Consider the following 72,089-nt stretch of genomic DNA (forward strand, 5'->3'; position numbering starts at 1 on the left):
AGCCAACAGCGCCCCATGGGCAGCGTCCTGTGACCACTGATGAAGGTCTAGAAGATGACCAACTCAAACAGCAGCAATAGATCATCTACAAGGTGGACCAACTAGGTAGGAGTGTCTAATAGAGTGGACAGTGAGTGGACACGGTATATAAAAACTCCAGCAGCGCTGCTGTGTCTGGTCCACTTATACCAGCACAACACACACTAACACACCACCACCATGTCAGTGTCACTGCAGTGCTGAGAATGATCCACCACCTAAATAATACCTGCTCTGTGGTGGTCCTGATCATTGAAAACAGTAGGGAAACATTGATTACAGTCAGTAATTGTAGAACTTCAAAGTGCTTCTATATGGTAAGTGGAGCTGATAAATGGACAGTAGAAGGAGTGTAGAAACAAGGAGATTGTTTTAATGTTATGGCTGATCAGTGTATAATAGAAGTACTGGGTGCTTACGTGGCGCAGCGGTCTAACATGCTAGCACACCACTGTCAAGTTCGAGTCTCAGCAGAGCTACCAACCTGGCCGGGTGTCAACATGAACACCATTGGCCATGTTTAAGGGATATGGAGCTGCGATGTGTATGCTGCCATCTGCATGGGTGGTGGGAAAGAGGGAGGAATTGTCACATGGAGCTTAGTGTGGCTCTGTGGGAACCCAGCAGTGACAGGTAAGAAGATTAGAAGATTTGCAGTGTAGTTTAGGAGATTATCAACTGCTTGTCTGGTCAGGGTCATGGTGGGTTCGGATACGCTGGGTAACACTGGGGGTAAGGAAGAAATACCTGGACATGGTGCCAATTCATCACAGGGCTTCGACCATCCCCCCAACTCAGACAAAGCCAACCCAACTGACTGATACCACGGCTGAGGATTCAAACCCTGGATCCCAGCGGTAGTGGGCTAGTGTAATTTACCGCTGCGCCACCAAAGCAGGTAAAAAATACAAATAATAAAATAAATCAAAAGCACAAACTGTATAGCATTTTAAAGCTGTGTGTAATTTAAGGCCTTGCATCATCCATCATCCCCTCCTCCAGCATAAATAGAAAGTCTTCAATCTTTACAGAATAGTTTCTCGTGAAACCCCAATCAGGCTGTGGGGGCGCTCTTGTGCCAGTAGCCGGGTACCAGTCCGATTAGCTGTCCTGGTGCCTGTCCTAGACATTGTTCTGCTGTGGCCCGTGCCCGTCTGCAGATCTGCCCAAGTGAAGGTGCTAAGATCTCCACAGCTGCGCAGATGTATGAGACCTGGGCGCTTACGCAGTGGAAGTGTGTTAGATGTGCAGTCAGTCGGGGTCTGTTTGGTTCGGGACTGCTGTCCTCTGTCTGAAACGGTCATCACCTACAGAATAGAAGCCAACACATTCAGTACCTGTTATAAATCAATTAGAATCAATTGGAGATTCGTGTTGTATGGTTCTGACCTGTTGGATGTAGTTTGCACAGCGCACCGCCTCCTCCATGTGTTCCTGATCAGAGCGCAGTACACTCTTGATGCTGTTGATCAGTTCCTGAACCTCCGGCGTCAGGCTGCTCGGTGACTGATGCTGCAGAAAGCGCGCCACCAGCAGCTTGGTGTCCCGATAGCTCTGGTAGTCCACCATGGAAGTGGGACGCGGCCGGCGAGGACCCCTCCCCCGTCGCAGAGAGACGGTGCCGTGCTCGGTTTTGGTTCTTGTGCTCGTGCCGGTCGCCGTCCCACTAGCTAATTCAGTCTGTGTGGCTGCCTCACAGCTCATTACTGCCATGAGAGGAAGAAAACAGAGATAAATAGGGTCAGGACTAAATATTTTAAGGAATTCAAGATGGGATCAGTTGGCACAAGTCACAAAAAACATTTTACCTGTTCCTTGACTCTATTTTAATTTAGGTGCATGCGGGACTGGGTGGCATAGCACTCGGTTGGATGTGCGCCAATCGCTTCTCATTTTCGTCCAGTTGTTATTTTTGTCATTTGGTTGCCAGCACAGTGGAATTTAACCCCCTGTTTATTTAAATCTGCATTTAAGTTACTATTAGGTGTCCCAGATACACTACATGACCAAAAATACGCGGACAGCTCTCATAATTCAGGTGTTCAGTTGTTTTAGCCACACATCACCGCTGCTGGGGACCAAGGAGGATGTATATTCGCCTGACGTACACTCCCTCCGTTGTGTGTGCAGTCCACCAATTCCTTGTTATTCTCCAATACTTCGCCACGCCCTGATCTCTGAGCTCCATTTTCTGTACCTGGGCAACCAAGATCTTTACACAGCGTTGATAACCCCACCCCTTAGTCCAATCTTTCCCACCCAGCAGACTGAAATCCAATTATGCCTGCTAGAGGGCGCCCAGCTGACCGGTAGCAGAGCCGTTATTCGAACCCGGGAGCTCAGAATCTCGGTGCTGGTGTGCTAGCGGATTATCCCGCTGAATTGGAATGTCTAACATCAGTGACAGTTTTTAAAAATTTGTTTTTGCTAATTGGGCAAAAATTCCCAGAGTCACACTTCAAAGTCTTAATTGAATGGAACTATGTTGTTGCCTGTTGTATTTTTTTCAGCAGTTATACACTGATGAGCCATAACATTTGGACCATCTGTCTAATATGCGGTCAGAACAGCTCTGACCCGCAGGTATGGACTCCACAAGACATCTGAATGAGTCCTGTGGTATCTGGTACTAGGACATTACCAACATGTCTATCAACTTCTGTACACCAAAGCAGGTAAAAAATACAAATAATAAAATAAATCAAAAGCACAAACTGTATAGCATTTTAAAGCTGTGTGTAATTTAAGGCCTTCTTGGCTGCCCTATTACCCTTGGACCACTGTCAGTGGGTACTCACCACAGCTGCCTGTGAGCACACCTTGCCACATTTCCGTAGGACAATTCATTTCATCGATCGCTTTAATCTGGTCAGGGTCCAGTGGGTCTGTTTCTACCGGGAAACACTGGGTGCAAGGCAGGAATACCCTAAACAGGGTGCCAGTACCAAGACATTGGCCATCCCACCTCAGACATAGCCAATCATGTCTGTGTAGACGCCGATGAAAAAAGCATAATAGCCCCACCCCCAGAAAAAAGCAAGTTAATTAATTGGCTACTGTGCATTGCCCTTTTAGTGGAATTGAGCGACTGTGTGGTACCCAGTAATGGACTGGGATGGAATGGCTCCAGATTCACTGTGACCCTGACCAGTATAATATCCTTAATAAAGAAAGAATTATGATTTGCATTTTGAAAACAGGACCCTCACTCCCTCTTTAATGGTCTGCTGTGCTATTAGATGGCAGCTTTTAATGTACACGTTAGCATGTGAGTGTTGAGAGGGTTAACACCCCTGCAAACCCATCTGCTCGTCAGAGTTCTGCCCAGAGTGCCCAGATTAGTGAAAGTGGCAGCGCTATATTTAAAATACTTTTGATTAAGCTGCTGACAGATGTGGAGGGGGTGCGAGATATACTGTGAGAGGTGTCAGAGCCTGACCTCTGATCACCAAACACACTTTCACCCACCCACACACATGCATACTAAAGATAGTCCACATTAAAATTAGTTCCTATCTGCCCTGCCAACAAACCAGCGGTCCCGGGGTCATTGTTCATGAGCGGATTATTATAAATACAAGGGTGGTGGTAGATTGACGGTTAAGGTTCTGGACTGGCGATCAGAATGTTGCTGGTTCAAGCCTCATGACTTCCAAATTGCCAATGTCGGGGCTCATTAATGAGGTTCAATTGCTTGTACTGTATTCTGTCACAATTGTAAGATGCCAAGTCAGACGAGTATTTGCATAACTGGGTTCGGATTTGATAGTGAGCTACGATCTATACAATTTTTAAGGTGGTTAAGGTCTAACGTACCTTTAGCAGTCAGGTCCAGGAGAACAGGATCACTGTTGGATCTGCGAACCCGCTGTCGTTGTGGCCTTTGGCTGATCGAAGACGTGATGGGTTGCGATGAAGGTGTGGGACTTAATCTGGCCGTCTGCATACACCTGCCTGAGTAACAACAACCAACAAGACAATCTGTAGAATTGGGGTCTTTTGTTTTTTGGCTGTAACACTACACATGGAAAGTCAGCATGGAAACGGGAAGTTGATACGTGTGACATAATTGGAAGCACCCTGTGACGTGACTGTGAGATTATAGCGCTAGTATATCTTGAGTAAATATAGTCATGAGGAGCAGTACTGATATAATATCTCGGCTTGAGGTTGTTACTTAAGCTCTAGACCATGTGCAGTATAACTGGAACTATTCTGGGGTTCTGTGTAGAAGCAGATTTAAACACGCCGAGACTTCAGAAGTAAGCGAGGATGGATTTATGATAGCATGTGTAAAGGAAATAAACGGAATATTGCTTACCATCGCTGATCGTGTCTGTCTCTGAGCAGCGTGGGACTTCGTCGGTCAGGTCCGTCATGTGAACCACTGTGTCCTGCGCCTGGTTTACATACAATGGGGTAACAATTATTCACAGCACCGTCTGAATATAAGTGGTTGGCTGGACCTGATCGACAACCTATAAGGACTTGAGGACACTGAACCTGACCTACATTGTACCTACATTAATTGCCTATTAACAAGGTACCCCTACTGTACAGGTGCACTTCTTATATATACACCTAGTAGCTGTAGCTATCTCGGCCGTCTGGATGTCTACACAGACATGATTAGCTATGTCTGAGGCAGGATGGCCGAGGTCCTGCCATGTACTGGCACCCTGTCTAGAGTGTTCCTGCTTTGCACCCAGTGTTTCCCAGTATAAGGGGACCCAACGGGACCCTGACTATAATAAAGTGGTGGATGAAAATAAATTGACCTAAATAAAATATGGCAAGATGTGCTCACAGACAGCTGTGGTGAGTACCCACCAACAGTGGTCCAAAAAGGGTCGCAAACAACCAATAGACAATAGGGCAGTAAAGATTGCCACATGCAAGTATTAGAACTGAACACGGGAGCCTAATCAGGTACCCTACTGTATGTGTGCACTTCTTAGATATACAGCTATTAGCTGTAGCCTGTCTGTTGCATATAGCCATGCTGTCCATCCGTGGAAACCGACCACCACAGGTCCACTGACAATGCAAACTTCTGTATATTTATATTTTACATCTGCTCTGAATTACGAATGCATTCAAAGCAACATTGCTGGATGCCTGCTCATAAATGAGCCTCTAGGGGCCTGGAAAAGAGGGAGCACCGGACAGAAGACAAATGCTACGACAAGAAGGCCTGGCTTACAATCAGCATTCCAACTCATCCCAAAAGTGTTCATTTGGGCTGAGGTCAAGACTCTGTACAGCCCCCTTGGAGTTCCAACATATCAATCCTCTCCTTATGGACTTATGTCATGTTGGACAAGGAATGAGCCTTCCATAAAGCGTATATTTTATTTGCAGTTTAACAGACATACAGTAGCTGATAAACAGGCGGTTCATGTGTAGTAATAAGAAGACCTGAGTCACAGATGGATCTGGAATGCACAAGGTTACCTGAGATGACTGGGTTTCCTCACTTGCCACAGCTTCATAGGGAGGAGGAGGCTCGAGTGGACAGAAAACCTCCACGCCTTTTATCCTTGCGCCGTATATGTGGGGCAGCGGGATCACACTGTCACCAAACATCCTAATATAACATAAGAATATATAATACATTTAATAAAAATACATCACATGTTCAGAATATAACTTCAGTTACAGCTACAGCAGTCCTCTGGGAAAATTGCTCAGTCCCACCCACTGTAACATTTACCAGACTGTTTTTTGGAATGTTGTGGTTGTCCTTGATGATTCTGCAATTACGTTGCAAAAGTCTCTCACTCTGTGGTATGTGTGAGTAACAAAGGGTGTGGATTTAGTGTCTTAGTGTGTCTAGTTTTAATCTGGCTCGCTCTTCTAATTGTTTTGTTTTTCTAGTGCACATTTATGTTACAGTGCAGCTTGCCAAGTGCAGCTATGGTGCAACTGTAATCCAAGATTATTCATTTGATTTTGTTTCATTTTAATGGGTCGCAGTGGGTCCAATTTCCCCAGATCACTGGGAGCAATGCAAGATCCTTCACGAAACCTTGGCCATCGTCCCACCCTCTCAGACATAGCCAATCATGTATATATGTAGATGCCCAACCGGTTAATAGCACAGCAAGGAATTCAAATCCTGTCTGGTTGACATATTTTGTGCTGGGCCACAAAGGAGCTTCCAAGAATATGTGGGTTTTTTTCCAGCCACTCTAGATTTGTTGAGTTTAGACCTTATGCCTGTTCCTCAACCATGACTAGATTTTCGGCATGGTTAGTCAACAAAGCAAAAGTCTGTCTACAACCATGACCAGTGGCAAATGGAGCAAGTGGTAGTGTGAGTAGCCACACAGCACCAAACTCGCAACTGGTGACTGTCTATATGGAGGACCCTTCTTCTGCCAAGTACTTTGGTTTCCTTATATCTTTCAAATACATGCAGTAAGTGGACTGGCTGCTCTAAATTTCACCTAGATGTGAGTGAGCGGGTGAATTAGTGATGCCTTGAGATGTTTTGGCGCCCTCTCTAGGCTGTACTCCTGCCTTGTAGTTAGTATTTGTAGGTCAGATCCAGACTAAACATGAATAAAACATGATGAATAATAAATGCTGGGCTGGATTTCAGGATTGTGCACACATGAACTGTGATCAATTTAGTCAGTTTTTGATTTTGTATACTTGTTAACAATAGATGTGACTAAAACCATTGAACTCAATAATATGTGGGGAGATGGGGGCACATAATTCTGTGACCCTGATCACTATCAGCCCCCCTCATTCCGACCCCCCCCCCCCATCCTCCTCACCATTATTTCCCCCAACTATTTCATCCTGTTTGGGACCGCAGTGCATCCTACACTACCCAGAAATATCAGATGCAGAAACAGACGAAAAGCAGTAGGTGTTTAGATCTAGCGGCTGTTACCTGCGTGCTAGTCGTGGTGTGTAGGAGTAGAAGGTGGAGAAGTAGGATGGAGGTGGTGCAGGTGGTACAAACTCCTCAGGATCAGGAACATGCTGTTGTTCTTGTTGCTCTGGAACATTTCTGGGTTCCTCCTGCCATGATCAGATACAGTTTCAGTATCAGCGAGCAGCTCGGGTTAGAGCAGGAATGTCAGACTTTAGTCCTGGACTTGACTTTGTTTAGCACATCTGATTTAACTCATTTAACTGATTTAACTTCCAATAGTCATATCCAATTACCCTGGTTATATCTCTCCACTGCTGCAGACCCCTACCCTGACAGAGAAGTGTGCAGTTGTCAAATGCTTCCTTTCTCCTGCACAAGGCAGGTATCACACAGGGATCAGTATCACGTATAAAGAGTCATGCACTGTTATCCATTATTTCCCGTCTCTGTGCAGGCACCACCAACCAGCCAGCAGAGGTTGCAATCGCAGCAGTGGTGAGGAATCCTTTCAGCCCTCCCTCCTGACAGACATTAGCCAATCATGTCTGCCAATTGATAGCTGAGCTTAGTGTTTTTTAGCGCCGCCCTAGTGGCATCATTTTTGACCAAATGTCAATACAATAAATCAATTATTGCAGTTACAAAAATGTTACAAAATATATTTATTTTAGTAAGATAATCATTGTGAAACCTCTTTTCTAGAGTGCCGTGAATGCATGCTGCCATGTAAATTAGAACATTGATGACTATTGAATCTGAGGAGGCATAAGAAATGAATCAAGTCATGCAGGCTCTTACCAGGCAGGGCTGTCTAGTGGAGAAGATCTGCAGGTATCTGAGTGCAGCAGCAATCAGACACACTACTGTGGTCAGTGCATTTAATGCGCACAGTGCGAACAGCACCTTCTGCAATGAAGAAATCCAACACTTAATGCAGTGAATATAATGTCAGACTGATTACATGCAGTATTTTGAAATCATTAATGTGGTTGATCACAGTAATGCAGCGTTCCTAATGAGAAACACAGCAGTAATGGATGAGTTCTAACAGCTGAACCCAAACCTTGAGCAGCACTCTCATCGCCTCACACGAGGGTCCTGCATAGATCTTTATCAGCCCGTCCTCTGGACACGTACTGCTGGAGCTCTCGGCACAACAGTTACACAGGTTAGGCTGTTCACTCTGTAATACACATCACATTCTCATCAACACACCTGCTAATGTGTAGTGGTCATCTGTAAATAACTCATTCATTTATTTATTATCTGTTTTACCACTGCTTTATCTTATTTAGGGTCAGGGTGGGTACAATTCACCAGGCAGACAGGTTGCCAGTCAATCACACACACACACACTCAGTGCAAACACACACACAAACACTTTGGTATCTTGGCAATTTGGTATCTCTAATTAACCCGACTGCATGTCTTTGGACTGTGGGAGGAAACCGGAGCACCAGGAGGAAACCCACACAGAAACAGAAAGGACCCACACCGCTCCACCTGGGAATCAAACCCAGGACCTTCTTGCTGTGAGGTGACAGTGCTACCCACCCATTTATATAAAAGTGTGAATAGCAAAAATTCCTTATACCAAAAAGGTATATCAAATGTGTTAAATGGGGTTGAGATCAGGATTATGTCCAGGCCACTAAAGTTCTACTCTAGTAATTAAGAGTCCTACAAAAAGTACACCAAAAGCACAAAGTCCAATGCTGAGAAAAGTGAAAAAGAACCCAAGGGTGACAGCAAAGTACAAATTGCACAAAATTGTGTTGATCTACTGCAATTCCAAAAGTTCATGTGTTCTACAGTTTGGTGGTTGATCAGAACTAATCTAATCAGGCAAACAGGCAAATCTAAAAGCCTCAGAGCTTACCAGCTGGCAGTGAATGGTGCTGGTTACCAGTTGAGCCCCCTGACAGCAGAGGATGAAGCCTGCCAGGTTTAGCAGGATACAAACCATAGACAGCAGCACAAACAGATTCACCTGAGGAAGAAGAGTATGAAGACAACTATCAGTCCTGCTAATCTGAGGTATAACAGTACACAAAGCTAACAGTTTGATTTGATTCATGTAATACTTAGTTCATAATTCAACATTCTCAACTGGATTTGTTTTAACCAAATGAATTTTGGTTGCTTTGTTTCACAAATTGCAGGGAAGTATTAATAATAATATAATGTACAGGTGATTTGCTCCAGATACTTTCATTTCCTCTTATTTATCTCACGTTCCTCACATCCTTGTCACTGCATTAATGATAAATGTCCCTTAATTAAAGGAATGGTCGGTGGGGCGCTCAGGTGGTGCAGTGGTAAAACACACTAGCACACCAGAGCTGACACCTCAAACTCATGAGTTTGAATCTTAGCTCTTCTACCGGCAGGCTGGGCACCTACACAGACAATTGGCTCGTCTGTTGGGTTGGATGCCAGAACTGGTGCAATGATGATTTCAGCTGCCAGATCTTTGGCACTTCCACAGAGACACGGGGGATAATGGGATCGGTGCATGACTCTCCATGAGTAAGACCGAGCCACATATGAACCCTCCTTGTGCAGGTAAAAAAGATGCAGTTGGCTAGTGCACATATTGTGTGTGTTAGTCTCTGCACTTCTGGATAAAAGTGGAGGTCCGCAAGAGTAAAGAGGGGGGTGATTGGATACGACTAGATTGGGAGGAAAACTTGGGGAAAATGCAAAAAAAAAAAAGGAAAGCGGTCAGCGACTACACACATCCCAGAGGCTTCAGTTTGGGTTTTTCATGCAATACCAAAGCATCAGGTTTTGATATGTTTTTGTAATGTCCACATTTCTAATCTATATAGAAGCCAATAACAAAGAAACACAAAACAAAATGATATTTGTACTGCAACAACATGTTTTTGTCACTAAAAGCTTTGAGCTGGTCTTTCTTCTCTTTCTACCAATTATATAAATGCTATAAAAGCCATTATGGTAGCACTCAACAGCAGAGCTCCAGCTCAAAGTACTGCTGATGACTGATAAATACTGCTGGAAGGAACCGTTTTATACACTTTAATGTCTGTGCTATCCATTATTAAAAACATCAAACTCAAAGTCTGATCTCAACTCAGTCTGATGTCAAAACGACCCCTGGTTAAGCTGTCAGGGAGGAGAAATAGCCCCCCTCTGGCATAAATACCTACGTAACACAACACAAGCACGTGCTGTCTGAATGGACTTTGATCCCACGGAAAGAGACCAAATACGATCTGAACTGAAAACTTTTCAGAACATTAATTCTGTGTCGGAAGGTCAGAAGAGTTTGTCACTAATTACTCATTGTTTAACATGAGCGCAGGAGAAATGCTAAAAGCTTATGAATAAAATCCATAACATTTACATTTTCACAGTGACAGTACCCAGTCTAAGCAACTAAGGGTTAAGGGCCTTGCTCAAGGGCCCAACATTGGCAACCTGGTAGTGGGGCTTGAACAAGCAACCTTTCGATTACTAGTTTTAGCAAATAGTTCCTACAGATCTGCTAAAAATGTCACTTTCATTTATTAACTGTCTGTTTTTCACTGCATTATCCCGATCAGGGTTGCGGTGGGTCTGATTAAATGGGCAAAGGCAAAAAACACCATAGGTTACTTGCAAGTAGCTCCAGTTGGCCTGACTGCATTTCTTTGGACTTGTGGAAGGAAACTGGCCACCCAGCTGTGGAATTAAACCCAGGACCTTCTTGCTAGAAGGCAACAGCACTACCCACTGCACTACTGGTAACTTGTACTTGTAACATTTAAGTGTTTTCTAAACATTTCAAAACGGTGGGTAGCACAGTCGCCTCACAGCAAGAAGGTCCTGGTCTTGATTCCCATGGGGCGGTCCAAGTCCTTTCTGTGTGGTTAGCATGTTCTCCCCATGACTGCGTGGGTTTCCTTTGGGAGCTCCGGTTTCCTCCAACAGTCCAAAGACAAGCAAGTGAGGTGAATTGGAGATACTAAATTGTCCATGACAATATGACAATTGTCCATCACAACATAATGTTTGACATTAAACTTGAACTGATGAATTTGTGTAACCAGTAATTACCTGTCCTGTTATTAATGTAACCAAAGTGTGTAAAACATGACGTTAAAATCCTAATAAATAAATAAACATTTCAAACCTTACGAAGCTCCTTCACTAAATAAACAACTGATAAGCTAATAATAAGCTAATAAGCCAACAAATGGCAGCATCTTTTTATAATGGAGCAAGGTGAAACTCCTAGAACTTTTTTAAAAATTATTAATATTTATAGCACTGATATCTTAAATATACTGTTTACTCATTATGTTTATGTCCGGAATTTAAAATCTTAAGCAGAGGATCATGAGTCACGTACCAGTAGGAGCATGGGTCGCTTCCATGTTGTGAGGCCAATAATCCCAGACAGGATGACCTGCAGATAACACAATTGATTATTCAGCAAAGACACCACAGTGAGTGTGTACACAATAAAACTGCAGCCACATGCATTACGTCTCTTCATTTAGACACCATTTCAATTTCAACCATCTTCTGGACCAGGGGAAAGTTGTTTTAAAATTAAATTTTTGTTCATTTTGTTTATTCTGTGTTTATTTGGAATTGCTATTTTATTAAATACACAGCAATATGATCCCTGTTGTCTGTGAAGGACTTTTCTCTTGCACGTCATCTAGGGTTGCCAAGGTTTGATTTTATTTATTTATAATAATCCTATGTTTTATTCTTCTTTCAGCTACAGGCCTGATTTTACAAGAATGATATTTAATTCAGGCGCCCAGGTGGCGCAGCGGGATATTCCGCTAGCACACCAGTGCCAAGATTCTGAACTTCTCGGTTTGAAACTTGGTGTTGCCACCAGTCGGCTGTTGGCAGTTGGCCACCGTATCTGGGGTGGCTGTACACGTGTCGGAAGAGGCGTGTACAGCGACGTGCTCTCCTCGGGTATCCCTCCGCAGCGGAAGACAAATTGAGTGCGCTAAATCGGGAGGAAAATGGGGAGAAAATGCGTTAAAAAATGATATTTAATTCTAAATATCTAGAAATATCTATCTATCCATCCATCCATCATATATATATATATATATATATATACGTATATACTGTGTGTGTGTGTGTGTATGTACAGTGTATCACAAAAGTGAGTACACCCCTCACATTTCTGCAAATATTTCATTATAACTTTTCATTGGACAACACTATAGACATGAAACTTGGATATAACTTAGAGTAGTCAGTGTACAGCTTGTATAGCAGTGTAGATTTACTGTCTTCTGAAAATAACTCAACACACAGCCATTAATGTCTAAATAGCTGGCAACATAAGTGAGTACACCCCACAGTGAACATGTCCAAATTGTGCCCAAATGTGTCGTTGTCCCTCCCTGGTGTCATGTGTCAAGGTCCCAGGTGTAAATGGGGAGCAGGGCTGTTAAATTTGGTGTTTTGGGTACAATTCTCTCATACTGGCCACTGGATATTCAACATGGCACCTCATGGCAAAGAACTCTCTGAGGATGTGAGAAATAGAATTGTTGCTCTCCACAAAGATGGCCTGGGCTATAAGAAGATTGCTAACACCCTGAAACTGAGCTACAGCATGGTGGCCAAGGTCATACAGCGGTTTTCCAGGACAGGTTCCACTCGGAACAGGCTTCGCCAGGGTCGACCAAAGAAGTTGAGTCCACGTGTTCGGCGTCATATCCAGAGGTTGGCTTTAAAAAATAGACACATGAGTGCTGCCAGCATTGCTGCAGAGGTTGAAGACGTGGGAGGTCAGCCTGTCAGTGCTCAGACCATACGCCGCACACTGCATCAACTCGGTCTGCATGGTCGTCATCCCAGAAGGAAGCTGACGCACAAGAAAGCCCGCAAACAGTTTGCTGAAGACAAGCAGTCCAAGAACATGGATTACTGGAATGCCCTGTGGTCTGACGAGACCAAGATAAACTTGTTTGGCTCAGATGGTGTCCAGCATGTGTGGCGGCGCCCTGGTGAGAAGTACCAAGACAACTGTATCTTGCCTACAGTCAAGCATGGTGGTGGTAGCATCATGGTCTTGGGCTGCATGAGTGTTGCTGGCACTGGGGAGCTGCAGTTCATTGAGGGACACTTGAATTCCAGCATGTACTGTGACATTCTGAAACAGAGCATGATCCCCTCCCTTCGAAAACTGGGCCTCATGGCAGTTTTCCAACAGGATAACGACCCCAAACACAACCTCCAAGATGACAACTGCCTTGCTGAGGAAGCTGAAGGTAAAGGTGATGGACTAAACCCAATTGAGCACCTGTGGCGCATCCTCAAGTGGAAGGTGGAGGAGTTCAAGGTGTCTAACATCCACCAGCTCCGTGATGTCATCATGGAGGAGTGGAAGAGGATTCCAGTAGCAACCTGTGCAGGTCTGGTGAATTCCATGCCCAGGAGGGTTAAGGCAGTGCTGGATAATAATGGTGGTCACACAAAATATTGACACTTTGGGCACAATTTGGACATGTTCACTGTGGGGTGTACTCACTTATGTTGCCAGCTATTTAGACATTAATGGCTGTGTGTTGAGTTATTTTCAGAAGACAGTAAATCTACACTGCTATACAAGCTGTACACTGACTACTCTAAGTTATATCCAAGTTTCATGTCTATAGTGTTGTCCCATGAAAAGATATAATGAAATATTTGCAGAAATGTGAGGGGTGTACTCACTTTTGTGATACACTGTATGTGTATATACAGTATATGACAATACTGTGCGACTGCAGCTTGTCTTAAAATGTACATAACATTTCATAACCAACAGTATTATGTTACCATGCCAACACTGTGTTTGTTACCATGGCAGCTCTGCTCATACACAAATTTGTTGGTTTCCTTCATAACAACGTATTTACAACAAAACAAATTCAGCTTTTTTGGAGACTTTTCAAATGACAATATTTTTGCTAGTCTTTTAAATACACATTATTCATTAAACCCCCTTCTAAAATTATTCATGACACATCTGTAATAGTGATAAAATGCTTTATATTTATGTAATTAAAATGATAGCTTACTTTAAAACACTGGTCCCTAAAAGCTCATATATGAAATATGCAAACTGACCCATTTGCAGGCTATGAGGCACTTTGCATGTCAATATTCATTTAAATAACACTCATCAATCATAAATTGTGATTTTCTTACATTACTAATTTAAAATGGTCTTAGTAAAGACCAAGGTTGTTATCTAAGATATATAATCCTAGTAAAAGTTGCTGTATACTTTCTCATCCTGTCAGCAAGATGAGACAGTGAGCAACATTTTGGGCAGATGCTGTCTGTTCTTTTTTTAATCACTTTTAAAGTGAAGGAATAATCACCAGCATCTGAAGTTTTCCATTTTGTAGAAGCTATTACGTATATGCAGTTATGCAAGTTCCTTTATGCATGACATGCATGTGACGAAGGTTTAATACGCAAACTCTAACATGACTTTACGCATTTAGGAAAAAGACAGCAGGCGCTTTGTTTTCAGACAGACGCTCATTTCATGCTCTTAACACTGTTTGTGTAGCACAGAAGAAATGATTTCCCAGGATCAGACAGTTGTGGATTAATAAACGACTGAGTCTGAATGCCTAGCAATGTCTGTTTACACTGAGCAGTTACTTAAACAAGAAAGCAGTTTACTCTGAGTAAGAGTTTCAAATCTCTACAAAAAATCTTCACTTAAGTCACAAATGAATTTCAGTTCCAGAAACCACATAAGCAAGTCAGTTTTAAATAATTAAACTACTGGACCTGGGTTAAAACAACACCGTACAAAAAGGGGCATTTTGAACAGATAAACGATGTTAAATTTGGTCATAAATTGACATTTTATTGTTTACAGTTAACGTTTTCATGTATTGTTGATATGAAAATGTCATTGTTTGTGAAAACTATTATTTCATTAGCTACACGCTTAAAGTGTGTTGGACAATATGATAATCACATTCTTGCAAATTTCAGTCTGAATTCTGCAGTTCTTCAAAATTTGCCATTATGACTCCCTTTTTGACTCCCAGTGTATTTACACATACAGATGGCTGATGGCTGACAACAGATGGTGGAGGATAAATAAATTAGTAGACAAACTATTCATGATACCATTAAACAGTTGTGGATGAAGAAGGCAATAGTAGAAGATCTGGTAGGTGTTTGAACATTTACTACGAGGGATCTTCAAAAAAGTTTCCGCACTTTCATATTTTGGTTGGAAACGGTGAGGAAGGTTGGAGTAGTAATTGGTCGTGTCTAAGAGCCTGAGAGAGAGCTTATAGTCCAGATTTAGCGCCATCTGATTTCCACCTTTTTGGACACTCGAAGAAGCTTTAAGGGGAAGAAGATTTTCATGTGATGATGATGTGAAAGCAACGGTGCATCAGTGGCTACACGCTCATGGCACACGTTTTTTAAATTTTTAATAAATAGAGTTTAAAAATGCAGAAACCTTTTGAAGAACCTTCATATATCCTGAGCACTTGTGTAGCATAAAAGCTTGAGAGCGGGAATTTTGCTGGCATGGTTTGGGTCCACTTGTCGTCTTAGAGTATGCACAATGCTAAACTGGTAGCTGCACTGTACGGCCAAAAGTAACTTAAGCATAAAGCATTTATCAGCTCAGACACTGATGTTGAACAAGAGGGTTTGGGTTTGGTCGAGTTGAGGTCAGGGCTCTGAGCAGGCCACTGGAGTTCCTCCACAAAATATGTCCAACAATGCCTCTAAAGACCTGCTTTGTAAGCAAGGTCACAATCATGCTTGGTGCAGAAAAAAGCCTTCCAAATAAATACAGCCAAGTTGGAAGCAAATCAAATAACACATAGCAGGAGTATCAGACTTCAGTAGCACTGCGTAATCACTCAGTAATTACATAACAAACCTGATATAACTTATCAAACTGTGAGCGTGGGTAGTGTAATCGTAAAATCCACAACCTAGTTCTGTGGGTTCAAATCCCAGGCTGGTCAAATACAGAAGGCACATGGAGGTACATGAACCTAGCCATTGGGGGGGGGTATGTCACAGCACCCTTGGCACTGGTCCCAAGCCTGAATAAATGGTAGGGTTGCATCAGAAAGAGCATCCGGCGTAAAAACTGTGCCAAATCAAATATGCTGTGGTGACCCCTAATAAGAGCAGCCAAAAGGAATCATTCATATAAATTACCCAAGTGCCCCAGAGTCAAACCATATTTACTCAAAATTTACATTAGTTTAGCTTATAATGTTGGTCTTAGAAGATATACTTTATTTGTCATATACACATATACAGTTGTATAGTACAATGGAATTCTTTCTTCGCATATCCCAGCTTGTTTGGAAGTTGGGTTCAGAGCGCAGGGTCAGCCATCGTACGGCCCCTGGAGCAGAGAGGGTTAAGGGCCTTGCTCAAGGACCCAACAGTGGCTGCATAGCAGAGCCTGGATTTGAACCTCCAATCTTCCGGTTGATAGCCCAAAGCTCTACCCACTAGGCTACCACTGTCCTAGAAAGGCAAATGTCTTAAGACAAATGTTAGGACTATCACTTATCAAGAAACGTTCTCATCCACTCAGCTGCTTGAAAACTTTTCTCATGCAGAGAAAGTGCTGAAATTCTTGTCTGTGGTAATCACATTCGCACTACAGAAGTGAGAGGTGAAGTTGAACAGATGTCGAATATTTCTTTAATCAAGCACTTACTTTAAAGCAAAACTACTGTAACAGATTATTGATTTGATAACCCGGTAAACAGATAATAAGAAAAAAATAGACTCACGGATGATCCAGCCCAAAACGGACAGGAATTGCGAACAGGAGGCGAGTTGCTAAGAGACAGGGCACCAAAAGACAGAGCCACCATGGAACAGCCGAGCACCAACTGCAGCAGTCCGAGAGAAAGAAGCGGCCGCCCGGGCAGCAGCGGCGCCACTAACCGCGATTCCGAACCGCGCATCCGCAACGCACCGCTGGCCATACAGCGGCTTCTGCGAACCGGATCCGCAAACTGGGGGCCGACTAAAGCCCCGGTAAACCGACAACACGATCCCGGCAAAACTACTGGAAGAGACATGAGAGAACCCCCAGCACCAAGAACACAGTAACTGTAAATGTTAAATAAAGACGAAGCGATGAACGAGATTCCCTCATTTTACTGCAGCATTAGCGATCATTCCTATCAGCAGTCCTCACGCTCCCTGTTCTCTCTCTCTCTCTCTCTCTCTCCCTGCTCCCATGTCCCCTTCCAGTCCCATTTCTAGGGTCTAAAATGGGAGCTCGCAGTGACCTGCTGCTCGGATTGCGTTTCACATTTTTGGCTCAGGAACAAGAGAGGCGGAGGAGAAACAGAAGAGGAACAGGAACACAACGGACCATGAACCGCCCAACAAATCCACTACATCACATCACTCGATGGAAGATTGTGTGTGTGTGTGTGTGTGTGCGTGCATATTGTTTACGTTATTTTCCTCAACCACTTCATCCTGGTCAACGTCGCGGCGGGTCCGGTTCAACCTGAAAACTGGGCGCAGGTTACGAATACCCTACACAGGGCACCAATAAACTGCATTTGTATTATTACTACTGATGTGAAGTTAATGTTATGGATAAATATATCATTGTTTACGCTTTATCCTGGTAAGGGTCGCGGTGGGCGCAATGCAGAAACACGCCCCGTCTAATTCATCCATATATATATATATATATATATATATATATATATATATATATATATATATATATATATATAATATTTATTATATATATATATTTAATTAATTTAGCTAAATCAAGACATACACTAGACATACATTAGACATGAACACGGTCTTAGTCCAGTCCAGAGCATCAATAAAAAAATACTCATTCACTCACACCTAGTGATACTTTAAAGCAGCCAAATCCACCTTCTGCACGTTTTTGGAAGGTGAAAGAAAACCATATTATTAAAAGGAAAATAGTGTACTTGTAGTAAAATGTAAGAATTATTAGTTTAGTAAAATACTTATTTAGTAAAATTATTATTTAGTAGTATTATTAAAAATTGCACTTAATAATGCATTTGTTTTTACTAATTAATATTGTTTTATTATTAAACGAATTATAACGTATTATTTTTAATATTATTATTATAAGTAGTAGTAGCACTAGTGGTACTAGTATTAACTACTTAAAAGTAGTGACTGTTATTAACCAACACGTGTATTTCAGTATTAAAATTAGTATTAAATTAATTAATAATTCTAACAATAACAATTTTAAGTTCTGCTGGCGTGCTCCAGGCTACACTTACAAATACTTCCTCATCCCCTATACAAGTGCACTAAATGAGATATGATACAATCGACTTTGTGCCACGTCTAGTGCACTTAATCACTAGTAGGGACCTATTTAGAACACGGCTTTTGTTAAGACCTGCCTATTCGCCGTTGCCATGGTGACAACAACGAACGGCTTTGATGCTAGGCTAACTGGGTTAGCGAGTTTATGTGCTAGGTAAGTTAATGTGTTAGCTATGTAGCACCAAACAAAGCGGAAAACTGGGGCTATTATATCAGTGTTAGTTAACTAACTAGTTATTTTAAGGAAATTGTAAACAGAACAAATACAGAATGCTATCCGAGCTAACAAATGAATTTAGTAAGTGTGGGACGGACACCTGTTCATATGCGGGTCCTATTTTGGTTGGTTTGAACGGTGAAACCGCTCAGGCTGGTTCTCCAGGTAAAGTCCTTGTTTATTATATTAATTTACTGTAATTGTTAGTATTTAGTAATGTAGCTAACTTTTATATCTATATAAACGTTTATATCTTTGAAATTAGTAAAACTTTTGGTCAGCTCTTTAGGTTCTTACTAGCCAGTAATGTGAAGCTGTATTTCAGGTTGTGTTGAGGATGACATATCAACTAAACACAGCATCAATCTGGAACTGCTCAGGTATGAAACACAGATTTGTTAGTATTGCCTTAAAGTGCAATTAAATGTTCTTATTAAATACATTTTCTGCTTTATCTATACATAAAATAAATTGTAAAAAGGATAAACTTAGATTTAAATAGTTTGGGTTATTGTTAAATAGTTTAAAGACAATCTTAGTGGAAAATCTATGTATAAATATATAAATGTCTTTGTGAAATTACAGTAAGGGAGCACAAGTATTCAACCACTTTGGTTATTAAATATACAGTGCCTTGCAAAAGTATTCAGCCCCCTTGAACTTTTCAACCTTTTGCCACATTTCAGGCTTTAAACATAATGATATGAAATTGTAATTTTTTGTGAAGAATCAACAACAAGTGGGACACAATCGTGAAGTGGAACGAAATTTATTGGATATTTTAAACTTTTTTTAGAAATAAAAAACTGAAAAGTGGGGCGTGCAATATTATTCAGCCCCCTTGCGTTAATACTTTGTAGCGCCACCTTTTGCTGCGATTACAGCTGCAAGTCGCTTGGGGTATGTCTCTATCAGTTTTGCACATCGAGAGACAGAAATTTTTGCCCATTCTTCCTTGCAAAACAGCTCGAGCTCAGTGAGGTTGGATGGAGAGCGTTTGTGAACAGCAGTTTTCAGCTCTTTCCACAGATTCTCGATGGGATTCAGGTCTGGACTTTGACTTGGCCATTCTAACACCTGGATACGTTTATTTGTGAACCATTCCATTGTAGATTTTGCTTTATGTTTTGGATCATTGTCTTGTTGGAAGATAAATCTCCGTTCCAGTCTCAGGTCTTTTGCAGACTGCAACAGGTTTTCTTCCAGAATGGTCCTGTATTTGGCTCCATCCATCTTCCCATCAATTTTAACCATCTTCCCTGTCCCTGCTGAAGAAAAGCAGGCCCAAACCATGATGCTGCCACCACCATGTTTGACAGTGGGGATGGTGTGTTCAGGGTGATGAGCTGTGTTGCTTTTACGCCAAACATAACATTTTGCATTGTGGCCAAAAAGTTCGATTTTGGTTTCATCTGACCAGAGCACCTTCTTCCACATGTTTGGTGTGTCTCCCAGGTGACTTTTTATAGATATCTTTGAGAAATGGCTTTCTTCTTGCCACTCTTCCATAAAGGCCAGATTTGTGCAGTGTACGACTGATTGTGTCCTATGGACAGAGTCTCCCACCTCAGCTGTAGATCTCTGCAGTTCATTCAGAGTGATCATGGGCCTCTTGGCTGCATCTCTGATCAGTCTTCTCCTTGTTTGAGCTGAAAGTTTAGAGGGACGGCCGGGTCTTGGTAGATTTGCAGTGGTCTGATACTCCTTCCATTTCAATATGATCGCTTGCACAGTGCTCCTTGAGATGTTTAAAGCTTGGGAAATCTTTTTGTATCCAAATCCGGCTTTAAACTTCTCCACAACAGTATCTCGGACCTGCCTGGTGTGTTCCTTGGTCTTCATGATGCTCTCTGCGCTTTAAACAGAACTCTGAGACAGAGCAGGTGCATTTATACGGAGACTTGATTACACACAGGTGGATTCTATTTATCACCATCAGTCATTTAGGTCAACATTGGATCATTCAGAGATCCTCACTGAACTTCTGGAGTGAGTTTGCTGCACTGAAAGTAAAGGGGCTGAATAATATTGCACGCCCCACTTTTTAGTTTTTTTATTTCTAAAAAAAGTTTAAAATATCCAATAAATTTCGTTCCACTTCACGATTGTGTCCCACTTGTTGTTGATTCTTCACAAAAAATTACAATTTCATATCGTTATGTTTGAAGCCTTAAATGTGCCAAAAGGTTGAAAAGTTCAAGGGGGCTGAATACTTTTGCAAGGCACTGTATATCTAGTGCATACATTATATTGTCAAAAGTATTTACTCACCCATCCAAATCATTGAATTCAGGTGTTCAAATCACTTCCATGGCCACAGCTGTATAAAACCAAGCACCTAGGCATGCAAACTGCTTCTACAAACATTTGTGAAAGAATGGATCTTAGGAGCTCAGTGAATTCCAGTGTGGTACCGTGATATGATGCCACCTGTGAAACAATTCCAGTCGTGAAATTTCCTCGCTACTAAATATTCCACAGTCAACTGTCAGTGGTATTATAACAAAGTGGAGGCGATTGGGAACGACAGCAACTCAGCCCTAAGTGTTGGGCCACGTAAAATGACAAAGCGGGGTCAGCGGATGCTGAGGTGCATAGTGCGCAGCGAGACTGCGAGCCAGGCCTTCTCGTCCAACATCAGTGTCTGACCTCACAAATGCGCTTCTGGAGGAATGGTCAAAAATTCCCATAAACACACTCCTAAACCTTGTGGAAAGCCTTCGCAGAAGAAGTGAAGCTGTTATAGCTGCAAAGGGTGGGCCGACATCATATTAAATCCTATGGATTAAGAATGGGATGTCACTCAAGTTCATATGCGTGTGAAGGCAGACGAGCCAATACTTTTGGTGATATAGTGTATATCCGCTTTAATTCCACACACAATTTTTTTTCATTATATACCCTGAGGGAGGCATGGTGGCTAAGTGGGTAGCACTGTCGCCTCACAGTAGGAAGGTCGTGGGTTCGATCCCCAGGTGGGCGGTCCAGGTCCTTTCTGTGTGGAGTTTGCATGTTCTCCCCGTGTCCTCGTGGGTTTCCTCTGGGTGCTCCGGTTTCCTCCCACAGTCCAAAGACATGCAAGTGAGATGAATTGGAGATACTAAATTGTCCATGACTGTGTTCAATATAACCTTGTGAACTGATAAACCTGGTGTAATGGGTAACTACCGTTCCTGTCATGAATGTAACCAAAGTGTAAAAACATGATATTAAAATCCCAATAAACAAACAAACAATGTACCCTGAACTTTACAGCACAGAGATGCATGTCTAAAATTTGCACACAAGCAAATACATTCAACTGTTAAAGTAAAATTATTCGGCAATAACTTAGCTTGTCATGTTTGGAGAAGAAAAAAATATGGTCTCAGGAACACCATACAACCATGGGTAAGTTTCCCCTGAATCACTGGGCACAATGCAATAACACCTCAGACAGGACGACAATTAATTGTAAAAGTTGTAAAACAGCACAAAAGTACAGCTGCAAAGTTTACCTTTATTTGAGGCCTGTCTTTGGAAACATTTTATCAGAAGCCAGTGCAATGCAAGTATAAATGCTGGAGCGCTAAGCAATATAAACAAAGTAATACATCTAGTAAACTAGAGTAAGGTAATGTTTACTATGGAAGCACTTCTGTAAGTCGCTCTGGATAAGAGCCTCTGCTAAATGCCTAAAATGTAAATGTAATATTCTTTATCTGGTGAAAATCATTGGATCCAACGATTGATTTGTTTTGGCTTGTAGACTGTCAAATAATAAACCTTTTTAAGACTAGAAAATTTTGTTCTTGAGGAATGTGCCAACATCCCAACACAAATCATCCAGCTCTTGTATGAGAGCATTCCAAAAGGATTAAAGTTGTTCTAGAAACAAAGGCAGGCTTTACTTTTTATTAGCCTCCTGGTAATATTGATAGTAAATATTGACCCATGTGTAATTGCCAGGATGTATGTGAGTCCAGCTATTGTCTTTCTAGCAACTGAATGCCTGCAGGTCATAAGACTAAGTATTGTGAGCGCTGACAGGCACTCTTTGGTGATAGTGACTTGTAATATTTCACTTTTACAAAGCAACAGAATTTCTTTACTTTAAATAAGACCCTTGATTGGATGAATATGGTTACTTTAAGTACTTTAAATATGGTTAATTGTTTAGTAGCAAAGCTAATAGCATCATCTACACCTTGCATTCCACAGCATGGAACTGAAAAGACAAACCAAGGAAACTCAGAAACTCCAAGATGAAGTTGAACAAGCCACCAGACACACTTTGGAGAGAATGGGCTGTATATTCAATAATGAAGAATCATCAGAAAACCAAATCCCTGCAAAACGTGAGGCTATTATTATTTCAGCTGTGATATTTGTGGCTATAATTGTTACTGTTGTACCTATAGAAATATTATTATATTATATAGACAAACCTCTGCTTTTTCTTGTAGCTCCAGCATCAGAGGGCTCCTCAGAATATGGCATTTACAGTCAGCAGTCATTCATGCATTCCATCAAGAATAATGTGGATGTTCCTATAGCAAGGTGTCTGAGTTTACCTGGAAGATATGTTCTCGAGCAAACAATAAAAGACTATTCTCATCAGATCTCATCAGACCTCCAACCACAGCTCAGAGAGGTAGGTAGCCAGGATAGTTATACTTTGTTTAAGCAGGCAAATTTAGTCTTATTTAATCTAGTTTGAAGCAAAGACATCTAATAAGACATGTAGGGGAGGAAGGTATTAAGTATGTAGACATCTGACCTTAGTCTTGTTAAACATCTTAATCAAAAATTATGTGCATTGATATGACATTGCACACATTTTGCGGCTGTAGGGAGGTTTGTGAGGTTAGGCCCTAACGTTAGACAAGAAGAACTGACTCACAGCCAGTGTTCCAATTTATTTCAAAGGGCTTTAGTGGGGTTGAGGTCAGGGATCTGTGTTGGTGTGCTAGGCAGCTAGAGTTCCTCCACATCAAACACATCCATAAACACATATTAGATCATACTTTGTACAAAACAGGAAAGGGCATTTCCCAAATTGTTGCCACAAAGTTGGAAGCGTAATTGATTTTATGCAACTGTTGTCAATGGATTTGGCTAAAATGAATGAACTTAAAAATTAGGACAGATCAGTTGGGGGGTGCTTGTGGTGTCTGTACGGACACGATTGGCTAATGTCCAGGATGGGGTGCGATGGCTGAAACAGTGAGCTTGTCAGTAAGCTTTCAGTGCCAGTCCCAAGCCCAGATAAAAATAGAACGGTTGAATCGGCATTGGCAACTTGCGTAAAAACTTGCCAAGTTATGCGGACCAGATCTGCTCTGGCTACTCTTAAATACGGCAGCAGCTGAAAGGAAAAAAATGGCCTAAACTAAAATACGAGATCAGTAAAGCTGATTAAAGCCTTTCTTGCATTTTCATATTCATATTTTATTCTTGATATGCATGAACCTGACAGATAATGAAATACAGTAATACAGTGTTGTGTGTGTTTTATCTCTGGTTATATTTCAGAAATACGAGCTGCAGGATCAGCAGAAGTTTCACTTCCGTCAGTCTGATATTAAATTCGAGACTAAATTGCAGGAGAAACGGATTGAAAAAGATACACTGGCAGACTTAAGGTAACAAATCTAAGATTAATAAAATCTTGTAATAAAAGACATCATATCCAATACTTGTACATGTTGCAATTCCTTTGTAGAATGACAGAATCTCAACAGCATTGTGAGCGTCTGCCAGAGCTGCACCTGCTTAAGCTAAGAGAACGGCAAAAACAGGCAGAAGCTGCTGACAGAGTGCTGACATTCAACTGCAAGTCAGAGATGATGGAGCAAACCCTGCAAGGCGTCTTTACCAAGCTTTTAGATTATGAGAAGCGCAGTGGAAAGAACAGTTATCTTTGCAGTGATGGCACCTCCATCCCTGGTTGTCTTGCACTGGGTACTGCCGTGGAGAAAGCTCTACAGGATCTGGAGAGAGAGAATCACAGCCTAAAGGAGAGACTGCAACTGGTCTGTTGATTATTTTATGTTCATGAATACAAAGGGATGCTAGCTGCACAAATTTTAAAAGATGATATTTTGATAGTTTGTCAGAACAGTTATGTTAGGCGCTCTGGCGGCACTAGCACACAAGCACTGAGAGATGGAGTTTGAACATCAGCTGTGCTGTCGCCCTGGCCAGGCATCCAACAGGCACTCCCTGTGCCTGAGGGAGAGTGGTTGATGGGATTTTAAAATGTTCATAAACAACTTGTACAAAGCATGTACTAAGCGTTAATAGATTGTGCAAACACTTCTCTTAACATTCTGAAGTGTCATGGTGTACTTTGGGAACCAGCTTTAAAATAATTTATGCAAATTATGTATAACATGGTTGTATAGGTGGTAAAGTAGGTACTGACTAGCACCAGGGTTCTGGATATTTGTGGATTTCCTTATAGTCTTCAGGATTTCTTAAATAATCTGAGTTTCTTTCCTCCCACTCCCTAAAAACATTTAGGCAATTGGTTGGCTACTCTAAATTGTCTCCTGGTATTAGTAAGTAAATAAGTAACTGTTGACCTGAGAAGAATTCATGCCCCTGGTGTATTTCTACCTTGCAGAGTGCAGACCTACTGACCTGAATGAAACGATTAGTGAAAGTGAATAAATAAACCTTTACAGATGGGTTGTGGTTTATTTTCTTGCATTGCTTTTGACAGGAAAATGAGAAGTTTAAGGATCTAGAGAAACAGAAAAAAGGCAGAACAGACTCTCTGCTAAAGGAGCAAAGAGAGAGGTATGCCTTTTTACATCTCACCAGGCTTTTATGAACGTACTGACACTTTCTTTCTAAACAGGAACTAAGGAACGGTTATAATTACATTAATTAGTGGTTAATGTGGTTTAATTAGTAATAATTTCGCATCAATATGCAAGCATTCCTATATAAAGTCAAACTAAAAATTTGGAGCCACATAATGGGTGGTTTGTTCAGGGTGAGACTCTGCAGTCGTGCTCTGGTTGTGTGGACCCCTGTGAATTCCCCAAATAAGGGAATCTTGGCAACTGTTTTTCTGATAGAGGGGGTTATGTTTGCTTTGGATTATAAATTAGAACACCGAGGGCTCTGCCAAGTAGCCACTCTTGGGCCTCTAATCAAGGCCCTTAACCCTTTTTATTCCAGGGGTGCCAAATAATGACCTTAATAATGTGTATTTTACACATTTATCTGTATTAACTACTGTACATTAAACGCATCATTCATTCCTTCGTTTCAGAATGGAGCAGCTTATTACCAGTCATGACCAGCAGGCGGCGGTGTTGACTGAGAAACTGATGAGCTCTCGGTCTAAATCCGATCGACTTCAACTCCAGGTGGAAGCACTACAGTGAGTCTCGCTGACCTGCCACGTTCAAGCAAATCTAAAAGCTTACAGCTGATATTTTGCGTGGAATTTACTCTTAGTATTTGTTGACTTAGCATTAAAGCTGCTAGACTAAAGAAACAAAGTTTAGACTCTTTTTATGGATTTTACGGATTAGACATTTTTTTTAACGGATTAATTGCATTTGGGGTCATTTTTGTCCAAACTTTAGCCTCCCTGTTGACCCTGTTTTTTGCATTTTTCCAAGATTTTCTCTCAATCTAGTTGTGTCCAATTTCCTGATTGCATTTCACTTCTACTTTTTTACACTCTCTACTTTGGTTAACCTCCACTCCTGACAGGAGAGCCGTGACTAACACACGCCCCCTCCGACACATGTGCAGTACCTGAATGCATCTTTTCACCTGCATGAGGCAAGTTCATATGTATCTCAGTCTTGCACACGGAGAGTCTCCATCGTTCCCTGTCTCTCTGCAGGCGCCTTTGAACAGCCAGCAGAGGTCATAATTGTATAAGTTATGAGGAATCTCCTCCGGCATCCAACCCAATGGACGAGCCAATCATTGTCCGTGTAGGCGCCCAGCCTGCCGGTAGCAGAGCTGAGATTCGAACTCACAAATTGTTTAAGACTGGTGTTTTACTGCTCCACCACCTGAGCACCCAATGTGTTCTTTATAGAGCTGTTAGAGTATATAGTATAACTGAAATGATTGTATTGCATTCTATTTGTAAATAGAAGGAATTGAAAATGTAATTGCAGCATAAAATAATTAAATATGTAAACTCAATATGCAAATGCAGACATGCCACTAGCAGTTTACTAGTTTGAATGCATTTCCAGTATCTTCTGATGATGAGACATAGTGTAGATGTGATGCTGCCGATAGTGCACAGGTCTTCCAGTGAACCCAGGATTGTATGAAAGTATGGCCTGTAACACCTTCTATTATATTCATACAACAGGACATTTTCAAAACTGAAAATTCTATTTATTTAAGGAGAAGGTCATGCTGCACCTAAATCACTCAGTGACTCACCCTCTGAATCTAATAACTGGTTGTGCCACAGACAAATGTGGGAAAATGCAAATACATTACAAAACAATAACATCTCTTTACACTGTCATACTGTCTACAAAAGACTTGTTTGTATCATTAATGGACTGATCTCTGTTTTGTATTCATGCAAGAAAACAGATAGAAAATCAAGCCCTCCTGTACCAATCCGAGATGAGTCATCTGGAGTCTACTGTCTCCAAACTGCACTCTGACCTGCTAGAGAAACAGCAAACTTACGAGGCCAAGGTAACATACGCATATGCTAAAGCAATAAGCCACGAGAGGCCGTGCATTACTGTGATTTTAGCACGGGGATGACGTTTTTGGCACGACGCGAAGCGGAGTGCCTAAAACTTCTTTCCCCGTGCTAAAATCGTAACAGTAACGCACGGTCTCGAGTGGCTTATTGCTTTTATAAAACGGCGGTCAACATAAAATATAATAAATACAACAATGTTTAATTCATAAATGTATTTATTGTGTATAAACTTACAATAAAGCATTCTTCCGCGATGCAAAATAGTTCGATTAACAGTGTTGCTAGGCAACATGAGGGCGAAAATAACATTAATTTTTTCTATTCAGTGGCGTATTAATATGGAATGATGTGAGGTGGTCATAGGTGTGAGTTTATCGGGGATTTTACAACGGCTTCGAACGCGGCTCAGCCAATCAGATTTTAGGACCGGAACTATCCGTTTTATAAAAAGGCATTTTTTACACACCCCAGACCCGTCACTACGTGACCAAGGTTTTAGAGGCTAATCAAGTTCACTGTAAAAGTGAACTTCTGAGAAACGTGTGCTGGTGGGGTTAACAGGCTTCATATGCTTGCTGAAAGAATAAGCATCTTGAGGCTATCAAGTACACGGAGTTCTAGGAAAGGGAGTGAAGTTCTAGTTTTTTGATTAGGTGAGTGTTCTGTAGGAGGCACTGACTCAAGCTGATTCACGGAACAGGCCCAGAGAGAGAAAGGTATCTTTCACCACAGCAAGCTGAGGAACCGGAAGCTCAGATTTGCAGACTTTGATAACATTTATTTGACTCATTTTGCTGGGAAATCGAAGTTGAATCAGTATGAAATGTAAGGTTTAATGCCTGTGTTTACTTATTTGCACTATGCTGGTTGTGTAAGGCCCTTGGAAAGCATAATAACATAAGGTTTGTTACTATGTATTATTTTAATGTGGTTATTCTTGGCCTAATTCACAAGGGCCTGGCAATCAGGGCCTCCTCATGAACCAGAATTGTCACTGACCCTATCAGAGAGTAGCAGCTTTATTTTTTACATGATCAGTTTGGCGATAGTGTTAAACAAACGAGCAAGTAATCCAGTGCATCCAGTGCGGTCCTACAAAGCTGCGGTTTATGGCAGGGCTGCTTTTTGTCATCTGTTTATGAGCCAAATACATGGCTTGGTTCAAGGAGCACTAAAACCCTATTAACCCCTATAAATCCCCTATTTCCTACAGCTTTGTGGATTTAAGGTTTGAGAAGGTGAAAAGATTACTTCAACCCACCGTGTCTGCTGCAAACTGTACAGTATAATGGGGAATCCATAATGGTTTGGGCAGCCCTTTTTTATTAATCCTTAAGACCACATACCGCTTTGCATAACAGCTCATATACAGTGAGTTTTACATTAGTTTTTACAGGAGCAGGTGCACCCTGTGGTTCAAAACCTTTTAACAATGTGGCCATGTTTCAAGATTATAATACTTCATTCAGGGGAAGTCAAATTTACTATCCCATGTGTCTGGGACAAGCTAACTCTGTATCTTGGCTATCTGTCATTGTTCTTAATGCATCATATTAGCAGCCTGCTGGGCAATGCCAAATAAAACCAAAACCCAGGTACACAATCTGTTTCTCAAAGGGGCCTGGTCTAATTAATACGCTCACTTCTACTGCTAAAATTATTTAAAATGTATTTTGATAAACACCAGGGTGCAGTCAGGATGCTGTTCTGAAGCTCAGACAGAAGATCTCTACATTCTACATCAATAAAGACATTAAGAGTTAATTGTCTTGCAGAATGGTTCAATATACTTGTAGTGGCCAAGCACAGTGTATAATTCTATTGCCTGGTGGGCTAGTTCATGGATTTTGGATTTGTCCACCCCCAAAATGTGTACATTGACCAGTGTTTGTCAAATCACTGACCACTACAGACCCACAATTTACCTGACTCCAGCTGAACTTGAATTTCTCACAGCTAAATGATTTGCCTGGTTAATTAGACTAAAATTTGGAGAAAAGCACGTCTTTGGAGGCATGCTAATACTTGAGAGTCTTGTCATTTTATTTCAAACACCTGTATAAACTTATATTCACAGTAAAATATCTAGCTGGAACAACAGCATAGATTGATTGCAAAAAATCTGCCAGCATGGGTTTTTTTGATAATTGGATACAGTTTTGCTTAGGGGCTTAAAATTACATTTAAAATATATTTAACAAATGTCCATAATTTTACATGTGATCATATTTATGATCATATTTGCTCCCCACTGACCTGGGAAATCACATGTACTCTGGTCATCTGTATCTCTATAAACTTTGGTTACTCATGAAAGACTTTTTTGATTAGAGTTGGCGTGTTTCCCCAGGATATAAGTGAGTGTAAGTTGATTTGTGATGAATTGAGAAATTTGTTCAGAATGTGTTCCTGCCCTGTGCCAGGAATTGTTTGGAAAGACTTTGGGAGCACTGTGACCCCAATCAGGTTAAAGTCATTTCTAAATAAACAATGAAAATTATATCTGATTAGAGCGCCAATGATAAGGTTGCCAGATTTCACTCATGCTCATCCTTATTTTTAATTTATGTTTAAAAAAATCCTTATTTTTAATGTATGTTTAAACAAAATGTGTTGGCTAAACAGGGATTTTTTTACTCTGTACGATGATGCATTTATTTGAATAGACTGTGAAAATTAGGCAATCCACAACACTGTTAACAGACATTTTGGCTTGCTTTGCCCTAAGATGGAGCTTTGTCAGCCTGCAGACCAGAGTCTTACCATCCAAAACCTGAGACAGGAGCTGGAGCATTGCAGCCAAGATGTCCAGCAGCTTAGAAGCCTTGTTCAGTCTCTGGAAGAGCAATGCCGGAGACACATGAACATGCAGGTTAGAAGACAAAAAAACTAGATATTCCTGTGTGCCATCAGCAGTCTTACAGTAATGATTTAAGGTGGTCTTTTTATATAAGATATTGTAAAACTAAAATGATGCTTTAATCACACGGGACATGTTTTCATGTTTTTAAGTGAATCAGCTTTGTGCTTTTTAGCTTGGTGGAAGAACACAAAATTGTAACATGCAGGAGGTTTATTGGTTTTTCTCTTTGCACTTGATTGATGCCAAGTCAAACAAAACATGTCAAAGCTTCTATTTTGATAAATGCAAAGTATTCTTAATAGATAAATTTCTACTAATTAGCATAAAACTGCATAAAATCAAACCTATAGCAGAAGAACATTTGTATTAAAGAGCTTAATAATGTTCACTGTTACATTATCACTGTATACCATCTCTCCAACAAGTCCATTCATGACATTTCTGCCCAGCTAGACCTGCCTTGGTCAACTGTAAGTGCTCTTATTGTGAGTCACACAGGCTTAATAACCGGACTGCCAAATGCTAAGGCAGAAATAGATAAAATCAGCGCTCACTAACAGGTACCTGACTGCCTCTGAAAGCAGTGTCACCTTAAGTCCTGATGTTAAAAGCTTCAAGGATTGGGTATCAATGAACAAGTAGCCACACACATGCCAACTGTCTTGCACAGAGCCCTGTCCTCTTCTTGTGGCAGAGTGGACGCTTTTCTATGTATTCATGTTCAAAAATCTACTGGGAGTCCTTCCCAAAAGAGTTTTATCAGCAAATTAAACCAATTCCAAATCAGTGTCTATATTTTTTTTAATGTGATTATTTATTTTCATTCATTGATCCCTGTCCTGACATTCCAAACCAGCTTTACAGCATTAGTAACTGTAATCGTCTTAGCAGCTTACTGTATAAAACCAATTAAAACAAAATCATGTTTTGACTTGCATCAGTACTACCAGGGCAGATGTATTGAAAAAATTTTTATTCATATAAATGACATGACGAGGGTGGCATGGTGGCTCAGTAGGGAGCACTGTCGTCTCACAGCAAAAAAAATTCTGGGTTTGGTTCCCAGTTGGAGTGATCTGGGTTCTTTCTGTGTGGAGTTTGCATGTTCTCCCTGTGTCTGTGTGGGTTTCCTACGGGAGCTCCGGTTTCCTCCCACAGTCCAAAGACATGCAAGTGAGGTTCAAATACAAAATTGTCCATTACTGTGTTTGTAAAAGACGTAAAGTGATGGATTACCTGTCCTGTCATGAATGTAACCAAAGTGTGTAAAAAAAATGACTTTAATAATAAAATGACATGTCCACTAACATTTGTGCATGTGTTTGTAATTTAGGATCAGAGTGACAGGAAGGCCAAGCAGCTGCAGGCTCTGTTACAACAGCGGGACACTGAGCTGCAGCTGAAACAGCAGGAGGTGCAGCAGACCCGAGCTCTGTTAGAGAACGCACAGGCGCAGGTACAGGCTTTGCTGGCCGAAGCCGAGGTGATGAAGCTGAAGCTAAAAGATTGGGAAAGCAGTGCTGGGATGCTCAGGAGGCCTCTGGTGGCACTGCAGCAGGAAAGGAGTAACCTCAGCAAGCAGCTCGAGCAACTCCAACTGGACAACCAGCAGCTGAGGGTAAGGCTACAGATATCTGCTGCTAATAGTTCAGGCGCCTGCTAAGTTTAGCACTGGATCTTTTATTTTAATACGTACACAAGCATTGTGCAAACTGGATACATAACTAACTACACATTTCTTTCTCAAAAAACTGTTAATATTATTTGATGCTATTTCCACAGTTAATATAGTGGTATTGCAAATGTCATACCTCCATCAATAGATAAGTAAACACGGCTTTCAGAAATTAGCGAATGTATTAAAAACCAGTAAAGAAAATACACTTGTAGGGGTGGGATTAATAATTAAGAAGGTCTTCAGTTAACATCTCATATCAGGAATTGTAGTTTATTTTATTAAGAATCTACCATTTTTTTGATTAGTATACTGATGGCAACTCAACACTTCATGAAGTGAGCTTTTTTTGAGGCTTCAAGTGCTCATCACACGCCCCTAGTGGTAAAACAATATCAGCCTGTATAGAACAGTGAAGTAATTTAGATGGCAGAACTTTGTATGTTAAGTTAGGTCTAACATTCTAGCACACAACTACAGAGTGTTCGAACTTCGAAGTTTGATCAGATTGAAAGTTGTGGAAGGAACAGCTGGTTCACAGTTGGGAATTGGAAATGACTAGATTGGGAAATAAAAGGGGAAAACTTCATGTGCCTTTTTTACTCAACACATGCTTTTTGGCTCATTAACTTATTATTATTATTTATTAAGATTTTAATGATTTACATTCATGACAGAACAGGTAGTTACTCGTTACTTTCATAAGTTCAAGTCTTTAATGTCAAACACAGTCAGTCATGGACAATTTTGTATCTCCAATTCACCTCACTTGCACATCTTTGGAATGTGGGAGAAAACCGGAGGTCCTGGAGGAAACTCCACACAAAAAGGACCCGGACCACTCCACCTGGGAATCGAACCCAGGACTAACAGTGTGAAGTCAACAATGCTGTGAGGCGACAGTGCTACCCACAGAGCCACTGTGCCCCCCGCTCATTAACTTAAATAAGGGGTCATAGACTTCACACTGTTAGTTAGATGTGATTGTGGTACTGATTTAAATGGGTACTGCCAATATTTTAGAAAAACAAAATGAATACATTTTGCATAACTTTAGGTATTGGTATGTCTGTGCTGAAACATCAGATATTCTGTATGCAGTAGCGGTGGCACCTTTCCTCTGCTTCAGATTTTGTTTTTGATTCTGTTGTAAATTGATTGATTGTTTCAGCCGTGAATTAGCTAGGGCCTTACTTATAACCAGAAAACTAAAGAATTCATCTTTTATATTGTTGATTTTTGTTCATCCTGTGTTGTCTTTTTGCTCAGACTGCCCTACAGCAGGCTGAAGTGAGGCTAAGTTCTTTGGAGCATGAAAAGCACCAGCAGCAGATAATTCTGTCAGAAAGAACTTGTAGCCTCCACCAGTTAACCATGGAGAAACAGCAGATGATTACAAAGCTGGAGATGCAGCACCAAAAGCTAGTTCAGATCAAAGGTAAACACAAATGCAGCTGATTTAGCGAGTGAGACTTATCAAGGTTAAAACACTCACAGTTCTGAATTTGACAGTCAAACCGTTAGGCCATTTGTTGTCACATATAACATGAAAACAATTTCTATAGTGGTTTGCAATGCAAATAAAGCACTGTGCTTGTGTTGTTTTCCTCATTAGAAGAGCAGGAGGTTTTACAAGAACAGCACAGCAGAAAAGCTGAGGAGCTGGAAGAGCAGAACGGAAAGCTCGAAGCCCAGCTTAATTACACTCAGGATGAGTTGGAGCATGCAAGGAGCAACCTCAGAGCACTCGGGGGTGCTGATGGACATGGTATACACACACGATTAATAATGATTTGTCTTTTTCATAATTCATTCAGTCCTACATTGCTTGCTATTTACTGGCGTCACTTCATTCTGAGGATGCTTTTGGCCTCTACTTGGGGCGGCATGGTGGCTCGGTGGGTAGCACTGTAACTCCACAGCAAGAAGGTCCTGGGTTTGACTCCCAGATGGAGCGGTCTGAATCCTTTCTGTGTGGGTTTCCTCTGGGAGCTCCGGTTTCCTTCCACAATCCAAAGATGTGCAAGTGAGGTGAACTGGAGATACAAAATTGTCCATGACTGTGTTTGACATTAAAAACTAACTAATGAATGTTCTGTAATGAGTAACTACCATTTCTGTCATGAATGTAACCAAAGTGTGTAAAACATGACGCTAAAATCCTAATAAAATAAATACATCAACAATACATTTTGGGTGACTTGAACAATACCTCTTTATCTGTGCTGCCCCTCTTTGTTCTGAGCAGCTGAGCTCATACATGCACTCAATCACCTTACAGAATCGGTTTCTAATTGTGGGTTTTCAAAGTCCTGGGAAAGGATGTAAAGGAAGTGTTAATGTATACAAAATTAGGTTTCCATCTCCAGTAGGAACCCTGCCCATTCTCAAAGGTGGAGGATGTTATTATTATAAACGAGGATTTTTTTTGTTGTTGGAATGTCATGTACAATGTTCCTTGAGTGAAAGGAGACCTGGGTCAGTTTATAATAATAGGTGGAAGACCTCACACTTTGAGCCTGGGGTTTAATTTAGTAGTATCTTCATGCTTGTGGGCTTCCATTCATTACTTTTCATGTCAGGATAATAGCAGGAAAGCTGCACACTGAGCTGCTCATTCTGGAGCATCTTGGTGCTTTGGCTTCCTCCCATTATACCCGTGTGTATATTACAATCATGTGAAATCCGATGCTCCTTTTCAGTGATTCGTTCATTTGTTGCGCGTCATGATGGTACGATATAGCATGGTAAAATATTGAGTTACTTTAATCTATTACAGAGATTATTTGCTAGCTCAATAGAATTCTGATTTCTATGTGTGTATTTGTTTGCGAAACGAGCGAGAACAATGTGGTCTCACATGATGTAAGTTTCAGTCTGTTGAACAGCTAGACAAAGTGTCCTTTTAAATGCTGGCAGGATCTTAACAATGTAGCTTCTAACTTACATTTGTTCAGGTCATGAGAACTGATTCGAACTGTTATACCAGTTATGCCAAACACACAATTTCACAGTTAAATTGGTCCATAATAACAAATAAAAATAAATTAAAATAAATAATATGTGTATTCTGACCCGCTTGGTAACTTGAAAACGTCTTCATGCGGTTCTTACATATTCGGTAAAACTTGGAATGGAATATTATTTTTGATTATTAATTACATTGAAAAAATATGAATTTATCTATTTATTATTATTTTACCCAATGAAGTAAAACACTTTTAATTTTATTTAATTGTTTATTCTCAATATTTTGTGCAACTGGTTATTATAAAGTAAACACTGAACCTGACATTCTGACATTAATATGCTCATATACGGAAGTCTAAAAAGATTAGCATTCATCCTTTATGAAGAATTTGTGGCTCTATGTCAATAGTGCTTACAATTCAAAGTGTATTTGAAAGTAAAAATTTATATTAAATGGTTAACATTCACTAAACTAAAGTATGTGGAATTCTGACCAGGAGCTTGTTGGATAACCATTCTAAAACCATAAACATTAATACAGAGTTTGTCTCCTCACTCTCTCTTTTTGCGGCTATTCACAAGTTTGTGTGGTGTCTGTGGGTACTTTTTAAAGTTCCTCCAGACCACACTTTTCAAACACTGTCTTTATAGAATTCGCTTTGTGCACAGGGGCACAGTCAGCCTGCTAATATAGTTGTTAATAATGTGTGTGACTAAACACCTGAACTCAGCAATTTGAAGGGTTTGTCTGTCTAGTTTTGCCCATATATGTTATTTTATATGGCTAATTATTCTGAGGATATGTAGTTGCACTGAGCACTGAACTTGCAGTCCTGGATTTTTTATTTGTGGATTCTGGGGTCATAAAAAGCCCTGGATTTAGAATAGCCTGACATGTATAAACTATACCTTAGTAACACTGTAATAGTGCTGGTGTGTATATAAGATACAGGACAGGACTTTATCATATTGTTCAACAGCATACTTCAAATATTTAGAACATTTGTAGATTTAATTCTAACTAGTTTGTGCTGCTTGCATTCCAGGTCTGAGGATAGCTTTGGGTATGCAGAAGCAAATCACTGCAAAGCGTGAACAGGTCGACCTTCTCCAGAGTCGTGTACAGATGCTGGAGGAGACCACAGAGAAGCTTTTACAGGTACAGCTCCTTACCTACATTACATGCTCTCACATAGTTCTTTTTTCATAGCACGCTTTGGTTTTGTAATCTCTTTTGATTGAGTGTATCATCATAAGTAATATAATACATAGTTCATTAAACACTTGAGTTTAAGAAATGAGGACATTAGGGATAGATGGCTTGATCAGCTATAGATTGGAATCGGATCATTTCTGCTGTTAATGTCACTGGAGATCAGCCAAAGCCTCGGTTATCTGACGTTTATCTGACTGAATTATCTTGTGCTGTTTTGTTATGTGCTGAACTGTGACCAAATATCAATACAGGATGAACGACAACAGCAGATCATGTTTTTCCCTCTGCAACTTTAGTATCTAGATGTTAGCTATTTTACAAGGGAGTCTGTCATGTTTACATTTGTGAGCTGTAAAGATTGAGGTTGGAGAAGAAGGAAGGTGAACATGTTTTTTAGTCACATAGTTTGATTTCGTTGTATTAACAATTCTCATTTTTACTTTTAAGATATTTCCACCTTATCTGTAACACTAAAAACAATAGTGGCGTAAAACACTAGACCATTATCAGACCAGCCTGGACCAGCTTTCAGCCTTTGTCAGCCTCATTTATCTTGTTTTATTGTTTGTGTTTTGTGTGTTTTGTTCTGAGTAAATGTGAACAACAATTGTGTCAGCGAATACTAAATTATTCACGGTATAAAACATTTAAGTGGATGGAATGAGAAAATAGGGCTAGTCTGACCTCACAGATCAGTTCAGTTCTAAATGATTACCTACTGTTTTCCATCAAGGATAAATGAGCTAATTTTGAATAATTAAATGCGCCCATCCTGATTTTCAGCCCAGACCTTTATATTTTAAGTGGGATGTAAGGATGAGCTTGGGGTTAAATATGCAGAACATTGTTTCCAGAGACGTGACTAGATGGTGCAGACAATGGCCTTGAAACAGTAGTTTGGGGCAACATCCTTCCTTTAACAGAAGTTATCATAAAAAGTAGTAAACACTGCTGTTGGTGAATTTGGTTTGACCCTTAGGAAAAGCGCTACCAGGCGATGCAGAGCAAGCGTCAAGCACAGGAGCTGCTTATTGAGAGAAAACAGAGGAGAAAGCTGGAGAGTGAACTGGCTGCTAAGAGCAACAATGAAAAAGTCCTTAGGAGTGAAGTAGGGAGACTGGATTCAGTCCTGCATAAGGTTCCTTTAGATTTTCTAGAGCTGTCTTCAATGTACTGTATTACAATCCATAAGACTAAATCTGTAGATTCTAAACGCTGTTATATCTCTCTAGATGTCTGACAGTTTTGCAGAGTGCCAAGAGTTCATTCAGACGCAGGAGCAAGACATCATGAGGCTGAAACTACAGCATGCTTTAGAACTGAAGGTATGCTCTCTACTGAGAATAACATCCAGCTGTTTCAACATTAAAGGAAGGGATAAAAGCAATCGTTCAACTGTGTTTCTGAGTTCACAAATACAATATTGCTTTGTGCCTTGAGTAGGAGGGACAAAGCTTACAAGCCACAAGGGCCAAAACGAATGAGCAAGGAAAGAAGTTGCATGATAAAACCAGCATTCACAGATCACCCATCAACAGTCCTTCACTACTAGCACCAGTCGCTGTCTTTCACACCAACTCTTCCAGCCAACCAGAGGTATTAAACAGCAAAAACTGACCAATAGTCTTTATGGAATCGAATGAAATGTCCTTATTTGTCATATATACATATACAGGTGTATAGTACGCATATCCCAGCTTGCTTGGAAGCTGGGGTCACAGTGCAGGGTCAGCCATTGCACGTCGCCCCTGTAGCAGACAGGGTTAAGGGCCTTGCTCAAGGATCCACCAGTGACTAGAGCTGGGATTCAACCTTTAGATTGATAGCCCAAAACTCTACCCACTAAGCTACCACTGTCCCATGTTTATCTTTTTTTATCTTATATTTTATTTTCATCAACTGCTTTATTCTGGTCAGGGTCAGGGCTTTGGCCAGTCCCCCTCCATCACAGCTAATGCCGCTGCACCAGAGCACCCAAGGGTGCATTCACAAGGACGTTTTTGGCATGTCAATAATGCATTAATGCTATTCATTTGAATAAAAATGTCATTAGATTTGGTAAGGAGACGGACATACCAGCATAGTAACCATGAGTAAAAAAAATTATACTTACTGTTAATAAATATAGAGTTGCATCATTTTATGCATTTTATGCATTTTACCCCCTTTTTCTCCCAAATTAGCATAGCCAGTCCGCTGCTGGAGACCCCAACAGTGTCCAAGGAAGGTGTAGATTCACCTGACACACTCCCTCTAATGTGTGTACAGTCCACCAATCCCTTTCTATTCTCCCATACTTCGGTGGATTTGCGCATGAGGTCGACTTCGTGTACGGAGAGCCACACCCCGATCTCTGCGCTCCTCTACTTACTGTACAAGCACCCTGGGCAACCATGGTCCTTACACAGCATTAATAACCCCACCCCTTAGTCTGGTCTTTTCCCACCCAGCAGACTGGAGGGCATTTAGCCAATTATGCCTGCTAGAAGGTGCTTAGGCAACCAGTAGCAAAGTCAAGATTCGAACCCGGGAGCTAAGAATCTCGAACCTGGTTAAATATAATTATGCATCTGAACTGATGATATACAGGAAAGCCAGTAGTTTATAAGCATCCCTGCCTGCGTCTCACTAGAACACTATTACTGTCTCAATTTTACCTAACACTGACTTCATACACAGTATATTTATTACATTGGTTCTGCACTGACGTGGGGAAAAATCAGCACATAAACACCACTAGTGCACATCTATTTGTTTTTTTGATGGATGTCTAAAATGTTCTTGTGAACACAGCCCAGCAGTCTGTGCCCTTCATGCCCACTTATACGTCAACTAGATTGTAAATTGTGGCTGTCATATAGTGTAACCTTGGCTGAAAAGATGTCTAGAGTTTTTTCTCTTCTGTACAGGAAAGCACATTTATCTCCTAGAAGCACTACACAGAATTTAATACGGAAGACGGTTTAAGCTTTAACTTTTGCCATGTATGTTCTCTTTTGTTGTGTGTCTAGTTGAACATAAGTAGTCAGAAGTGTAGCCCCACTCTGGTGATGTGGAGCCATGTTAATGAGCTGCACAGTGTGACAGAGGGCGAGCAAAGCCCTCACACTCTTCCTAGTTCCAAAGAGGCACAGGACACCAACAGAGACAAAAGGTAAAATGTTCAGTGGATGAGTGTCTTTAAAGTAAAGAAAACAACCATAGAAAGGGACGAGAAAAAGACAATCTGTTGTTGGAAATGTCCAAAGGCAAATTAGAAAATGAATGAACAACAGTACAATCAGAAGCAGTTTTAGATGAGGGTGGTGGGCGGTAAAAGAAACAGTATTTTCTTTACCAGTGATTTGGGTGGCATGTTAAATACCAAAAAAGCCAAATGGTGCAATTAGCATTTCTAGTAAGGTGAGTTTGCCAGTGTCAGTGCCAGAATGTCCTCAGATTTGTGACTAGCAAGGCCCAGCACTCTTACTTCCTGAAGGAAAATGTTCCACACTGTAAGCCCGGATAAGTTCAATGTACTTAAAAAATTTGAGGAAACCGGTTGCCTTAAAAAAGTTAAGTAATGTATAATGAAAACTTGAGTTAGCATAACTTAAAACATTAAGTTATTACACCTAAAAGGCAAGTTGATTAAACTTTCTTTTTTTTGTTATACCAACTGCTTTTCCCAATAATTCTACTTAATATCTTGAGCTCAATGGAAAAAACTATTGATTTTTTCTTAGTTTTCATGTTAATTACATTTTAAATATGAATTACAAATGTTTATAGAGAAACAGACACAATTATAAAATTATTTTTCTTTATTTCACTTCAGAAGTATTTACTTAAAATACAACATGTCAAGAAAACATCTTTAAAACTGTACAAACTGTATATAAAGTTCTGATGAAACACAAACAGCTCCTCACAGTAACCATGAACCTGTAAAACAACAAAAAGAAACAGAAGTATTAAAATCAACATTAATAGCATTAATTTAAGGATTAAAATAAAGCAAGCCAGCAAACTCTTTGCTTCGTATGAAGGCTAGCATGCTAACATGCTAGCATGTAGCCTAAATACGGCAAATAAAGCAGCGCTGTTTGATTATTTATTTAGTGTCAACATTAAGATCATTTATTTTAAACAAAATTGTTAAGTAAAGTACAACACTTACCAAAATTAGACGGAAGATGAAAAAGCCCCATCAGACTGGTGTACATGAATAGCATAATGAGGAAGAAAATGTTTGTCCATTTAGTTTAACAAAGGTTCCACTTCACAAAACACATTTCAGGAAGACAAGTTTACTTTTGCAAAAAGCCTTCAATGAAAAGTAAAAAGTAATTTGCAACAACAGGTTTCAAAAGTTAAAACAAATGGCTGCCTGATTCACCAACAGCAAGCTGAAAAAAGGCGACTTACATGTAAATGGGGGCGTTTTTCTGTTTTATTACCTTAACTTAACTTTTTTAAGTTAATCTGATAGAAAAGTAATTTTTTTTGTTTAGTAAACTTAAATCTTTTAGCACATTTAAATGTGTACTCAAATTAGTACAATTTACTCTGCATTTTATAGTAGAGCAAAAAAACTTAAATAATTTATGTATGTTGTACTAAAAATGTTTGATTAAATATAAAGTCCGGGCTTACAGTGGTAGGAACATTCAACCCTACTGAATATGAAGGGGTGACTAATATGCTTATGTTTGCCCTATGATAAAAAATGTCATGGCTGTAAGTTAGAGAGAGTAAAACTGGCCGTAGGGAGTCAGCGACACTAGCAAATATCATGCACTTATAAGCTTGTATATATATATACCAGGACAGTTAGTGCTCTCCACCAAGTGTGTTCAGCTGCCTTGTTACTTTTTTTGGAAACCAATATAATATTTTTTTCCTTATCTTTTTAAGATAAATTCGAATTCTTGTTTATCAGATATTTTATTGTTTGCAATTATGTTCATTGACTAACTGCTGATGCAGGTATGACGTGAACAATCATGAAAACCATTTAGAAGATATCAAACTTAATACTGTGTAGAATTACAGTTATAGGTCTTTCTCCATGTACTGATGTATTACTGCACTTTTGCTGAAAGCTTGTTCGTAATAGGATGTATGTGATCACTTTTCTGTATTGCACAAAATCTCTTGCGGTTTACTCTTTTTTTCCTATGTGCATGTTTTAAACTGCAATCGATGCGTGTTTGACTTGTCTTGCATGTGTGACTGTAATGCAGTGACCAAGACCGTTTTCGAGCCACTGACATTAAAAAACAGGATGTGAATCCAGCGTTTTCAGCTAATAGTAAGTCACATTTGTTTTAATGAAAAAATTTATTACCTAACCCATATTACAACCCAAAGGGTGTGTAATATAGAATTACTACATTTTGTTCTTTTTTCTTGCAGTGTTTATCTACTGTGTTTTTCTTTCTTTAGATGAAGAGATGGGACAGAGTTCAGACCAGACTTGTAATAAATCTTGTGTACCGGTGTGCCGAAAATCTCCAGTACACTCCCTCCTGACCTCTGACTTTCCCAGTAATAACCACTGTAGCCTGACATTCCAAAGCTCAACAACTGAACCCTGCATAATCATGTAAGTTATAAAATGCCCCTAAAATCAGAGCATTCCTAATCCATCTCTAGGACGGTTTATACAAATGATATTTTTGATTAAAATTAATCTGATATAATGTAGAAGTAACTTTTTTCCAAGTTCTTCCAACAACAGCTAAATTATTTAGATATTTTATTGCAAGAGGATTCACATCTAAAGCCAAATAAATAAAAAGTACAAGTTTTTACTAAAAAGGTCATGACACTTCCAGAAATGTAGGCATTTTTGACACAACATTTTAAAGCTAGCCTGAAAAGTAAGCCATGCACTATCATTACCTTCACAAAAACATACTTCATGGTTGCAATGGGACAGGGTGCCAATCCATTACATAACTTTGGCCATCTTCCCCTTCTCAGAGATAGCCAATGATGTCTGTATGGATGCCCGGGAGGCTCATAGTGAGCTAGCTTATTAGATCGCTGTGCCAACCAAGTGCACAAAATCATACCTAAAGAATTAATTTAAACACGAGCAACAGTGTGTTTTAATGAATGCAGATAAATATATATACCTTTAAGAAGAAAAAAAAACATTCGACTAGCCCATCAAATGCCCTTGGATTTCTATTATAAGGTTATTTTTTAGTTCATTCACTGTACAGGGTAAATGGTTTCAGTAATGCTTCTTGGTCATTGATTAATGTTTACTAAGAACTGGGCTTTGCTGTGGAGGTTTTATTTTCCTAAGAACTGACAGTAACTGTTTTGACATTTTTATGTTGGATTTGTATAAACATTCTTGCTAATCTATGTATTCTTTATTAAAACAGCTGCACATAAGCAAAAAAAAAACTATCAGGGCAGACGTTCAAAAAACTGCAGAACAAGCTGGACAGCCTTCAAAGCACAGTGGAGGATCTTCAAATGAAGAATGAGGGTACAAGTACAGCTGGGAGTACAAAGAGTTTTTCTTCTGGTACATAAAAAAAATATTTCCACACTTCAGCAGGACAGTTTCACAGAAGTTTTAAAGAATTTAATGATCAAAAGCCAAGAAATGAGCATAAATTCTAGTCAAAGACAAAAGAGAAGCTGGGAAATGTACCAAAAGGAAGAAAATGGAAGACCTACAGGCACCAAGTGGCAGATAACAGACAAGGAACTTACAAACTGAATAGTGACTGAAAGTTCACTATATTCAAACATACAGTATGTAGACACTATTTATGATTCAGTAGATTCAGTTACAGCCGTTGCTAACAGGTGTGTAAAATCAAGCATACAGCCATGCAATTTACATAGACAAACAAAGGGAAAATAGTGGGTGGTACTTTAGAGCTTTGGCAGGATTATTGTGAATGGAAACATTTAGGATGGCCCAGTTGCAAACCAGTATTCTATACAAGCTCAGAGCAAGGGATTACCAAATGCTGAGTCATGTATCAGTTAAAATTTACTTAATTAGTTGCAACACTCATTTCCAAAAAAAACAGAAACAAGAACTGGTTGTCCAGGGCTTCATGGATTGAGATTTCATGACCAAGTATCCACACACAAGCTTAAGCTCACAATGCCCCAAATCAAGCATCCCATTAAGTGGTGTAAAATCACTGCTGTTGGGGGAGAAACAAACTCTGAAAGTAGAAATAATGGTATATGATCTGCCTGTTCGACAGGTAAATCTGGGTCTGGCCTAAATGAATCTGAATAAATCTGCCTTTCCAGAAGTGTGAAGGTTACAACAGCAGCAAAGGTTCAACGTTCAACTACAAAGCCAAAGTTCAACTACAAAGTGACACTGCCAGTAGGGTGGATGCAGTAAGGTACTGGTGCTGGAAAAAATACCAACCCATAGCAATAAACACAAATGCCTTACTTTGTAAAGAAACTTTATGCTGGTTCCCTTTAAAGACACCTGCTCAAAGAAATGTGGGGACCAACAGGCCAAAGTTCAACAACAATGTGACACTGCCAGTAGAGTGGGTGAAGTAAGGTACAGTGGGTACTTGGGTTTTTTCTATCTTCTACTAAGACACCCAGGCCCAGATGTTACCTCATCTACTGAAGATGAATAATGAATTGTTTAGCACAAACAGATGTGATGGTCAGGTATCCAGAGACTTCTGGTTCTGAATTTTTTATTACTATATTTTAAAGATTTTTTTAAATGTAAAAATGTAACTTGGAAAAAAACATGTTTAAAATCATGGACTTTAAAAGTGTTGAATAATATGTGAGGTGTAATTAATGCATAGCTGTCCTCTTGTGTGTCGATGCTGAAACTGTCCTGTCCGTCCCTCTGGTCCTGTCCGTCCCTCTGGTCCTGTCCTCCTGTTCGTCCTCCATTAAGAGAGAGCTCAGAAACTGCAGGAACGATTACACTGACTCTCAGATGCATTCAGAACTAAGCTGTTTAACGGAATTAGTCTTTTTCTCATGTTTCCAAATCAAGCATGAACATGTGGTCTTACCCGGGGCATTCTCAGTCCGTGACTTATGATGAACTGCTTAAAAGCTTGAGTTCCATGAATCTGCTTCAGTTCTTCATCCTGCCCAGCAGATGAAGAATTATATGCTTTGCATGTCTGAATGGAATGAAGTGGGCCAGCCTGGCTGTCATATTAAAAGCCATCTGCCTTTTTGAGATGAGGCTAGCTATAAATAAGCTTTAATTGGACCCACCTTTTCAGTGAGCTGTTGCTCCAGCTCTAGGTCTTCAGTCATCAAAGGGTCATTAGCAGGACATTTCTTCCGTGGTTTAGGGTCTGAATACCATGTTCCATCTAGTCGTTTTATGCTCTGAGTGTGCACCTGGTGCTGGAAAAAAATACCAACCCATAGCAATAAATATAAACGTAAACACAGAACCTAAATTCAGCAGCAGTCATGGACATTAAAATACAAAACCTTATTTTGTAAAGAAATTCTATGCTGGTTTAATTTAAAGACACCTGCTCAAAGAAATGTGCTAAATTTTTCCCCAATGTACTCAATTCCTTTACAGACAGACTGTCAGATCAAATCTGGTTAATGCTAATTGCATGTTTGGATCAAAAACCTTGAATCTGCTTCAATTCCTATCGTGTTCCCCTTAAATTTGGTGTCTGACATTTTTTAATTTTAGAGATCCACTGATAAAAGAATTCTAGGCTCATACATAGTTAATGTACAGATTGACACAGCCTGTAAAAGTTAAGACCAGTTTCACCTCAATTATTATTTTTCATTCATTTTTAATTAACAAATGTACAAAAAATAAAAATCTGCATAGCACAAGTACATTAATGAAGAGAATTAATCAACTGGCTACAATACAAAACAATCTTTTTTATTTGAGGTTTTCCTTGACAAAAATTAACATATCAGCTTTGTCAGCAAAACTTGTAACCTACAGTAAAAACATGAAAAGATGTTATATAAAACTATTTAAAAAGCATTTTTGAGGGGAGGTGTTTGTGTAAAGACCATTATTTGAGTGGTCATGAATAGTCCATCTGAAATGACAAAACATCATTCTCCATGACTTGCCTGAACAAAAATCTATTAATTGGTTCCTACTTTATGTGTCACTTCTATTATTTCTAAACAATGCTCCTTTACTAGTCACTCTGAGAGGAAAGTTTGCTTGCAGGTCAGTGTTGGTGTAGCAAAAAAAGTATCACACATTGTAAAATGTGCATGTCTATAAAAGATTAAAACATACGAAGAATGATTGACCTGAATAATTTAGATTGCTCAAGGGCTTAACACATTAACATTTGGAAAGTTACACAACTATGTTCCAGTTGGGTGCAAATGTTAAGTTTCCATGTAAAAAATTCTAACAGATCAGATCGTAAAAATGTTATTTTTGAAAGGTCATTCTCAAACAATTAACTAGCTGTCTCAGCAAAGAAGGTTAGGCAACATGATCAGGCAGTATGATGTCATTAAGTTAAGTATAAAAGAGAAGTTAGAAAACAACTGGGACCCTTTTTTTCTTTGCTTGTATTCTTATACCAGTAATTCTCCATATAAGATTAACTTCAAATAATTATAATAAATGATTTCTACATTTAATGTAGTCTGCAGTGTCCTTTATTTCTAAAAAAAAAAAAAAAAAAACACTCCTTAAACAGCTTTTATAAGATTGGTGGTGAATAACCTTGTTTAGCCCTGAGCCCTTCAGCTGCTGGGTAAAGTAGTTCTTAGCCAGGTGTTCCTCATTGCTCCGAAGCTTCTCGGGTTTTTGGTTGGCTTGAAGCACTTTAATGGGGACATTCAAGGAAGGTGTCTTCTCACAGCTACTAGCAAACAGGCTTAGGACAGTAGCCTCCGTTATATTGTTTGTTTCCCCACCCTAAAAAGGTGATCATATAGTCACAGATAAAAAAGTACACAATTTAATACACTGAAGAGAAAGGATCATGTTAACGTTCATGTGTTGTTTATTGATGAGTATTGCAAAGTCATACATCACAGCATCTTATTTAAAGATAAACCATTTTCTAACAGAGTTTCAGCAGATTTGTATCCTAGGACTGTTGTCTACTTAAACTAGAGTAGGGAAATGTTTACTATGGAAGCACTTAAGTCGCATCTGGATAAGAGCGTCTGCCAAATGCAGAAAATGTAAATGTAAATACCAGTGAGGCCACCCAGTCACAGAAGTGCTTAGTCACTCTCTTGATGTCTTTCTCCTCAGATGCTGAGCGTAGAGTTTTGTTGCTATTCATTGGATCCTCTTTTGTCTTCTCATGTTCTTGCCACTTGTATGGATTTCTTGAAGGAGTGGGTTTCTCCCCCTGCTTTAAAAATCTTTGGAGATAACATGTTAATGTCAGAGGTACATTTATATCATTTAAAACTTTTAATACAGATAGTTCTATTTTTAATAAACTGGTTTAAAACTAGTGTTCTCTGCTTATAAGTCAAAGATTCTGACAGTGGCATGAGTGTGCCAGAATTCTACCAATCCACCGAAGACAAGTGCAGGATAAAAACAGCTAAAAGAGCCATTAGTGAATATTAGAACTGAGGCCATCTTTCGGAGCATTTATACAATTTATTATCTGGCCTGCAGGATTAAATGTTGGTCTGGACAGGAATTATTAAACGAGGACCCTCTGTAACCTTTTCAACTGAGGGGTCAGTATTGGTGCAGCCAATGACTGTGGCTGGAGTTTCAGTGTTTCCAGTTTCAATCTTTATTCTTGTTAACTGTATGTGAAATTTGACACGTTTCCTCTGGGCACTCCAGTTTCTTCTCAACTCCCTAAAATATGCTAGTTTGTGGATTGGCTATTCTAAATTGCAGATAGGTATGCTAGGCCTAGTTCTCCTTCTTGTGACCTGTCCAGGGCATGTCTTGAGCTTAAAGCTTCCAGGATAGATACCGGAAACACCACAACTCTGATAAGGATAAAGAGTTTATTGGAGATAAATAAACACACGTTGCTTTTCTTGGTAAGCATGAAAATTTTGTAATTTGTATGCTACGGCATTTACAGTCACCAGAGATCAACCCAGTTGAACAGCTGTGAAAGGTTTGGGGGCCAGCGTATTAAACAGCTTTCTCCAATACCATCATAAAAATGCAAATTGTTAAAAATTACTTTTGGATGAGCAGCTTTTTGTCACTTCAGTAAAATTCCAGACATGTTGAGACTTACCCACGTCTTACTTTGATGATTTGTCAGATTCATGACTATGTGGCATTTCATAAGCTAGTCCATATAGATAGATAACAAATGAATATGTGCCTAGGGCAAGCACAGGCAATATGACAGAAAAAAACACTTACATAGGACTGTAAGATTGTTCTGCTGAATCCTCTGTTGCTAGGTCTTGAGCTGGAAGTTCACATGGCACCACATCTGTATTTTCATGTTTGACTGAACAGGTAACAGGTTTCATAATGCTGATGTGCATGACAGGGTCCAGGACAGACAACACCTCACTGAAGACCTAATAAACAAAGATGTATGGATAGCAAATGACAACAAGCATTTTCTTTTTGCACTCTGTTTTATAAATGAGGTCTGTTCATTTATACTGTAGTGCTGGTTCTAACCAGAAGTGAAGACCATGTCTATCTCGCCCATTTTAAAACTATTTATTTATTTGTTTGTTTTGTTATCTTGATGTAATTTACCTCAGGAGCCATGCCACTTGCTAAATGTGGATAGAGAGCGAGTGGGTGCACACTCAACCTCTGTTCCACTGCTTCCACAAAACATCTACGTTCTTGCTGCAGGCAGTTCTGTTTGGAAAAGCAGACCTGCTCTTTGGTAAAGCGACTCTTGGTTAGTCTCTCTGAAGTTGGCCGACCAGACAAGCCGAAAATGGCAGGTTCGGTTCCACGCTGGGGCTGAGTGAAAGTCACCTCTTGAAGTGCTGGGTAGCCGTCTCTAAAATCGTCAAGTCCTGGCTTTAAAAAGCGCCATCGATGTCCATCCAAAGCCCCAGAGAGCTGCTGCTTCTGAAGTGGATCCTTCAGGCACTTAGTGCGGAGACTTTCCTTATACCTGCACCAAATTCAAGTTACAGAAAAAACATAGATGAGCTTATGTAATTAAAATGACCAACTTGTACTGAGGCCAAGTCGTTGCCTATCGTATTTATGGGACAGACTATGAAAGCTGATTCTCTGCATAATCTGGAGGTGGTGTATGGATTTTCTGGAAAAAATAGCACTTACTGGTTAACTTGTGAACTATGCAGAATTAGTTGAAAATATTAAATTATGTTTCTTGTTTTTACAGTACTACGCCAATAATAGTAATGTTTGTTTCACCGAGGTTTTTGTAATTATTGTACATTATTTTAATGTATATTGTAGGGTGTTGGGGGTATAAGGTATAGGTGTATAAGGTGTTGTGAGTGTAAGGTGTTGTGAGTATAAAAGTGTGTAATGACCATGCATAATCCAGCACACTGATAACTTGGAGAAGAACCGTTGATCACAGCATCCTTTTAAAATCACCACTACACGCTTCTCACTGTAATGCAACTATTGCATGATGGTGATAAGTTACTGAGCTCTTCAGCATGACCACATTATACTGCCAATGTTTGTCCATGAACATTTACAGACTGTAAATCAGTAGGATAAATGCTACATTTAGCTTTTAGCATTGCTTAAATAACAAGATCTACTAGTTAAAATAAATGTCTAGATAATATTGTCCAAATATTGTATCTATCAATGCCCCTCTAGCCCAGTGTTACATGTATATGCTGTTTTTTTGCAAAATACAGAAACAATGTCTATTGCATACAGTTGTTGTAATAAAATAACAATCATAAATATGATAAAATGCTTGATTGTTATTTGACTTCCATGTAGGTAATATTACGGTGCACAAGTGGCGCACAGGTCTATTACGTTAGCCCACGATTTTCCAACCTTAGTAGTGCTATCGACCAGCCAGGCTTCTACACAGACATGATTGGCAATGTCTGGGGGTGGCCAAAGCCCTGCACTGGATTGGCACCCTGTTCAGGGTATTTTTGCCTTGTGCCCAATGTTTCCCAGTGAAACCAAGGATAAAGCCATTGATGAAAATGAAAATAATTTTTTTTTATTATTATTATTTCCACGTTTATTTAAAGAACATAAAGACGTGTTACTTATATTACTATTAAAATTTAAAATTTAATATTTTTCATTATGAAGACTGAGTATTACTTACCAAGGATACAAAGGAGCACTGTTTCTATCGACACTGTTGCATCTGTTAGTCATTTTTTTCAATATTGTGCCTAGTTTAACGTTAATTAAATCATATAAATTATTAAAAGTTTTGTATTTTAAATGTATGCAATAAATCTGGTCGCTTTCAAACACAAAACTGCGCCAAAATATAAGTTTTGCTACAATGCTACAATCTTTACTCAAGTCTTGTCAGTGGCATGTGGTTGCTATGGCGACTAAGAATGCGGCCCTGTTTCAATAAGCACATTTTCTGGTTCAACACTTGATGAAGTGCGCACTTCGAATTAACGCACCGGAAGCTGTTAAATTCTACAGCGTGCAGACGTTCACAAAAATAATTGGGATTTCTTTAAAGACATAACGTTTTTAAAGAGAGTTTTAGATTATAGATAAGTATTATAGTAAACGGCTTTACTTAGTAAACGGCTTCACAGTTGCCATGGTGATGGTGGACGCTGGCGCATTTGGCTGCCGTTACCGTATTTTACCGTATTTTACCGTATTTTATTGTATTTTACCGTATTTTACCGTATTTTATTGTATTTTTATCGTTTTTCGTTTTCATCTTTTTACACACCTTGTGGATCTATTTCTTTTATGTTACTTTTGATACTTTTATTTGTGCTTTTGATACTTTTTGTTCTTTCTACTGTACATCGCGTCTGCGGCCGGTGGTGAACGGTGGATGAGTTTTCCTGGGATCGGCACGATGTTGAACTATTCCGTTGACCAGCTGAGGAAGTTCAACAACTGCACTACTCCATCGTGTATTTCAGTCATCAAACAGCTTGGACTCCTTCGCCGGCCTCGTTATATTCACAGGGGCTCCCGGAGAAAGCTTGTTTATCTTCGAAACGGTAACGCTATTCCATCCTTCTGGTCAGCCGTGCGCACTGTCGCTCCGCAAACACGTCATCAGAGCGCTGCTGCCTTGCACACCAGTAGCGGTGTAGTCTCCATGACAACGCTGTCCACGGAGTGGGATAGGAAACGCGGAGTGGACTTAGCAAATCTCCGTTCTCTTCCTCGTTCCTCACAGCCAACTACACAACAATACCACTTGAAAATGGCATTGCTTAATGTTCGTTCACTCAACACAAAAAGTACTGTACTCAGTGAATTTATATCTGACAGTGAACTAGACTTTTTCTGTCTCACTGAAACTTGGCATAAACCCTTGGATTATTTTACGTTAAATCAGACCACGCCAATGGGATACTCGTATATTGATGAACCTCGTATGGAAGGGCGAGGTGGTGGTGTTGCTGCAGTCTATAGGGATGATATTAAAATAACCACTTTGTCTTTTCCTGCTGCTCTTTCTTTTGAACACCTGGCTTTCAAGTTGTCAGGGCCTACTCCTCTGGTCACTGCTGTAGTTTATCGTCCGCCAAAGCCAAACGCTTCCTTTCTCTCTGATTTTTCAGATTTTTTAACCCAGCTTAGTGCCCTCTCATCCTCTGTACTGCTTATGGGTGATTTTAACATCCATATTGATGACAACAACTGTAAATTTGCCAGGGAATTTTTGGAATTGTTACAGTGTTTTAATTTCACACAACATATACATTTTCCAACTCATAAAAAAGGTCATACTCTTGACCTTGTCTGCTCTACTGGTGTCCTAGTTCATCAGCCGTCCAGCCATGACCTTACTGTCTCTGATCATTTGACAATCATCATGGACATTGAGGTCACTAGGCCCATCACTAGAGCTAAACGTAAAATATCCTTCAGGAATCTTCAATATATCTCTCCCTCTGCTTTCTCAGATTCTCTTGTTAAAAAGATGTCTGTCTGTCCTGTACTGTCTAGTAATTCATCTGACCTTGTCGATTACTATAATGACATACTCGCCTCATGTCTTGATGAGCTGGCTCCTTTGAGAACCAAATTTGTTTCATTTAGTCATTCTGCACCATGGTACACAATTGAGCTTCACCAAATGAAATCCCGTAAACGCCAGCTTGAAAGACTTTATAAGAAAACCGGTCTAACAGTACATTATCAGATTTATTCTGATTATCTTCAACATTACAAAGACGCTCTTACGGCAGCCCGATCCACTTACTATTCCGAACTCATACATGCTGGATCAACAAATCCTAAGACTCTCTTTTCCACAATAAATAAACTTCTCAAACCAGTTGACAATACTACCAATTCCTTTACAGTTGACAAGTGTAACTCTTACCTCTCATTTTTTCAAACAAAAGTTGAGAATATCCACAATTTTCTGACAGTTTCCCCTGTCATCTCTGTTTCTCCGCCTATCTCATCTCAATTTATTACCCAGCCTCTGTCTCAGTTCTCACCTGTGTCTCATTTGGACCTATCTGAGATCTTAACAGGGATGCGAAGCTCCACTTGTGTTTTGGATCCTGCTCCATCAAAACTTGTTAAGGGTTGTTTTCCAGTTATCTCATCACTTATCACAGAGATAATCAATTCCTCTCTTAGTTCTGGCTCAGTCCCTCAATCACTCAAATTGGCTGCTGTTACTCCCATACTTAAAAAACCTGGACTTGACTCTAACATTATGAGTAACTTTCGGCCCATTTCCAATCTTCCATTTCTGTCGAAAATACTGGAACGTGTTGTTGCCTCACAGCTCAAAGATCACCTAAATTCCAATAATCTATTTGAATCATTTCAGTCTGGTTTCCGCCCCCAGCACAGCACTGAGTCAGCCCTCCTCAAAGTCACAAATGACCTTCTTCTTTCCTCAGACTCTGGACAAATTAATATTCTCGTCCTCCTTGATCTTACTGCAGCTTTTGACACCATTAATCACTCCATTCTTCTGTCCCGCCTTGAATCCTCTGTCAACATCACTGGTACTGCCCTTTTGTGGTTAAGGTCATATCTCGTAAACAGACAACAGTTTGTTAATATCAACAATTGTAGTTCTGCCATTGCTCCACTGTCCCAAGGCGTTCCCCAAGGCTCAGTGTTAGGTCCCCTTTTGTTTATTCTTTATATGCTCCCCCTTGGTGACATCATACGTCGGCATGGTTTACATTTCCACTGCTATGCTGATGATATTCAGCTTTACATCTCCTCCAAATCCATTAATACTGAACTTCACTCCACTCTGACAAATTGCATCACTGAAATGAAATTGTGGATGAAAGCTAATTTCCTCAAATTAAACTGTGAAAAATCAGATATGATCATCGTAGGTCCTACAACCCTGGCAAAAACCACAAAAAATTTTCAAATTACCATTGATAATGACACTTTGTCTCCGTCTTCTAACATCCGAAATCTTGGTGTAATTTTTGATAGCAACCTCTCTTTTGACCGCCATGTAAATCACATCACCAAAACTGCTTTCTTTCATCTAAAAAACATAGCACGTCTACGTCCATCACTCTCCTTTTCTGCCGCCGAAACCTTGATTCATGCTTTTATTACATCCAGAATTGATTATTGCAATAGCATCCTTTATGGTACATCTAACAAAATCCTAAAAAAACTTCAGTATATCCAGAATTCAGCTGCTCGCCTCCTTACTCATACTCGCTCCCGTGATCATATTACACCTGTTCTACAAAAACTTCATTGGCTTCCCGTTGCTCAACGCATTCAATTCAAAATTCTTCTATTCACTCACAAAGCTCTCCATAATCAGGCCCCATCCTACCTCACCGACCTGCTCCATCAGCACATTCCCTCCCGTAGCCTTCGCTCTTCTGAGGCTAACCTACTGTCCATACCCTCTAGGACCAAGCACCGGACCTGGGGTGACAGGGCCTTTTCCATAGCTGCTCCATCTTTATGGAATGCTCTCCCCAAACACCTACGAGATTGTCCTGACCTGTCCAAATTCAAGTCACTTCTCAAAACTCATCTATTCAATATGGCATTTAACTTGTAACAACACAAAATAAATGCTTTTATTTTTGCTATTCTTTTTAATAGTTTTTATACTTAGATCACGACAGAAATGTGAAGTCCTAGATCCTAAAACTTGTAAAGTTTTCAGTTTCCTGATTGCATGTAAATCTGTCCTGTTTCTGTCTAATTTTAAGAAATTGTTCTATATTTGTTGTTCTCTCTCATAATTTAGCTAATTTTTAATGAACTGTCTTACGCTGCTCTCTTTGTTTTTATTTTAATTATTCTTGATGTTGATGTACTATTTTGATTTTGTACTATGATTTGTATGGTGTATGTACGTATTTGTTTTGATTATTTGTCTTATGTAAAGCGTCTTTGAGTATCTTGAAAAGCGCTATATAAATAAAATGTATTATTATTATTATTATTATTAGTAAAACATAAATTCAAAAATAAACAAGGGAGAATAATAATTACAATGATATTTATCTTTTATGTCAATAAAACGTTGTATAGCAACTGTGTATATCTTATATATTTCTATTTTTAGTAACTGCTTCATCCCAGGCAAGGTCTCGTTTTTGGAAGGTTAGTGAACATACATGAACATGGAAATGGAAATGCAGAGCAGGGATGGAGCCCAGCTTTTAGCTGTACCAAGGTGCCTAAATCTACCAAATCATGTATTATTGATTACTAATAATCAGCTATGTTTAAGGGGGTTGGGGTGTGGTTGACACCCTGCAATGCATTAGCACCCTGTCCAGGGTCATGCGCCAAGTGTTTACACTGGGTCCATTGTGATTTTAACCAGGATAAAGCAGTTGATGAAAATGAAACAATTATATTTCACATGCTAGAATAAAACTAAACTATTTCACATTGAAAGAAATATACACGATAAAAACTGTAAGTGAAGCTCACTGGTAATGTAAAGAAATCTAAATTGAAATTAAATTATGTTACTTCATGTAGTACATATCCTAAAGAAATTATTGAGAGCCCAGAAATAACAGAATAACACTCTGCTAACACGAGCTTTTGAAACACCTTTACTCATACTGACTAACATTCTTTTGCATTTTAAAAGTTTTTTAAAATACTGTTTGTACATATACTTCATTTTTTATGTTTTCTGTTACTCAGCTGTGAGTCAATGAATGTAAAAGAAAATGGGTGTGATCCTAGCTTACAGTATACTTCTCGTAAATCATGTAAAGGAAGCCGTTTAACCCCAATGTCTCCAGTGCCTTGCTTCTAAAGTTTACTTCTACTTTTACTTAAGTAATAGTTAGTTCCTCTGTATGGGTGTTTTGGTCAACATTTTGGTGCATCTGTAAGAGTAAATAGGAATGAACTGTATTTGCTTTGCACACTCCTAATGCAAACTTGTCAGAAATCAAGGTGGCGTGATGTTTATGAGCTCTGTTTGTGCTGAGGGTGTAGCCTGGTTTCTTCTTAGTTGTACAGAGCTAAATAGTTCAATATTTGGCTAGTGAATACATTCATTCATTAGTATCAGCTAATGGAAAAATATTCCTCATAAATTATTATTTGTTTAGTTATACAAACATTTAGCAGTTTTTACATTTGATAAACTGTTGGGAATGATTGTGACTTCAAGTTGTTGAAGATTTGTTCTACAACTATTACTATCAGTGTGATCCTTTAATTATTTCATATTTAATCTGAATATAGAGACCTTAATCAGAGCTTTCCATGTTTAAAAGCACTAGAACATCAAAATGTGCTTGTTAAACATTTGTTCCAAATCCATAGACATAAATATGGAACTGGTCCCCCTTTGCATATATAACAAATAAATTTTGATATGCGACTTTGGAATTTGCACTATTTTTTATTCGACCAAATGATTCTGAATGCTGCATCTAAGTAGACATTCCATAGGTTTTGGTAGAGGTTATGGTCAGATATTTCTGTTGAACTGCTAAATGGTGAACTCTCGCTCCAGAGAACATGTTTACAGCGCCCAGAGCCCACAGGTTGTCTGATTTTTACTAGTTCAGTGGATGTTTGGCATTATTCATTCATCATTTAGGTAATCATAAATTTGTGTTTATAGCGGTGCTGTCGTTAGTTCTATTTTTTACTTGACAATGTTTTGCCTAATCAAGAGTTTTCTCTGTTAAGGCAGCCTTCAGGGAAATAAAGGGATGTGCAGCATTGTTAATGTTTTTACAGTTTTTCCACAGGGCTCACTGCTACAAGTGAGGCAGGTAGGGTGTAAAGTCATGCTCTGATTATGCTTCCAGCGGTAACTTTAAGTTCCTTTCTGTAAGCTTGTGTGGCCCTTATAGCGGGGCTGTCGTTAGTTCTATTTTTACTTGACAATGTTTTGCCTAATCAAGAGCTTTCTTTGTTAAGGCAGGCTTCAGGGAAATAAAGGGATGTGCAGCATTGTTAATGTTTTTACAGTTTTTCCACAGGGTTGACTGCAAGTGATGCAGGTAGGGTGGAAAGAACAGAGTGAAAGTCTCTTTTAACCAGTCAATGTGTGGTACATTTTTCAGCGCATCCAACGCACCAGTACAGTGGGACCAGAGACTGTAGCCAAAAGACTATTTCATTATGTAGATGTTTAGAAAGATGAATTACCCTTTGATCTTACACAGCTTACACAAAAATGTATTCATTATGAATCAACAAGTAAAGGTGATTTAATGAGAAAGTATGTGCTTTCACTTTTCATGAATTCAGTACTCCCTAGATGTATTATATAAGGTTTTTGGACAAATAAAGTCATATGGAGAATGTGTTCATTTGTTTTGTTAAATGTCTTTTGATCTTAGGAAGACAAGGTTAGAAGTTAAGCCTAAGAAAATGGACTTTTAAGCAACGTGCCAAATTACCCAGCTGTTGTTTGATGTGTCTACAAGTGCACAAGAACTCCCTGAAACATGGAACTGTACACACTGAGAACCATATTTAGTGTTTGTACATTTAACTACTAGTATTGTTTTCAATTAATACAGCTGCACAATTGTAAAATACAACACATGGCCAAAATTATGTTGACACCCCCTTTAAATGGTGAATTAAGCTACTGCAATTTTTTTAAATGCATTTTCTCAGTTTTCTCCCAATTTTGAGCGCGTCCAATTTCTACCCAATTGTGTTATGCTTCCTCTCCACTGGAGCTGACCCCCGCCCCGATTAAGGAGTGCGAGACTGACACATGCCCCCTCCGACACGTGTGCAGTAGCCAACTGCATCCTTTCACCTGCACGAGTCGATTTCATATGCGGATCAGCTTTGTGCACGGAGAGCCACACCCTGATCAACATTATTCCCCGACTCTGTGCAGACGCCATCAATCAGCCAGCAGAGGTCGTTATTCGCTCAGTTATGAGGAGTCCCTATCCGGCTTATTCTACCCTATGAACAACAAGCCAATCGTTGTTCACTTTATGATGTTCAGGGTCACGGCGAGTTCGGTTCCACCAGAAAATACTGGGCATGAGACAGTAATATCCTGGACAAAGTATCAACTCATGATCCTTATTGCTAAATTATGCAATACAGCAAAATGTGTGCAATCTCCATATAAAAAGGCAGTAAAATGTGTTGTAAATTTCTGGCTTTCTAGAGGTGACCTGTTGAACTGTAACTGCTGCTGCTATAAAGTGAAAATATCTAGAAGAAACAGTAGCTTAGTTGTGAAATAGTGTGGCAGACAAGTTGAGAGAACTTGCCGAATGTTGCTAAAGCATGTAACGTTTACTTCTCTCCTTGGTGGGAGTACTCACTACCAAATTCTGAACTGTCTCTAAAGCAGCAACAGCACTAGAATTGAGCCTCATGGGCTGGTGTGTGGCTGCTTGATTATAGAAACCCAATCTCCAGATAGCATCTGGCATGGAACTGCCTGTGGAACTATTTGTATACTGCCACCAAGCTAATTTAAACTTTGGTGTTGAAGGAAAAATGGTCTGAGGTTAGTTTTTGAGAGTTTGGGCTGGGCTTTCCTAATTCAAAGGAAGGAAAATATAAATGCAACAGCATACCAAAGCATTCTAGAGAATGGTGTGCTGCTACTTTCTTGGCAAGAGTTAAATCTTTATATGCGTTTACAATAGATATCAGCATTTTTAGACATGTAGCTATGAATGGCCATTGCATGATTCAGAAAGGTCAGCTTTTTATTTTTGTGTGTATGTGTGTATTCTTTTATTTCCTATATGTCTTAATGATTAAGGAAATCTGTCCTATGTCCTCATATTTATACCCTAGTAAAACAGATGTATGACCACATAAGAATTCTTGTCACTTAATGTATATAAGTCACATAAATGAAAACATGCTTCAGTTATATTTCGCTATTAAAATTCTAGTGCCAACACTGTACTTTATATTGTCCTGTATTTTATTTACTGTTTTTTTCTCTTTATTTTTGTTAAAGGGTAAATTCTTCTTCTTTTTGTGGAATTAACCTATTTAACCACAAATGCATTCTGTGTTCATGACCTTTTCACCTATCTTTACCAAGTTTGCTAGGAATTCTGTAGTTGTCTGTATATCTGACTAACCTACTGTATCTATCTGTTGCTTTCCTGACCGTAATATGTTATGCTACTACCAAACATCTGTGCCAGGATGGAAGAAGCCAAAATAAATAAAGTAATATTAGGATAGCCTTGGGCTTGTTTTCAAGAATGGACCTTGATGCCAGTAGTGATGCACAATTACTGTAGTAGTATCTAGATTTATGGAAAACAGTCATGAGCAGAGTAGCAGGATAAATTAAATTTCTCCCTAGAGATTTTAGAGTTACATAAACAACGCTGGAACAATGGAGGGAAATATTAAAACTGGAAACTGGTTTGAATAACTTTCTTGTTTGTTTAGATGACTGAGTCTTCACAATTGTTTGGCTGTAATACACGTCTTCAGTTCTAAGAAGTCCATCACATCCTCGGTCAAAGCAAGGACACGATACAGCAAAGACCGGGGCCAACCCTAGAGTATAAAACTCATTAAGCAAGGTTTTTCTTTGTAAATTAAAATTTGCTAATGTTTTTATGTATTAGGATTTTAACGTTATGTTTTACACTGTGGTTACAGAACTCATTACAGAACAGGTAGTTACTTTATTAGTTCATGTTAAACACTCACTGGCAATTTTGTAATTTACCTCACTTGCATGTCTTTGGACTGTGGGAGGAAACCGGAGCTCCTGAAGAAAACCCACAGACACAGGAGAACATGCAAATTTCACACAGAAAAGACCCTGTCCGCTCCACCTGCAAAACAAACCCAGAACCTTCTTGCTTTGAAGCAACAGTGCTACCGACCAAGCCACCATGCCACCCCTGCTATTTATCAATGTACATATTTAATAGATCTATTACAAGTGTGTAATGATAAAAGATACATTTGTAATTACTCATGTAGGGATGCATGAACAGCATTTTCAGGTAATAGATACAAACCAGATCTATTAAAGACTATATACATCAATATATGTCATTTTAGTTTTTGCACATTGGCACATAACAAACAGCCTGGCAGCTATCAAGCTGTCTAACCAACTGCAACATTCTGGGAATTACATCTTGCTCCAGTAACTTGAAAATTGTGTAGGACTGTCTCGTGGTAGCTCTGCGGTTAAGGTACTGTACTGTTAAGCAGAAGGGTGCCGGTTCAAGCCCAGTACTGCCACTGTTGGGCCCCTGAGCAAGGTCCTTAACCCTTAATTGCGCGCAACATAATTGTAAGTCGCATTGTAAAAAAGTGTCTGCTAAATAGGCAAGCTGTAGCCTAGTGGTTAAGGTACTGGACTACTATTCAGAAGGTCGCTGGTTCAAACCCCACCACTGCCAGGTTACTGCTGAGGGGCCCTTGAGCAAGGCCCTTAACCCTCAATTGCTCAGACTGTATACTGTAACTCTAATGTAAGTCGTCTTGGATAAAGGCATCTGCTAAATGCCAAAAAAGTAAATGCTGCAAATGTAAATGTCTCAGAGATGTGAATGAAGAGTGATAGATTCTCTAGCTAATGCAAAGACGCTTGGCAAATGTCTGTTCCACCTATCGCCTGCACTAGAGCAAGAACGATGACTGCTAAAGGAAATTCTTACTTTATAGAATTATATGTGCATTTAAGCATTTAGCTTTAACTAAACTAACTAAACTTCTCCCATTAGCACCATCCCCAGTATTTCCCTGTTGTCGTGTCTTTATTTAGTATCCATTCGTGCCTGTAGTTTCTTAGTAATGATTTACCTTATCTGTGACACCCATATTTTCCCTCCCTTGACACGTTTTTCCTCAGTCACTTGATCTCCTGGGAGAGTCTGAAGCAAAATCTCAGCCTCATAAATTCAACTCTTTGCACTTGATGACTTGAGCTTTCATGAATCTAATGCGGTGAAAAGCTCTGGCTCTAGAATCTAGGAGCTCAGGACTGGATATCAGTCTTTATCCTTAGCTGGCATGTCAGGATCCTGTAGGCTTTTGTGACTGTGCAGAGTTACATTCCTGTTCCCTATACCAGTATGCCTGCGTGCTTTAGTGGTTAGTATGGTTACACTTCAAATAAAATAAGGCGTGAGGACTGAGTAAGAGAAGGTAGATCGGTTATTTGCAAAGAACTAATACAGCATTATCTATAATGCTGAGCTTGCAGACGGGACAACTTTCTATAACACAGTAAATACTCTACAGTTGCAAGATAAAAACAGTAAACACTTTTAAATAACCTGGATTTTTGCATTAAGTACTGGATTTTTTCAGCCAAATCATAATAATCATATAACTAAAAACACATGCACACAATTTTATTCCTCGTCTTTTTTTTTTTATGTATATTTCATGCATTTTTCTCCCATTTTCTCCCAATTTAGTGTAGTCAATTTGTCTTCCACTGCTCGGGATCCACGATTTTTTGCAGTTGAGGAGGGTATATTGCTGCTCACGCCTCCTCCGACCAGCCCAGCCCCTAACGGAACCCTTTTCCACCCATGCAATCTGCACAGGTGCCTCTATCTGCCAATCAGGGTCCTTACACAGCGTTTGAAGACCCCACCCACATATTCCGGTCATCCCTGCCTGCAGGCACTGCCAATTATGCCCGCTAGATGGCGCCCAGCCGACCGGTGGCAATGCCGAGGTTCGAACCAAGGCGCTGGTGTGCTAGCGGATTATCCCACTGCGCCACCTGGGCACCATTCCTCGTGTCTTTAATCAAACATTTTTGTTACTTATTTACATGTTGGGAAAATTTCACTAACTGCTAGACGTTTCAGGGTGGTTTTAGGTCCAGGAAGACCTGAAATCATTGGGCAAAAGACAGGAATAAACCCTGGATAAAGCACAAGTCCGTCATGGGTGATTTTAACAAAACAATTCACACATAGGGAAAGGTTTGAGTAGCTAATCCACCTTCTGCATGTTTTAGAAGTGGGGCTCAGACAAGGGTGGAAAACAAATGTGTCAAACATCTGACAGATAATGACTGGACATTACTTTGAAAGGATGAAAATCAGATCGCAAGCAGCATTTTGTGGGAGTGTTTTAAAATACAGCTCCCAGGCTAGTCAGTACTTTAAATATTATACTTTTTATACTCATAAACTAAACAAACACTAAATGAGATAATGTGTTGAACACATTATACCTAAAGCTCTATAGGAACCTGCATATGAAGAGTAAAGAGTGATCAGTAAAAGTTGGAACAAAGAACAAAAGAGGGTTCAAAGAGTACAACTTTAGATTTTCTCCCAAACATGCTAACTATGCTAGTAATCTGTCATGTGAGGAGTAGGAGTATAAAGCTTTTACGCTGTCCACCAGTGTACAGTGTATTTATAAACCCCTTTTACAATCCCAGAGGCAATCCAGCATAACGGCAATGTGTGACGTGTGAACGAATGTGTGATCAGGAAAAAATGGTCTCAGTGTTCAGGCTCTGTAAACATATGTACACTCACCAAGCACTTGTACAGTTTGTACATTCAGTGGTTATCTTATAAGCTACACCTACCACACAGATGAATTTGTGGATATGCAGTTACTAACTGTAGCCAATCTGTTGCTCTGTACACTTTGTTACTCCTTGTACTCCATTTATTAATCAGAAGGGATTGCCAAAAAATCCCAACTAACCAGGTGTTATTTGGGTGGTAGACTATTGTCAGCAGTTACACTAATGTGGTAATAACATGGTAGTGTGTGTTGAACTTACAATGGCTTAGCGAATGAAGCAGTGTTGTTAGGATTTTAAAACCCCCTCAGTGTCAATGCTGGGAGGAGAATACTGCCAGTGAATTTCATTACTACAGTTCCATAAGGCATCATGCAAAAGTCATGCACTTTATCTGTAAAGTAAATATGATTTGGATGTCCTGCATACCTACAGCAAGCAGCCAACTATAGTTTTTGTAGATCAAATATTGTTAATTTTGTAAACTTCTATGTTTTGTTTTTGTTGTCACTCTTGATGTTTTTCTCTTATTCAGAATTGCACTTTGTGCTTTTGGTGTGAATTGCAAAATGCATATTGCTAAGGATAGTAACAGTATTGCATTTACTCTTTTTATGTAATAATAAACCCTGAGGTCTTCAGACATGCCTTATTATCAGCTTTGTTTATCTTTATTCTTTTTAAAGTTCAGGACATGAGTAACATGAGTTACATAAACAAGTCTTTCTTGCAGAGATCAGACTCAAGACATTCTGTGCCTATTTATATGACATGTTACAATTTACAGTCCACATATCTAATCTTATTGACTTGACTCTTTATTTTTGGACTTCAAGTTGTTAGCTTAAATGTTTGTATGCTTTTTTCCAGTTTAGACTGTGTGTTGTTATGTGCTATGTGCTAATTATCATTCTATCATTTACAAATAATTAATTGTAGTTTTTATTATTATTATACATACTGGTATAGTAACATTAACTACAGATTTTCCAGTGACACCCATATACACCACCATTGTTTCAGAATAGTGACTGGAGTCAGTCAAAACTGTTTTCCAAAACATTTCCACTGAGTTAAGCTTGGATAGCTGACAAAACTTGTTTACAGAGTTAAGCTATTTTCATTTTTAACCTGAATTTATATTTACATAAAAACCCGCTGAATTAATGAGCTTGCTCAGTTGAGAGAAATTCTAATGTAATAAGTCAATTTATTTAATACATATGTTATTATGTATGTTATATACCCATTTATGGTCAAAAGTCTGAGAACACTAGTGAAAATGGGTCTATAATAAAATAATAATATATTATTATTATTATTATTATATATATTAGTAATAAAATAATATAGAATAATATATAATATAAAAAATATGAAATAATATAGTCAGCATAATAGAAAGAGTGACAAGTTGCATGTTCTACCACTGAAAAGCAAGTAAGAACATTTGTGAAATTGACCATGTCAATGACTTAGACAAGAGGGTCAGATTTACTTCAGCCTTATCTTTTCTTCACCCAGGTGGATTTGATGTTAACCCTAAAAGTATGTTTAAGGTAGAAATATTAGGGTAGGGTTCAGGTTTACAGCACACCACTTCTCAGAAAAGATGGACATTTTGAAAAATGCAGTAAAACCAAGAATCTGTGATTTGTTATTTTCTTGAACTTTTATTTAACTGACAAGATTACAAAACAAATTGTTTTTACAATCTTTTTGTTGGCAAACATATTGCATTTTGTAAATATTTAGAATTTAGAATTTGGTGTCTGCAACACAAAAAACTGTGGCATGTTTACCACTGTTACATCACCGTTCCTATTAATTATATTTTTTAATTATTTGGGAACTGAGGATACTAATAACAACAGTCCATAGTCACCACTGTCTGATTCTACTCTTCATTATGTGTTATAGATTTTCAATAGTTTCTGCATAGAATTGATGTGCAATAATGGTTTTCTAAAGTATTCCCAGGTCCATGTGGTTATATTTGTGTATCATGATGGTTTTTTATGCAACACCACCTTAAAGGGGCTTAAAGGTCACATATGTTTGACAGGGGTTTCTGGCCTCGCCCTACACAGACTGAGATTTCTCCACATTCCTTGAATATTTTCACAATGTTATGTATGGTAGATAGTGAAAGACATAAATGCAGTTAATGCATGCTATAAATGTTGGATAATCTTGTTTCTTTAAAAATTATAATATGTTGTTCAAAATCTGTTGGGTTTTTTTTAAGTTCATTTTTTACTTGTTGTTTCATTTAATTATCTAAAATGATTGTGACAAATACACAATCACACAGACATTCACCTCTGCATTAAGGATATTATATTATAAATATTATAACCAATTGTCATTATACAGTATATTTAATATTAAATAGGTACTTGAAGGACAAGCTTATTTCTCTTATACAGTAGCAGATATTAATACACTAATGTGTAAAGTGGACATAGTTTGTTCTTTCCAACTAGGAAAGAGGATGCATTAAGTGTGTGATTGTTTGTGAAATTTAGAATGGCATGAGAGGGAAACAGTAAGTATAGCAAACAAAGGAAAAGACAAGCCCAACTGATGGGAACACAGAACAACTTGATTAGACACAGAACAATTAAAGGCATGAGCCTGCATTTTTGGAGAACAAATAAAGCTTGCATTCATTGCACAGCTATAGGAGACTGGGAAAATGATTTCTAGGAAACAAAACAGGACAAACTGTCTGATGTTGTTTTACACTGAGCCTTTTGATACAGACTGTACAGCTAACTTCTTTCTAAAATACTACACACAATATCCAGATGGATGCATGACTAAAGAAAAACACTTATTAATTAATATTTTTCTAACTAGACTGCACAAAATGTACTGTAGGTTGTTGGTAGTATTACTGTATTGGTAGTATTACATAAACAGTAAAACCATACTTAAAAGCTTCACTTTAATGTGGAATGGTCATAAAACACCAGGTAAACTGGACAATTTTGTGCACTCCTTACACTGCAACTGTAAGTTTAGCCACCCACTATGGATTTCAAAACGTCCTCCAAATTATGAATCTGGGTAGATTCTAGGAGAATTTACAGTAAGCTGGAGGAATTACAGTCCAAGTAAGCTTTTCCTGGTTTGACCTGGGGCCCTTATTTCAACTTAAGAAAAATATTAAAGACAAAATTAAAGAAAATATTGTGCTTCCTATTACCTAAATAAAGTTAATGGAGGACCCTTTGATGTTTTGGCTTTACAATTGCAATGATTGTTGAGTTTGGTCTGAGGGGACTTAAGTGGCATTCACAAAGCCCTGACCTCAACCCCTTTGCCAAGAATTGGAATCCTGGATCCATTACACCGTTTTCCCCAGCATCAATGCTTTAGTGGCTGAATAGAACTGAATTCCAGCAGACATGTTCCAATATAAAATGCAAGTGGAGGTAATTTTAGCAGCAAAAGGGAAATGTCATTACTTGCTTATAAATCCTAGTTTCTCAATTAACTGTTCACATGATGACACTGCATGTCCATGGGAGTAAACATGTTTTGTGTGAATAACAGACCAACAGCTGCTAAAGGCCTGTGTTGATTCAGCTTCAGAACTGTCAAAACATATGGGTGAACAGGCCCATTGGCCAGCAGAAAAAGAAGAAGACAAAAAAGAAAAGCAGGATAAACCGAGGTCACTTATAATAATGTGTAAAATGCCTTATTATAATAGCAGTATGTCTGGTAAGTAAATCTGTTATCAAAATATATACCCCTCAGTATTCAGATATGCTTTAAATGTCCCCCAATATACTGATGTAAAATCATAAATAAACATATTCCCCTCATTACCTTTCCGTAACGTTAGAATCCGTCAGTGTAAGCAGAAAGAAATGCTGCTTAATTATGGCTGAACAGTTATGCTAAATATAGGGTATTAACAGTTAGCATTACAAGAATGAACATAGCCTCTTGACTTATTTTTTTTTGGGGATGGGGGGGGGGCACATTTTCAAAATTCAAGAGAAATGATCGTTTGTACCACAAATTCCTGGCCAATAGCAAATTTACAAACCGATCAGATGGTATGAAGGTGGACGCATCATGATATGGGACACGTTTTTGAAGAAAACTTGCAGTGATGTACCAGGGTTTATTAAAAGGGGAGTTGAATTTAAGTAGCACGAAAAGAAAAAAAGTAGTTTCAACAATACAACCCAAAAATAAACCAACAATGTTTCCAAAAAAAGAAAGAAAGTGAAAGTGCTTGCATGACTGTCTCTTGACTTCACAATGATAAAAGTATAAAAGGTTTTGAAATTGCCATCAGAGGGACTATTAGGAAAAATTTGCCCACAATGCTGCAAAAAGCCAAGTATTATACCATAGATACCTTCGAGCTGTCGTTTCTAACAAATGCTTTACTACAAACTTCTAATGATAATCATTTTTGTTTCTGAATACTTTTTCAAAAGCACATTCATCGTGGGAAGATCAAAGGTATGTACAAAGAAAACCTGCACAGCCTGTTTTATAACAGTCTTTGCAAGGCCGTAGCCTTGAACTGAACATTGGGAGGGGCGACCAAATCTATGGGAAGTCAATCCTAAACATTCTTGGCATATCATTAACTAATGGGAGCAAGTGTCAAGTGTCAGAGTGAGAAACGGTGTGTTCTCTTCACTGGCTTCCTGTAGCTGCACGCATTCAGTTTAAAACACTGATGCTCACCTACAAAGCCAAAAATGGACCAGCCCCAAGCTACCTTCGTGGTCTAATCAAACCCCGCTCTGTACCACGCAACCTCCGAGCCTCTAGTCTCGCTCGACTTGATCCTCCACCCAGGACTAGAGGAAGACAAGCATCAAGGCTCTTCTCTGTACTGGCACCCAAGTTGTGGAACGAACTTTCTCTCTGTCCAAACATGAGTCTCTCGCTGTCTTTAAAAAATGATTAAAAACCCACCTTTTTACTAAGCACTTAAGCTGACTTGTACTTACTTACTAACCAGGGTTGCCAACTTTCAGAACTGGAAATAAGGAACACCCTGGGCTGGCGGGTTGGCGGAGGGCATAGGGTGGGGGATGGGATGGCAGGTGTTTACCTGAGCGGGAGCGGGGGGTAGGCGGTTAGGGTTGCACCAATAAAAAATATAACGGGTCTTACACCATCATTGGTAACAATTTTTCTCAATAGTGCAAACAAAATTTTTACATAATCCATCTTCACACTGACATGCAGCCCCGGTTCTGGACTGCGTTGCTTAGGGGGGCAGTGAGAAAATCTGGGGGGGCAATGCCCACCCCAGCGCCCCCATAGCGCCGGCCCTGCTTATGTTACTTTAGTTTTGCCCTAAGTTTTGCGCTCTGCCCACTGCGCTACTCAAACAATGATGTATTAAATAGGTTGTTATGCTGATATGCCTGCGCACACACGGCGTTACTATGACTAAAAGTGAACACTACTTAAAATAATAACCAAACGCTTTCTAATTCCCACGGTAGCAGCAGTTTCCTTCTGTTTCATACACATCGCCCTGTCCCAGTCTAACCTGCAGCATTTCTCTCCCATTGATAAAAATACGGAACAAAGTGCGTCCACTATCAGTTCAATACGGAACGCGACGTTAAGTTTCCAAATAAGGAACGATTCTGTATTTTATGGAACGATTGGCAACTCTATCACTAACGCTCTTTCATTTCTTTAAAAAAAAAAAAAAAAAAAAAAGCACTTTGGTTCTAACAGGTTTTAGCAGATTTGTGTTCTTGGACCGTTGTTTACTTAAACTAGAGTAAGGTCATGTTTACTATGGAAGCACTTCTGTAAGTCGCTCTGGATAAGAGCCTCTGCTAAATGCCGAAAATGTAAATGTAAATGAACAGATTATAACATTACACCAAGCTAGTGAGTGGAATATGTTTATTTATAATTTTTACATCAGTATAATGGAAAGGGGGCATTTGAATCATGGGGGACGCCCCCGTCCATGTATATTGTGATTACTGCTTTGAGTCATTGTGTAGAGTAACAACAATAACCGCCATTTTTCTTCACACCGCTCTGCTGCTGGATGACACAAGAACAGGCGATTCAGAGCGCGCGAACCCGGCGCCTGAGTCCTTTAAATAAAGCCCGCCCCGAAATCAGTCGATCAAATTCTGCATCGTGCTCGCATTCCTCCGACCAATCAGATGTCGCTGAAGGCGGAGTTACGATGGTGGTCCGGGAACACGTCAACCAATCAAAGTGAGATGTTCAGACAAAAGGTTTTACGGGTAGCGGCGCTGGGTGTGAGCGTGTAGGATTATTCATGTTGTGAATGACAGGGTTAAGAGAGACTTTGGAAGATAGCGGTGCGGCCCAAACATAACGGTCTGTTCCTTTACTCCACAAACAATAATGTCCCGCTGTGGAGGGGGGCAGTGCGATGTTATTGTTAAGGTTCCGCTTAATTTAGAAGTCCTGGTTTTTAACTGTAGAGTTCACTGATAATACGACCTAGCTGGAATACCACAACAGTTCAGGACTAATTGATAACTTAATTTCAGAATTTATATTGTACAATGTCTACGACTTGTTACTTTTCAGGCTTCCAGTGTTTAAATGCTCATTTAAAATGTGTGACATCAATTGAAAGAGGTAGATCTGTTTTTAAACGTACGCCCACTGCTTATGAGCATTTCAGCCCTCTCCAGTGAGTCATATTACTCGACTCAGATTATCAGTGTCGACTCCTAAAGGATTCTTTTTTTTCAACGGTATTGCCGGATTGTTTTAAATTTAAACATCTTACTCCATCCCCAAGTAGGCGTAATACTGCACAAAACACGAATATCCAAATAAATGCAAAATAGCAAGACGCTACACTAAAAACTTTAATGTTGTTTATAGGTGTATATTCTGTTCTTGACACATAAGTCTCAGAATGTATTTAAATTGTCCTAAAATGGCTCTTTAACATCAAACGATCTGAAAGAGTCAACGAACCGACTCGTTGGCGAACGAGTCAGCAGTAACACCCACCGCCCCAAACCGAGAGCTCTCGCATGACTGGCTTTATTTGAATGGAGTATAAGGCAGGGTTGTTCAGGTCCTCCCTCGACTGTCTGCATTGCTTTGGCTTAAATAGTCCTGCTGCTGCATCTTAGACACTTTTCTAGCTATTAAAAGGAAAACACTGTTTTTTCCTAGTGTTACTGTAAAAAAGCACGTCGCTTTACTAGATTACCATTCATTCACGCGTGCTTGTAGGAACGAGTCAGTTCGCGCTTGCTGTTGGGTTTTGTAAGGGAAAGAAGTGTTAACGTCTTTGTTGTAAGACGGTACACTCACCTGGTTTGTTAAGTTTATAGACTTTTAAACGAATTATCGCCAAATTGTTTAAAATGACGAGAAGATCGTGTGCCATTTACGCCACCGGGATTGTGAGTGCTCATCTGCTGATATTGGGGATTGCCCTGATGGTAGCGCAAGTCTTCCAAACAATGATACAAGAAAGGATAAAAAAGGTAAAAACCCTTTACTTTTATTGTATTTTTAATACTCTTCAAAATTCTTACAATTACATCTTGTCATTTTGTTTATTTGATTCATTATAAGTCACAAACTGGACAGATTTAAGCACATAACGGTTAAGTGGGTGGTGGTAATTGTAGAGTGCGCATTTATTCCAGTTTAACGGGTAGCAGCATGTACAGTGAAGGTGTTGAAATGATGGAAATGGAATTTAATCAAATGAAATAAAATGCAGCTTGTTTAAAGTAATCAGTTATATTTGCTGATACTTTTAAAGATAAATTAATTAAAAAGTGTCATTAAGTTTAACAAAACTTTTTTCCCCATCAAATGGAATCACAGAAATGAAAATGACAATTTTGTGCTGTAATGGTTATTGTAATTTGCTTTTCATGTTAATTGTAACTATAAAACCTTTTGAGTAAATACGTTTACATTTCATAACCGTTTTAACACACATGTATTTGACTTTTAATGTATTATATTTTACATTTTAATTTAATTTATCAAAATGGTTTGGTTATTTCTACTCCCTACACATCTTGATGATTAATTTGTTTTTTACACAACTTAACCTAAATGGTTAGTTTTGTTAATAGAAATGTAGTGGATAAAAGATATTTGTTTTCTTAAAATAAACACAGGTTTAAAATAATTTCACAACTGGATTTTATAAACTGAAAGCATCTGCAGGGGTTTACTGTAAACACTCGAATATATGCGCAAAGCTTTTTTCTCTTTTAAACCGGTTTAGTTTAGCTGTGTACCGCTTATCAAAGTATGTACTGTTTGGTAAAATTAAATACATTCAGAAGATTAGAGATCCATGTTGATATGTATGTGTTTTCATTCTAGACTATGCTGACAGTATTAAATAAATAACACGATTACCGCAGTACGAGGGTATTCATTAACATTAGCGCTACTACCGCTAATGGTTTTTAGATGCTGTAGAAAAATCGCTTTTTCGAGGCATAAACTCGCGTTTTGTTTACTACACGCTTTCACAACCCTGTCACACAATGTCTCTAGATATTTTGACTCATTTTAGTCGTTAACTCGTGGTATGTGTTAGACGATCCCTACAGAAGCCGGTTGCTCAACATCTGACGTGCAGTGAAGAGATTGAAGCAGATGGATGAATATGTAGTGATCAGTGCACTGCGGACAGTATGTTTATTTGGTTACTTCAGATGTGTTTACGTTTGTTCTTCACGTCAGGTGTTTCCACCCTTTAAAGGGGGTTTATGCCCTCTGAACAGCTGATTTTTCTTTTCTAATAAGCCCCGAGGTGGTGGCTGGTGTTTATGGTGTGGGGGAGGGGTACATGCTCAGGAAAAAGCAAGGGGGTTTCTTGGGAAAATACTTGGAATTCTGTTACTACCCCCAGCTAAGTAATATGGAATTTTAGCTAAATATAGTGAGCACTTCATCCTGAAACGTGTGACAGGGGTGCACAGCACAAGCCCAAAGGAGTCATGAATGGGATGTTTAGGATGACTTGTAATATATTAATAACCTTAGCTATTAATGCTTATTCCAGTAATTGCTTCTGTGTGTGTGTGTGTGTGTGTGTGTTATTTATTTATTCATGTGTTGATAGATACATGTGTGTGTGTGTGTGTGTGTGTTCATGTTTATATGTTTGTGTATGTGAGTAGTACTTTATGTGTAACAAATTCTATTTTTGTTACAGCCAAATTGCCCATCAAAGAGTCCAATTTATATCTGTCCAGTTGTGCAGCTTTATCGTAGCTATCTTTTTACACATATGTATAATGTGCTCTTATGTGTTTCTCACATAAATGTACAGAAAATTCGAATAGTTTGATATCTATGTGGAAAGGTAGTCTAAGTAAAACCTGTTGACAAGCCCTTAGGACCTGCATACTTTTTAAACAGGGCGTGGAAGCTGCACAATGGTTTTAATGTATACAGTCTGGCAGAGATGTAAAGCTTCGTTACAGGATTATTTATCTTATGACTTCCACAAAAATGTAGCCAAACACTTTAAAGCCTGCCTTATATAGCTTGACTGCTTGACTTGTTTAATTATTTAAAATGTTTCCCCTCTGTAAGGAAGTCAGAATAGATTATTTTATTTCAAGCTGCTTCAAGTTTTGTTGGTAAATTCCTAGCAAAAGATAACCTAAAATAGTAATCTACAGCTGATTTCTTAGATAGTAGAAATATCCAAAACATAAAATGTACTTTACCACTGTCAGGGGATCAAGGTTTTGAAAATTTACATACGGAACATGGCTCTCAAGGACATTTAGAGTCCTTGCTTAAAGGTTATCAGTGTTTAGTCTTTCATACGGCACTTTTTCCACCCTATTAAACACTTACAGAGATTGGAAATGAGATTTGTATGTTAAACTTCTCGGAGAGCTTAAAAAGTAGATAAATGTATTCATAATAAACTCAAATATATTCATGATCAGCTCATACAATTGTAAAAACCTATAAAACAAGCTACTAATACACACACACATACTTGTTTTTTTACTTGTACTAAAGCGTGGCTAGATAAATTCTTACTCGCAGATTAGACGTGAAAATTAATTATAAGGACCTAATCAAATATCAGTCCCTTAAAAATGTCTGAAAAAGTCTCTGTAAAGAGCTGTGTGACCAAACCTGACCCAGGTTTTACCACACATGAATGATCAGGTTAAAAAGAGCTTTTTGAAGTACTGCATACTTTTCACTGCCCAGAGAAAGCAAGTACTGAGCTCTTCTAAAAAGGCTTATTTTAATAACATGCAAGTGAGACTTTTCTTCAACTATGAACTGCTTTCATAAATTAAGTGCTTAACTTTCCTTATGTGAACTTTACATTGTACAAAAACAGTGTAATATGAGCAGATGTAGTATTTTAGTTTTATTTATTAGTATTTTTAAAATCTAGGTATTTAGTGCTTTTACATATTTTAAGATGACTTCCTCCCTAAATTAGGAGTATGACTGTCAAATATTTTAGTAGCAAACTTTTTCAGAATTGACTTAATCTGGCTTTAAGTTTTATCTTCCTCCCAAGATACAAGACAGAGCCACTAAATTTGTCACTGAACGCTTGCTAAACATCAGCTTTTTTCCCTAGTTGACCCAGTCTGTCTCTGGTTCTGTTGTTTTCTCAGGTCATTGACATATCACCCAAAAATCATACAGACCCATTGAACTTTAAACTGCATTCTGTAGCTAATATCACCTACCTGTGCAAAACTGTGTAAACTGTCTGCTTTACAGAGAAACCTTGAGTCAGTGTTGCATCAAAACTTTATGCGATCGGGTTGATCGAGTTTCATATGATACAAAGGTTACATTCAAGTTTCTTCAGGGGTGCATCTTTGGCTCTGGAAAGCAATTTTAGGATCAGAAGTGAAAATATCAAAGTGTCAAAACCAGTTCAAGACCTCATAATTAATTGAAAGCACAAAAGAAAACTTAACAGTATAACTGAACATTTAGGATTTTGAAAGCAGCACAGATTATAATGTTAATGTCATTAGGGCTGCATCTCTTCAGAGTAATGCTAAGTGTTCGATAACTGTATGTGGTAGTGACAGGGTATTGCTGTCACAGGTAGTGACCCATGTTTGTGTACATCTGTGTGGGTTTCTCTCAGGTACTTTCCTTACACCTCACTCTAATTCAACC

At 39.2% G+C, this 72,089-nt stretch overlaps 4 protein-coding genes across 6 annotated transcripts in view; 2 read left to right on the forward strand and 2 right to left on the reverse strand.

Moving 5' to 3' along the window:
- Window positions 1-386: 386 nt before the first annotated feature.
- fam189a2 (family with sequence similarity 189 member A2) lies at window positions 387-16,874 on the reverse strand. Of its 2 annotated transcripts, XM_063017731.1 has the most exons (11): window positions 16,705-16,874; window positions 11,286-11,342; window positions 8,808-8,918; window positions 7,992-8,111; window positions 7,727-7,834; window positions 6,944-7,074; window positions 5,494-5,626; window positions 4,361-4,439; window positions 3,856-3,993; window positions 1,429-1,745; window positions 387-1,346 (listed from the first exon to the last, which is right to left on the reverse strand). In XM_063017731.1, exons 1-11 carry the CDS (start codon window positions 16,786-16,788, stop codon window positions 1,065-1,067), a joined length of 1,560 nt encoding a protein of 519 aa, XP_062873801.1. In that variant the 5' UTR covers window positions 16,789-16,874; the 3' UTR covers window positions 387-1,064. The 2 variants fall into 2 exon arrangements, with proteins under 2 accessions (XP_062873801.1, XP_062873802.1); XM_063017732.1 differs by lacking the exon at window positions 16,705-16,874 and having other exon boundaries at window positions 11,286-11,443.
- Window positions 16,875-18,433: 1,559 nt separating this feature from the next.
- On the forward strand, window positions 18,434-42,402 carry LOC134335338 (coiled-coil domain-containing protein 158-like). The gene is made up of 21 exons (XM_063017860.1): window positions 18,434-18,647; window positions 18,808-18,862; window positions 22,683-22,819; window positions 22,928-23,115; window positions 23,997-24,106; window positions 24,187-24,496; window positions 25,189-25,265; window positions 25,747-25,857; window positions 27,044-27,158; window positions 29,900-30,043; window positions 31,368-31,652; window positions 32,979-33,147; window positions 33,325-33,477; window positions 35,726-35,838; window positions 36,875-37,033; window positions 37,128-37,220; window positions 37,339-37,491; window positions 38,907-39,049; window positions 41,121-41,188; window positions 41,323-41,482; window positions 42,276-42,402. The coding sequence occupies exons 1-21, from the start codon at window positions 18,536-18,538 to the stop codon at window positions 42,283-42,285; spliced, it is 2,865 nt and encodes a 954-aa protein (XP_062873930.1). The 5' UTR covers window positions 18,434-18,535; the 3' UTR covers window positions 42,286-42,402.
- Window positions 42,403-43,642: 1,240 nt separating this feature from the next.
- zgc:158260 (uncharacterized protein LOC571389 homolog) lies at window positions 43,643-49,309 on the reverse strand. The gene is made up of 8 exons (XM_063017861.1): window positions 49,119-49,309; window positions 47,579-47,951; window positions 47,228-47,391; window positions 46,071-46,242; window positions 45,590-45,784; window positions 44,128-44,262; window positions 43,917-43,994; window positions 43,643-43,809 (listed from the first exon to the last, which is right to left on the reverse strand). Exons 1-8 carry the CDS (start codon window positions 49,169-49,171, stop codon window positions 43,690-43,692), a joined length of 1,290 nt encoding a protein of 429 aa, XP_062873931.1. The 5' UTR covers window positions 49,172-49,309; the 3' UTR covers window positions 43,643-43,689.
- Window positions 49,310-68,209: 18,900 nt separating this feature from the next.
- scarb2a (scavenger receptor class B, member 2a) overlaps window positions 68,210-72,089 on the forward strand; it is a 15,055-nt gene continuing 11,175 nt past the window's right edge. For both annotated transcript variants that reach the window (XM_063017616.1, XM_063017617.1), the window contains exon 1: window positions 68,210-68,422. In XM_063017616.1, coding sequence (XP_062873686.1) covers window positions 68,300-68,422 — 123 coding nt within the window. In that variant the 5' untranslated portion in view covers window positions 68,210-68,299. The remainder of the gene's footprint in view (window positions 68,423-72,089) is intronic.

This window comes from Trichomycterus rosablanca, chromosome 21 (assembly GCF_030014385.1).
Source record: "Trichomycterus rosablanca isolate fTriRos1 chromosome 21, fTriRos1.hap1, whole genome shotgun sequence".
NCBI lineage: Eukaryota > Metazoa > Chordata > Actinopteri > Siluriformes > Trichomycteridae > Trichomycterus > Trichomycterus rosablanca.

Excerpts from the sequence above, each read along its gene's own strand:
- LOC134335338 (XM_063017860.1), top strand. The coding sequence starts at position 18,536 with ATGCTATCCGAGCTAACAAATGAATTTAGTAAGTGTGGGACGGACACC. Across the intron at positions 25,266-25,746 it reads CTAAAGGAGCAAAGAGAGAG|AATGGAGCAGCTTATTACCA; the intron begins GTATGCCTTTTT and ends CCTTCGTTTCAG. Across the intron at positions 30,044-31,367 it reads GGAGACACATGAACATGCAG|GATCAGAGTGACAGGAAGGC; the intron begins GTTAGAAGACAA and ends TTTGTAATTTAG.
- zgc:158260 (XM_063017861.1), bottom strand. The coding sequence starts at position 49,171 with ATGACTAACAGATGCAACAGTGTCGATAGAAACAGTGCTCCTTTGTAT. Across the intron at positions 46,243-47,227 it reads GAACAATCTTACAGTCCTAT|ATTTTTAAAGCAGGGGGAGA; the intron begins GTAAGTGTTTTT and ends TTATCTCCAAAG. Across the intron at positions 45,785-46,070 it reads GTGACTGGGTGGCCTCACTG|GGTGGGGAAACAAACAATAT; the intron begins GTATTTACATTT and ends TCACCTTTTTAG.
- fam189a2 (XM_063017732.1), bottom strand. The coding sequence starts at position 11,432 with ATGAAGAGACGTAATGCATGTGGCTGCAGTTTTATTGTGTACACACTC. Across the intron at positions 8,919-11,285 it reads AGCGACCCATGCTCCTACTG|GTGAATCTGTTTGTGCTGCT; the intron begins GTACGTGACTCA and ends CTTCTTCCTCAG. Across the intron at positions 5,627-6,943 it reads ACACCACGACTAGCACGCAG|GATGTTTGGTGACAGTGTGA; the intron begins GTAACAGCCGCT and ends ATGTTATATTAG.